The sequence below is a fragment of the Dipodomys merriami genome, unplaced genomic scaffold, assembly GCF_024711535.1.
Source record: "Dipodomys merriami isolate MVZ:Mamm:240054 unplaced genomic scaffold, mDipMer1.0.p SCAF_394, whole genome shotgun sequence".
In the NCBI taxonomy this organism is placed as follows: Eukaryota; Metazoa; Chordata; class Mammalia; order Rodentia; family Heteromyidae; genus Dipodomys; species Dipodomys merriami.
The window spans coordinates 866715-938803 of record NW_027205537.1 but is presented as its reverse complement, the minus strand read 5'-3'; the positions used below and the strand labels follow the sequence as shown (position 1 = coordinate 938803).

Here is a 72089-nt window from a genome sequence, read left to right as displayed (position 1 = left end):
CGTGCCCGCCAGCAGGGAAGAGTCACTTTATAAAAGGCAGCACCTGGTCACCATTAGCAGCCGCTTTTCCAGTCTTTGAAAATCCAATTACTAATGAGAGAATTCTTGAGCCGGTTTCCTACTCCCAGTTAGAAGATTTAGTTGAGGCAATCAGGACTTATAGGGTGACGGCCAATTATACCACTGCCTTGCTTCAAAGGCTATTAATGCTATGATTCTGTGGGAGCAAAAACTGTTCAATATTTTCCTGAATTAGTGGCTAAACAGGCAATTTTGATCTGAGAAAAAAAAATAAAAATAAAAAAAAATAAAAATAAAAAAAAATAAATAAAAAAGAGGCAATTTTGGGTATAAAGTATTGTTTAATGCACTTTGCAAAAATTCCAGATAAATTAATTATTCCATATACCCGTGAACAAGTTGAAATTTTAGCAGCCACAATGGATATGTGGGCAATTCTTGTTTGCTCATTTCCAAATGTAATTGATAATCATTATCCTAAGCATCCTCTGCTCGCCATAGTTAACAAAAATTTAGTGTATTTTCCTGTTGTCACTTCAAAGGAGCCCTTGGTTGATGCTCTAACCATCTTTACGGATGGATCAAAATCTGGACAAGGTGCCTTTTTTGTTCAAGGACACAAACAGCCGGTAGTCTTTAATTTTCGGCCGAATGCCCCACAGGCTGTTGAATGTTTAAGTGTGCTTAAAGTTTTTAAAAGATTTGATCAACCTTTTTAACTTATTTTCTGATTCATTATATGTTGTAAATGCCGTTGCTTCTCTTGAAGTTGCTGCTTCAGTTAAGCAGGCCAGTACAATTTCTAATGTTTTGTTACAGATTCAATCCCTTATCTTAAACAGAAAACATCCTTTTTATATTGGACATATTCGCGCCCACTCTATGTTGCCGGGCCCAATGGCAAAGTGTAATGATTTGGTGGACCAGGCAACTCGGGCTGTGGCTCTGGTCGCTGCTGATCCTGTAGAATTGGCAAAAGACTTTCATAGATTGTATCATGTACCTGCTAATACCCTTAGAAAAAGATATAATTTGTCCAGGCATGTGGCAAGAGATATTGTTAAAGCCTGTAAATCTTGTGTTACCTTTCTTCATCCTCGCCATGTGGGGGTAAACCCCAGGGGGTTGAGACCAAACGCCCTATGGCAAATGGATGTTACTCATCTGACGGAATTTGGTAAGTTGAAATATTTACATGTGTCTGTGGACACCTTTTCTGGTGTCATTCATGCCACACCTCTGGCAGGAGAAAAGGTGTCTCACGTCAGAATACACTGCTTAGAAGCTTGGGCAGCTTGGGGAAAGCCCCTTAGACTTAAGACGGATAATGGCCCTGCTTATACTTCCCATGGTTTTTGCGCCTTTTGCGCACAAATGCAGGTTGCCCACACCACCGGATTGCCCTACAATCCTCAAGGACAAGGTATAGTGGAAAGAGCTAATAGAAGCATAAAAGAAATGCTTCAAAAACAAAAAGGGGGAGTTGCTGAGTCCGCGTCCCCCAGGGAAAGACTTTCTCTTGTGCTCTTTACCCTTAATTTTTTAATTCTAAATGACAACGGTCAGTCTGCCGCAGATCGGCATATGACAAGAGACTCCATGGATACTAAAGACATGGTTATGTGGAAGGATGTTATTAATAATAAATGGTATGGACCGGATCCGGTAATAACGAGATCCAGGGGAGCTGTTTGTGTTTTTCCACAGAGTCAAGAAGTACCTCACTGGGTGCCAATGAGACTGACCAGGCCGGTGGAGACTGCAGAAAAACCCCCTCTTGAAGATGCAGCTGATCTCCCTGCTGTTAGCAACAGTGCTAATAGCAATCCCTGTGATAGCTAAACCGATGATGCTGTGGGCTGTTACAATTTACTGACTGGATTGCCTCTGCGGTGTCCTTTTCCAAAGAGCGGGTGGGAGTCGGAATGTTTTTAGCCTGCTGCTTGGGAGGATGTGTGGTCTGCCTATGGTTGGTCTGTCGCCTTTGAGCCCAAACCAGAAGGGACAAGGTTGTTATCTTGCAAGCATTAGCCGCTTTGGAGAGTGGATCCTCACCCCAGATTTGGCTGTCGGCCCTAAGAGGCAGTTAAGCCTTACCATTCTGAATAGCCTTAGCACCCCGAGGGATCAGGGGATCCCATTGCACCGGGACAGGTATGCAACTTGTAATTTGGGACAGGGTGCAAGGCAAGTGCACTGCACTTGAGGAGATGGTTCTCATCTCCTCAAGAAGAGCATGCTGGGTTGCAAGTGTGTTGATGCCCAAGATCCCACCTCTGCAAAAAAGGCATCGGACGGGCCTGGTCATCACTGGGGAAGGCGCGCCCCTCAGGCGAAGGCCAGTGCAAGGTCCTAATGTTTTAGACAGAGGCCCAACCTCTACTCTTACCTGTTGCCATAAAACAAAGAAGGGGGAACTGTAGGGAGCCGAGGCGAGACTCCGCCCACTCCCTTGCAGCTTTGAGGTAACCACCCCAGACGGTGCTTGGCGGGACGCCTGGGCTGTGCGCGTGCACGAGCCAGGTAGAGTCCCCAGCCAATCCCATGACACCTGGTGACGGTGAAAGGCAGGCGACCAACAATAGAAAGACCCGCGTTCCGATTCTCCTATATAAGCGGCTGTGTTTCGGGTGCACGCTCTCTCGCGCCCAAGCTCTCCTACAACTAAAAGGTTCTCCAATAAAGCGTGATCTGAGAAGACTCCTGGTTTGGTGGTCGTTTTTCCTCGCTGGTCGAGTAGACGGTCGCTACATGTTCCTGTGCTTGTTTTGCTCAAGGTTAGCACTTTTATCACTTAAGCCGCAGTGTCACTTTTGGCTTTTTATGTTTCTGTGGTAGTGAGGAATCGAATCCAGGGCTTTGTGTGTGCTAAGTAAGCACTCTACCAATAAGTCACATTCAAAGCCCAAGGTTCACTTCTAAAGGGGGTTTTGACAGATTGATAACTTGTAGTTTACATCGCCTGGGGGCTCCTTCTTGGCAAGTAGCAGATCCGGCCCATCCAGGACAGCCTCAAAGGTCTCCAGGACGGGAGACTCTGCCAGATCCCTCAGGGGGAGGCAGGGGAAGGGCCAGGAAGAGCCAGGCCTGCCCCAGGTCCTTCACTACCTCTGTGTGGCCCTGGGCATAGATCTCTATGAACAGTGAAGGGAACAGCAGCAAAGGAAGATCTTCTGCAGCAAAGATGGCAAGGGCCTGGTTGCTCAGCAGACTCTGCATGGCTAGATGCTGGAGTGAGGGTGGGGCTCCAATGCTCATCTTGATGGACCAGATGTGGGCCAGGTGTGCAGGGCTCTCTGAATCCCAGCAGGGCCAGGCACTCACTGTGCAATCCAGAGTTCTTCTTCTGTTCTCTGATCCCTAGATATCCTTCACCCACAACCCCAGCCTCACCATTGCATACCTGCCAATGAGAGAACAGCTTCTGATGGAATTTTTGAGACACACCATGCACACCTTGGTTGGCTTTTGCACTTGAGATTAATTCAAATATTGATTTTAACCAAAAAGGGATAGGTTTAAAAGCCTGTCCCAAACAGCCCAGCTTCTCTCTCTATTGTAAATCACACTTTATCAAAATTACCTCCACTTTTATTCCTTAATCCCTTCAGAGATTCCCACAGATGTTCCACTGCAAAGCCTGCAAGGAGAGAAGTCATCCGAATTGATAACATCCACAAAGCCTGCAGGAAGTCTTTTCTCTGGAGTTCTTTCCCTCTCTGAATCCCTTCCTATTCTTCTTCATCCTTCCTTCCTTCCCTCCTTCCCTTCCTCTCTCCCTATATCCCTCTCTCCCTTCCTTTCTTGCAAGTTTCTTTTTAATCCCAATCCTAGACCTCGGGTAAGGGTTTATTTGTTTGTGTATTTGTGCCAGTTCTTGCATCTAGGTGCTATCTCTGAGCTTTGGTTCACAATGCCAGAACTCTACTACTTGAGACACAGCTCCACTTCTGGCCACTTTTGGAGGTTCACTAGAGATAAGAGTCTCAAACATATCTGTGCCCAGGCTGCCTATGTATGGAAACGCTCAGATCTCCGACTTGCAGAGTTAAGGTTCTAGGTATGCACACTCTCCTCATTCTTTGGTGCTGAGAAATGATATCTTTCTACTCATGCTTTTTCACTTTTTTATTTTTGATCGATACAAAAAATTATAGATGGTAAGGGATTATTCCACAACTTAGGGGTTTTCTTACAACCATTCAGAAAAACAAAATCATGATCCAGTTCTTTCCAGGCAGAATTGACTCCAGATTCCTGCTGCTGTGTTCACAGGACACATGGAACCCCAAAGCACTCACAAACTCCTGGGGTTCCAGAGTTACAATTGAAATGACAAAGTCAGGACCAGATGCCCTGTCTCTTCCATCCACACTGAACACTGGGATCTGTGCCCCCTGGAGAATGCTCTTCCTGGCTTTCATTTCTGCTGCTAGGAATCAATTCTAGGAGAGAGGTGCACAACTACAAAGACAGAGTAGAAAGGCCAGAAAGATGCTCTTCTGTGAGTAGCCAGGAGCCATTTGACTCCAGGGTATACAATCGGTACTTGTTCAGGTAATGACTGAATTTGGTACAGATCTGGACTTTATGGCTTGGTCTCATGGCCCTCAAAGTCTGTGCCAAGACAGCAAGAACCTGGGCAAATCTCTCCGGGTGGATGTCCCATGGCCACTGATTTTGAGGGTAGTAGCTCTCCAGAGGGGCAGGATAGAGACCTCGTCTCAAATGGCCCATCTGGGCCATGTGGCTCAGGAGGATCTGCAGGGCGGCCATGGAGATGTGGTTTCCATAGAAGCTGAAGAACCTGAGCTTGGAACACTGGCTCAGGGCGGGCAGCAAGGCCGAGAGCTGGACATCCGTGAAGGCTAAGTCCTCCAGGGCCAGGGTCTCCAGGGTGCCGGCCACTCCTTTCAGCAGGTCTAGCAGGGTCTCAAGACGGAAGCAGACCGTGGACAGGCTCCTCAGACGCAGGTGTTTGAGCTGCTTGGTGCAGGGACACTGGAACAGGAACCTCAGCTGAGCTTCGCTCAGCAGACCTGAACTCAGAGACAAGGTCTTTAAGGATGTCAGCGTCCTGAGGATGGAGGGCGGCTGTTCATAGTGGAAGCAGACATCGTGTACATAAAGCTCCTGCAGATGCTGCAGCTGCCCCAGCTGTGCCCCAAATTTGCAGGAAGACCAGCCATTCCTGGAGCTGGAAGTGAAGTAGCTGCCACACATCTTGGAGGAGGTGAGGATGTGAAGGTTCTTTATCTGGCCCAGTTAAGGGGCAAATGTTTTCAGAACTTCTTGACATGGGAATTTACTCACCACCAGCTCCTGGATGGAGTCCAGTCTCACCACACGTAGAGCCTTCTGGATTTTATAGATGGAGCCGGACAGAATCCGCAGCTTCCTGGAGCACAGTTGGACTTGTTCTTGCCTCTCCCTGACCCACTGGAGCAGGTGGCCTTGGAAAGCATCCTGGGCACCATCTTTGATGGTCAGGTCCAAGAGTAAAATCAAGGGCTGCTCTACAGTCGTCATTTTACCACAGCTCTCTGTTGGCCTGTCAGTCAGGACATCTGGATAAGAGATTTGGGCCATTGAAGGGTAGCCCTGTATCCAGATGTTGGGGTGCTCATTCTGCAGGTTGAGGACTTGCAGTTTCCACCGATTGGGGCGCTCCTTCTTGGCCAGTAGCAGATCGAGCCCATCCAGGACAGCCTTGAAGGTTTCCAGGTCTGGAGACTCTGCCAGGTCCCCCAGGGGGAGTCAGGGAAAGGGCCAGGCCTGCACCAGGGCCTTCAGCATCTCTGTGTGGGCCCTGGCATAGACCTCCATGAACAGCGAAGGGAACAGCAACACCGGTGGATCCTCCAGGGCAGAGATGGCCAGAGCCTAGTTGCTCAGCAGACTCTGCATGGCCAGATGCTGGAGCGAGGGCAGGGTTCTGTGGCTCATCTTCACGGGCCAGAAGTGGAGTAGTTATGGACCAGGTGTGCAGGACACTCTGAATCTCAGTAGGGCCAGGCAATCACAGCAGACTCCAGGCTTCTGCTCTCTTCTGGCTCTTTGGCATCTTTATATCCTAGCCCCACCCTCCCCTCTGTGTAACTACCAATGGGAGAGCAGATTCTGATGGGATTTCTGAGTAACACCCACCACACCCTGTCTGGGTCTAACCATCTAGATTAATTTAAACAGAGATTCTACCCAGACTGATAGGATTAAAGGCAGGACCCAATGAGCCCAGCTTCCATTTCAAATGTGTAACACACACACACACACACACACACACACACACACACACACACACACACACACACACACACACACACACACACACTTCTGGCCCTTATTTGTTAACCCTTTGAGAAAGTTCCACAGATATTTCACTGCCTTGAGCCTGCAAATGTTCCAAGAACATCAGCCAGCCCAATCTGATAGCATCCACAAACACTTTTCCAGAAAATTCTTTCACTTCCATCCTTCCTGTCCTCCTTTGCTTACGTTGCCCCTCCCTCCTTCCCTCTTGCCCTTTCTCTCTTTTTTCTCTTTCTCTCCCTCTTTCTTGCTCTGGCTCTTTTTCTCTCACCCTTTCTCCCTGTCTCTTTTTTCTTTTTCTATCCCTTTTTCTGCTCTCTCTCACCTTCTCTCTCGCCATCCCTCCCTCCCTCCTGCCCCCTCTCTCCTTGTATCAAGTACTCAGGGCCTCTTGTTTTTATTTGGCTTTTTCCCTCATGGCTGATGGCCGAGCACTCAAGCCACAGCTCCACTTCTGTTTTTTGTGGGTTTACTGGAGACAAGAATCCCTTGGACTCATCTGCCTCGCTGGCTTTGAACCATGAACCTCAGAGCTCAGACTCCTCTTTGCCTAGGATTACAGGAGTGATACACTAGATGCCAGCAGCTAGTTTCTTTTGTAGGACAGGACAGAGGCCCTCTCTCTTTCTAAGGTCTCAACCTGTTGTGTTCAATACATGCTGGGAACAGCTGATATCACCAACCCTGTGGTTCAGTATCAGATTTGGAAGATAAAAAGGGCATATGACTGCTCTTTGTAAGTATGGTTCACATAGCAGGACACACATATTCATTAATTCAGTTATTTTATTTATTCATTCAAAAAATGCTTTCAGTCTCTAAGAAGGCAAGATTATTTCTTCTTCTCATGCTTTCTGGTTTTCTCTTCTTTGTTCTTTCAGTGTGTGTGGGGGGGGGGTCTGTGTGTGTGTCTGTGTGTTTGTGTCTGTGTGTATGTGCTTCTAGTGGGATTTGAACTCATGGTCTGGCACTGTCTGTCCCCCAGCTCTTTCCATTCAAAGTTGGCAATCTACCACATGACCCACAGATTCCACTTCAAGCTTTTGGTGGCTAATTGGAGATATGAGTCTAAGAGGCTCTTGCCCAGATTGAAGGTGAACTATGATCCTCAGATTGTGATCTCCAGACTAGTTATAATTACAGGTGTGAGCCACCAGCCTGAGCCTGAGGGGTGACTTAATCTCTTTGGGTTGTTGTTACTGATCTTGACTTTGAATGCAGAGCTCTTTTGCTCAAGGCCAGTACTCTACCACATTGACCCACAGCTCCACTTCTGGTTTTCTGGTGGTTCACTAGAGATAAGAGTCTCGTGGACTTTCCTGACCAGGCTGTCTTTGAACTGTGATTCTCAGATTTCTAAGTGGTTCAGGAGCTAGAATTCTGGGCAGAAGCAGTACTCTGATTTTTGGATTCTGAGAAATGACATCCTTCTGCTTACTGTTCTCTTTTCTTTGGAAATGAATTAATTGATGTGTAGACATAGAAAACTGTACACAGTCAGAGGTTTGCTTACAACGATTTAGAAAGACAAGATTATATTTGAGTTCTTTCTAGGCAGAATTCATTTGAGATTTCTGATGGTGGGTGCACAGGACACATGTACCCTGAAAGTACCCAGAAACACCTGGGGCTCCAGAGCTACAATTGACCTGAAAATCTCAGGATCATAAGGTAAAGCTGGATTCGGAAATCCTTACCCAAAAGACCACCAGAGACCATCACCAATGTAAAAGCAAAGGAGTCTTTACTGCAAACTGAAGCTTGGTCTCCCTATTCCCCTCCCCCTCTCAACCCCTCTCCCCAGTCCCGCTGTGTACAAGTCAGCAGCTGACAATGCTGAGAGGCCCCAAGCCCAGGGTTACAGCACCTGTTGTACACTTTTTAGGGAAGGCAGGGGCTTTGCATAATCATAGCATCTTGTAACAAATCACTACACACCCCGGGAAAATCATAAAACAACTCCATAGTATGATTGGCACACTACACAGAGAGAAAGGACCAGAAACAGGTTGTTGGTTAGATCCAGGGGGCTGACGTAATTTGCACTGGTCGGCTTGCACAGGGGAGTCTTCAAGAGGATGCATGCTAAACTGCAGGGTGTCCAGTTCAGAGAATGGTCACCAGACCCCAGGAAGGGCTGTTCTGGAATTTCAAATACCTTGACATCCTGGCATCTCTGGTTCCGAGGATTGTCTGTGCAAGGCTATTTCAGATACCTCGACATCCTGGTATACAGGGTTCCAAGGACTGTCTGTGGCTGGCTTAGGTCAAGGGCTAAGTTGCAGAACTGAGCTGGGGTCTTAAGTAAAAAGGGAGTTGCTCAGGTTGCTCAATAAGCCCTGTCTCTTCCACCCACGCTGACCATTTGGGTGTGTGGCCCTGGAGAATGCTCTTATGTCATGGCTTTTATTATGATGCTGAGAAGAGATTCCAGAAGAGAGGAGCCCAACTACACAGACAGAGCAGAAAGGCTGGGAAGCCCCTCCTCTGTGAGCACCCAGGAACCATCTGGGCCCAGGCTGTAGAACTGGCACTTGTTCTGGTGATGGCAGAAATCAGTACAGATTTGGACACTCTGGGTTGGCCCCAAGTCTCTCAATACCTGCCCCAAGCTTGCCAGAACCAGGGCAAGTCTCTCAGGGTCGATGTTCCCTAGCCCCCACTCTTGAGGGCGGTAGCTCTCCAGAGGGGCAGGATAGAGGCCTCGGCTTAAGTGGCCCAAACTGGCCGTGTGGCTTAGGAGGTTGTACAGGGCAGCCATGGAGATGTGGTTCCCATCAACACTGAAGACGTGGAGCTGGGAGCACTGGCTCAGGCCCAGCAGGATGGCCGAGAGATGGGCATACGTGATGGCACAGTCCTCCAGGGCCAGGGTCTCCAGGGTGCTGGCCACGTGCTCTAGCAGGTGTCGCAGGGACTCAGGACTGGAGTTATCCATGAACAAACTGGTCAGTTGCAGGTGCTGGAGCTGCCTGGTGCAGGGAGCCTGGGACAGACACCTCAGGTCGGCCTCCTGCAGTGCACAGGTGCTCAGAGACAAGGCCTTCAAAGGCCTCAGGCTCCTGAGGACGGCAGGCAGCTTTCCATAAAGGAAGAGGACTTCGTGCACATGAAGCTACCAGAGATGCTGCAGCTGGCCCAGATGGGCCCTAATTGTCCAGGAATACCAAGAGTTCTTTTGGCTGGCAGTGTAGAAGTCGGCACCCATCTTGGAGAGCTTCAGGAGGGGAAGGTTCTTCATCTGGCTGAGATAAGGGGCAAAGATCTTCATAGTCTCTTGATTCCAGAATTCACTCACCACTAGTTCCTGGATGGAGTCCAGCCTCACCACATGCAGAGCCTTCTGGATTTCAGAGATGGAGTCAGACCAAATCTGCAGCTTCCTGGAGCACAGCTGAACTCTTTCTCTCCTCTCCCTGGCCCAGTGGAACAGGTGGGCTTGGAGATCATCCTGTGTGCCATCTTTGATGGTCAGATCCATGGTGATCATCAAGGGCTGCTCTTTAGTCATCCCTGAGCAGTGGCTCTCTGTTGGCTTGTCAGTCAGGATGTCTGGAGAAGAGATACAGGCCATCGAAGGGTACCCCTGCCGCGCACGGGGTTCTGTCGGGACGACGGAGGATACCTAGGGGAGGAACCTGGAATAGGATGGGGAGATGGAAAACAGACAACTCACACACATTAGGAGTGGATGCTGAGTGCTGAGTGCTGAGTGCTGAGTGCTGAGTGCTGAGTGCTGAGTGCTGAGTGCTGAGTGCTGAGGGCTGAGTGCTGAGGGCTGAGTGCTGAGGGCTGAGTGCGATTTAATGCAGAGGATAACAGACTTTTATAGCAAAAATCTCCATAAGAAAGGGCAAAAGGTTACATAATCTTGCTGCAGGGCTTCATTCTTGGGCAGTCACCAGCTGATCACCTGAAAGGGCAAAAGGTTACCCAACCTTGCTGCAGGGCTTCATTCTTGGGTGGTCACCAGCTGGTCACCTGATAGGCACTTGTTTCCGGCTTATCTCTAAGAAATATAATGGGTTTTGATGTTTGTCACCAACTAACCATTACCTTATTTCTATAGAGGCCTTAACTGTCCCATAAGATCTTTTCTGTTCCTTCTTTAATAGTAAACACCAAGGAGACATAGATTTAGCAAGTAGTTATCTCAGCAATTGCCATACATTCTTTCTGTTTTAGCCGTGCCTACAGCTTTTTGTAAATCTCTTACAAACAATTCCTTCCGCTGAAGTGACATCGTGAAACCCCCAATAATTTTATATTTGCTTATGGCTTGTCTACTAGCCTCCATAAGAGGGGTTTCAGGGTAGCACTTAACTCTGGTGAGTTAGTCATATTTTTAAGACACTCATCCGATATTGGAGTCGTCAACACTCTTAAGAAAGAGCTTTGAATAAGGGAACATTGACAAACAGTAAAAGATTAATAGGCACTCTTATACAATGAGGAAAAGAAAGGCAGAAACACATCTTTCCCAGGGGCTTGCCAGCCTTTTTCCAGGAGTAGGCCTCTTAGAAGCCCTATTCTCTGAGGTAGACATCGGTGAAGTCCCCAAACTTGAAGATAGGTTTCTGTAAAGCCCTATTCTCTGAGGTAGACTTCGGTGAAGTCCCAAAACTCAGAGATATGTCTCTGAAGCCCCTATCTTAGGTCTGATAGATGGTTTCCCATGCTAAGCAGACTCCACTGGAGTCGGCGTGGCATCTCCCATGTCCAGATGTTGGGGTGCTCCTTCCGCAGACTGAGCACTTGCAGTTTCCACCGACTAGGGCGCTCCTTCTTGGCTAGTAGCAGGTAGAGCCCATCCAGGACAGCCTTGAAGGTTTCCAGGTCTGGAGACTCTGCCAGGTCCCCCAGGGGGAGGCAGTGGAAGGGCCAGGCCTGGACCAGGGCCTTCAGCACCTCTGTGTGGGCCCTGGCATAGACCTCCATGAAGAGTGAAAGGAAGACCAGTACCGGCAGAGTCTCCATGGTAGAGATGGCCCAGGATGGGTTGCTCAGTAGGCATTGCATGGCCAGATGCTGGAAGGAGGGTGGGTTCCTGAGGCTCATCTTGACGGATGAGATGTGGATCAGAAGTGGGCCAGTTGTGGGGGGCTCTCTGCCTCCCAGCACGGCCAGGCACCCACTGCAGACTCCAGAGTACTCTGCTCTTTTCTGGACCCTGGGCATCTTTATAATCCAACCCCACCCTCAGCACTGCAGATCCACTAATCAGAGAGCAGCCTCTGATGGGATTTTTGAGACACACCCAGCACATCTGGAAAGGTGCCACCTTCCAGATTAATACAAACTGGGATTCCGGGACAAAACCAATGGCATTATAGACTGGACCCACTCAGTCAAGCTTCTCTTTCAAATCTGAAATAAAATGGACACAGAGACTTCCCTCCCTTATATCTTTTTCCCTCCAGACATTTCCACCAATGTTACTCTGCCCTGAGCCAGCAAAAGGCTCAAAGAAAATCACTCAGTCCAACCTTATAGCATTCACAACGACTTCTACAAATTTCCTTATTTCTTTCCCTTTCTTCTTTCCCTCCTTCCCTCCTTCCTTCTTCTGTCTTCTTCCCTTTTTTCTTTCTTTCCTTTCCATCCTCCTTTCTTCACTTCCTTCCTTCCTTCCTGTCTGCCTTCTCTTATGTCACCCTCCGTCCTTCTTCCCTCCCTCCCTCTCTCTCCTCTCTCTCTGTCTCCCCCCCTCTCCCCCCCGTCTCTCTCCTTCTATGAAGGTACTCAGGACCTCTTGTTTTGACTTGGCTTTTTCCCTCAGGGCTGATGGCCTACCACTCAAGCCACAGCTCCACTTCTGTTTCTTGGATTTACTGGAGACAAGAGTCCTTTGGACTCATCTGTGTTGCTGGTTTTGAATCATGAACCTCAGAGTTCAGCCTCCTGAGTGTGTATGACTACAGGTGTGATACACTGGACAGCAGCAGCTAATTTTCCTTTGAGTGACAAGACAAAGAGGCCCTCTCTTTTTCTAAGATTTTAACAGATAATCACAACTTGCACAAAAAAACCTGAAACAAGCCAGCATCAAGGTCCAACATACATAGATCTAATTTTGCTGAAAAGATGTTGTGTAGGGGAATTTCCATCAAATACTGAATGCTCCCTCATGAGAACATTAAATCTATTTCTTAAGCTCATGTGTACTCTTGGATGAGAATTCTCAGTAGTTAAACTGTAGTCACTGCGATTTGATGAAACATGACTTGAGAATAAAAAATATTCACCTCCTGTTCACCTAGCACACCAAAAAGAAGGAAGGCAGGAAGGAAAGAAAGGAGAGGAGAGGTGTGGGAGGGACGGAGGGAGGGAGAGAGGAAGGAAGGAAGGAAGGAAGGAAGTTAGGGAGGGACGAAGGGAGGGAGACTGGGAGGGAGGGAGAGGGAGGGAGGGAGGGAGAGAGGAAAGGAGGGAAAAAGAAAGAATATTGACTTACACAGGACTTTGGTGGTTCACACCTTTAATTCTCCTAGTCAGGAAGACTAGATGTCAGGATGGCAGTTCAAAGCCAGTCTGACCAGAAAGTCGTTGAGAAGCTTTCTGTTAACCTTTAAATTTAATGGTGAAGATGATATACAGAAGGATTACAATTTGAGTACATTTCCTTTAAAACGGTGTCCTTCATTCCTTCCACTTTTTCTCCTTCCCACTGACCTCCCCTCCAAAGTGTAAAGTTCATTTCCCACCATTTCCATGCTTCCCCATCCTTTCCCAAATGAGATAAATGTGCATACAAGACAAAGGCACAGAAATAAAAAACAATGAAAAGAGGCAAAAAAAAAGAAAGAAAAATGAAATAAAAGGAGCAGAGAAGCAATAAAATCGGGCTAGCTTCCATTTCTTAGAGTTCATTTTGATTAGCATCATTTTATATGATCCCATCATGCAAATTGAACCCTTGTGATCCTTTTCTAAGCATATCCTCCTTTCTTCTCACTGTGTGAGTATTTACAAGGCTGTTTGATTAATCATGTCCAAGTCTTTTACTATCCTTTGGATTTACCGTAGATTTATAGGCACATTTGAATGATAACAAATGAGGGAAACTGTGCAATCTGTTTTTTTGGGTCTGGCTTACTTTCCTTAGTGTAATTTTCTCAAAGTCTTCCATTTCCACAAGAGTAGGGAAATAACATTCTTTCTGATGGAAGCATAAAGTTCCATGGGATATATATATATATATATACCATATTTTCCTCATTAATTTATCCACTGTGGGGCAACTGGGTTGGGTCCATCCCTTAGCTAGGGTATCAGTGCCGCAGAGATCAGGGTTGTGCTGTTTTAATGTGGCCTGGTTTGGGCCATTTGCATAAGAATGAAGTTTTATGGATGGTTAGTTGGGGAACCTCCATACTGACTTCCTTAGTAGTTACACAAGTCTACATTTCCAACCAACATTTGTAGTATTGTTCCCTTTTGGCTATATCCTCAACATCATCTTTTATTGTTAGGGATTTTTGGATGTTTTTTTGTTTGTTTTTTGATAATAGCCATTCTAATTAGGATGAGGTAAAATCTCAATATTGATTTGATTTGTATTCCTTTTATAGCTAGGAATGTGGAACACCTCTTCATGTGTCTATGGACCATTCATGTTTCTTTTTCATAGAAATCGCTCTTTAAATCTCTAGCTGGCTAGTCATTTCTTTGAGGTTTTGTTTTTGGTAGGTTTAATTTGTTTAGCTGTGCTTACATTTTAGATAGGAGGCACTAGTCAGATGAAATGCACATAAAGATCTTATCCCATTCTGTGGGCTATTTGTCTTGCTACTGTGTCCTTTGCCTTGCAGAAGCTCTTCAGTTTTTTCAGTTCCATTCATCTAGTTATTATTTAACTTGTGGTGATTCTGGGTCTTTATTTAGGAGTTTTGGCCTATACCAAGGAGCCTTCCTGCTTCTCCTATCCCTTCCAGTAATATTTCCAGGGGGTCTGGTGTTCCATTGACGTCTTTGATCTAATGGGAACTGACTCTTGTGCGATGTGTTATGGAAGGATCTAACTTCAGTTTTCTGCATGTGGATAGCCAATACTGCCAGCACTATTTGAGGCACAGGCTGTCTTTCTTCCATCCTGTGTTTCTACTTCCATTCTGATCTTTTCAATGAACCACTTCTTCTGCAACAATATATTATTCAGTCTCCATGAGTTATAGAGATTTTATGATGACTGGTTGGTGTGTGAGTGTCTCTGTGTGTGTGTGTGTGTGTGTGTGTGTGTGTGTGTGTGTGTGTGTGTGTGTGTGTGTGTGTGTGTGTGTGTGTTTGGTCAATAATGTTGGGGTGAACTCTGGGCCTGGGCGCCGTCCCTCACCTCTTCAGCTAAAGGCTAGCACCCTACCACTTGAGCCACAGAGCTACTTATGGCTTTTTTCTGCTTATGTGGTGCTGAGGAATGGAACCCAGGGCCTCATGCATGAAAGGTAAGTGCTCTACCACTGAGCCACCTTCCCAGCCCACAATGACTGTTTATATTGAACTATAGTAATACAACATGTGGTCTGACAGAATGCTGGGAATAATTTTAATATTTCAGAACTTGTGCAGACTTTCTGCACAGACGTACATGTTATTTGTTTTGGAAAATATTCCATGTGCTTCTCAGAAAAATATGTATTCTGATGATGCCTGGTCAAATATTATGTAGATGTCTGTGAAGTCTAGTCAGTCAATGCAGATATTTAGGGGATTTAGTTCTGAGGCTTTTCTGATACACTTTATGGGTTCATTTATCCAGTGCAACCATGGTGTGTTAAAATCACCAACAATTACTATTTTTGATTCTATGGGGTTTTTTTAGGTCCTGTAGTTTTAGTTTGATGAAGTTGGGTGCTCTGGTATTGGTGAATAGATATTTAGAATTGTTAGAAACTTCTAGAAGAGATTCCTATATTAGTTTGTAATGCACTTTGTCTCTTCTAATTTTATTTTATTTTATTATTTTTTTTTTTTTTGGTCCGGTTGTGGGGCCTGAACTCTGGGCCTGAGCACTGTCCTTCAGCTCTTCAGCTCGAGGCCAGTGCTCTACCACTTGAGCCACAGCGCCACTTCCGGCTTTTTTCTTTTTGCTTATGTGGTGCTGAGGAATCGAACCCAGGGCCTCAGGCATGCAAGGCAAGCGCTCTACCACTGAGCCAACTTCCCAGCCCCTCTCTTCTAATTTTAAATTGAAATCTATTTTTCTGATATTATTATTGCTACTCCAACCTGTTTATGGAAGCAATTTTCTTGAAAAGTTTTATTCCAGTCTTTCACATTCAAAATGTTTGTTTTTCTTGGTAAGATATGTCTTGCACATGGATAGATCTTGCTCTTTTATCCTACTAGTGAATCTATGTCATTGAATTAAAGAGTTAAGTCTATTAACATTGAGAGTGAGGACTGAGAATTGTTTGGTAATCCTGCCATGTTATCCACCTTTTTAGGGACTCTGCCTTGACATTTCTCACTGTATTTCTCTGGTTTTCTGATAAACTGCCATATCTCTGCCATGACTTAGATTCCTATCTTCAATTAACTCCACAGAAAAAAGAGGCAAATAGTGTTGTGATTCAAATGTTGGAGCAAAAGCATTGAGAAAAAGAAGCTAAAGGACACTGGCCATGCCCTCAATTCAAGTGGTGAGATGAACAATAAAAAAAGACAGGAAGGAAGGGAGGGAAGAAGGGAGGGAGGGAGGGAGGGAGGGAGGGAGGGAGGGAAATAATTTTCTAGAGAAGTGTTTGTGGATGATATAAGATTGGGCTGGCTGATGTTCTTGGAATATTTGCAGGCTCAAGGTAGTGAAATATCTGTGGATATTTCTCAAAGGGTTAACAAATAAGGGCCGAAGTATGGTGAGTTTGTGTGTGTGTGTGTGTGTGTGTGTGTGTGTGTGTGTGTGTGTGTGTGTGAGTGTGTGTGTGTGTGTGTGTGTGTGTGTTTTACACATTTGAAATGGAAGCTGGACCCAGTGGCACCTGCTGATAATCCTATCAGTCTGGGTAGAATCTCTGTTTCAAGTAATCTAGACCATTAGACCCAGCCAAGGTGTGGTGGGTGTTACTCAGAAATCCCATCAAAATCTGCTCTCTCATTGGTAGATACACAGAGGGTAGGGTGGGACTGGGGTATAAAGATGCCAAAGGGCCAGAAAAGAGCTGAGGCCTGGAGTCTGCCTTGAGTGCCTGGCCCTGCTCGGATTCAGAGAGTCCTGCACACCTGGTCCACATCTGCTCCACTTCTGGCCATGAAGATGAGCCACAGGACCCCACCCTCGCTCCAGTATCTGGCCATGCAGAGCCTGCTGAGCAACCAGGCCCTGGCCATCTCTGCCCTGGAGGATCTACCGGTGTTGCTGTTCCCTTCAATGTTCGTGGAGGTCTATACCAGGTCCCACACAGAGATGCTGAAGGGCCTGGTGCAGGCCTGGCCTTTTTCCTGCCTCCCCCTGGGCGACCTGGATGAGTCTCCAGACATGGAAACCTTGAATGCTGTCCTGGCTGGTCTCGACCTTCTACTTGCCAAGAAGGACCGCCCCAGTCGGTGGAAACTACAAGTCCTCGATCTGCGGAATGAGCACCCAAAGATCTGGATACAGGGCTACCCTTCAATGGCCCGAATCTCTTATCCAGATGTCCTGACTGACAAACCAACAGAGAACTGTGGTTCACTGACGACTGAAGAGCAGCCCTTGATTTTACTCATGGACCTGACTATCAAACATGGCACCCAGGATGCTTTCCAAGGCCACATGCTCCAGTGGGCCAGGGAGAGGGGAGAACGTGTCCAGCTATGCTCCAGGAAGCTGCGGATTCTGTCTGGCTCCTTCTCTGAAATCCAGAAGTCTCTGCGTGTGGTGAGGCTAGAATCCATCCAGGAGCTAAAGGTGAATAAATTCTGACAACGAGAAACCATGAAAAAAGTTGCCCCTTACCTAAGTCAGATGAAGAATCTTCGCATCCTCCAATTCTCCAGGATGAGACTGAACGTCACTTGCAGACACAAGAATTTCTCATATTCCTACAAATATGCTGTACATCTGGCACAGCTGCATCATCTGCAGGAGCTGTATGTGCACGACGTCTTCTTCCTTTATGGACGGCTGCCCACCATCCTCAGGAACCTCACCCTTTTGAAGACCTTGTCTCTGAGTTCGTGTCCACTGAAGGAGGCTGACTTGTGGTTCCTGTCCCAGTGTCCCTGCTCCAGGCAACTCAAGCACCTGCGTCTGAGGAGTTTGCCCCTGGGCAACTTCAGTCCTGAGCCCCTGAGAGTCCTACTGGAGCATGCGGCCGGCACCCTGGAGACCCTGGCCCTGGAGGACTGTGCCATCACGGATTCCCAGCTCTTGTGCATGCTGCCTGCCCTGAGCCAGTGCTTCCAGCTCAGCTTCTTCAGTTTCTATGGAAACCACATCTCTATTTCTGTCCTGCAGTGCCTCCTGAGCCACACAGCCAGACTGGACTGTTTGAGACAAGGGTTCTATCCTGCCCCTCTGGAGTGCTACACCCCTCATGAACGGTGGGTAGAGGATTTCGAACCTGAGAGATTTGCCCAGGTTCAGGCTCGGTTGGAGCAGTCATTGAGAGACATGGGGACTACTCAGAAGGTCCAGATCTGTATCGATTTCTGTCATCTTCACAAATACTGGACCTTTTACACCCTGGGGCCTGATGGCTACTGGGTAGTCACCGTCGAGAATCTTCCTGGCCTTTCTGCTCTGCCTCTGTAGTCAGGAGCCTCTCCTGGGCTCTCATCTGAGCACTCCAAAATGAAAGTTGGGGTTGGGATTGTGGCTCAGTGATAGAGCGCTCACCTGGCTTGCACGAAGCCCTTGTTGGATTCATCAGTACCACATACACAGAAAAAGGTGGAAGTGGCAATGTTGTTGATGTGGCAGAGTATTAACCTTAAGCAAAAGAAGCTCAGAGACAGTGTTTAGGTCCTTATTTCAAGTCATAGGACTGGCAAATTAAGAAATAAAAGACAAAATGAAAGATCTGACATAAGAGCATTCTCCAGGAGCACCGTCCCTAACATTCAGAATGGGTGGAAGAGAGAGAACCTCTGTTTCTGGACGTTTCATTTCAATCATAACTATGTTGGGCTACATGGGCACACATTAACAGGAATCTGTAGTCGATTCAGCCTGGAAAGAACTGGACCATGACCTTGTTTTTCTAAATGATTGTGAGCAACTGGCTCATGTTCTAGGGCAGTCCTTGACTGTTCACAATTTACTGTATTAATGAATCAATAAAGTCATTTCCAAAATAATACGTACAATGTTATTATTTCTCAGCACCAAAGTGTACAGGTTTCTGAGAGGAGACTGCCATGTGGTTCAGGCAGAAGGGAGTTCATTGGGGAGAGTCCATCTTGTGGCTTTCATGATCTGTTGGTGTGCAGAAAGCCAACTTAGGGCAGGGAAGATGGGGTATGGCTACCAATGTAGAAGTGACCCATTAGCATGGGGTCCTCCCAGTACTCCCAGGCACACCAGTTACCTGGGTTTATAGTGCTGGTCAGGGACTTCTAGGTTGGTCTGCCTGATGTCCCTTGGGGATAACAAAGGGTTGTGCGTCCACATAGGCTTTCCCCTGGAGAAGAGAGAAGAGAAGGGTCCATTGTTCCCTGAGCAGGCTTAACATTCCAAACTTTTGATAGTTAAAATGGAGCACCAAATCTCTATATCTACTTCCTGCCAGCAGGTGGAGTTAAACTTGGGGATAGAAGGCAGAGGTGACATGTGGTCCAGGAGGAGGCAGCAGTAACCGTTCCTGGGTGGTGAACACATGTAAGCATCCTTGGCTGAAATCTGAAAGAAGTCTTATGAGGCAGAGACTGAACAGTAAGTCAAAACATTACTAGAGGTCACACAAACACCGAGGGACCGGCAGCCATCCAGTCACAGTGGAAAGGGCAAACGGTGGATGATCTGGCAAGTCCCTCTCTCTTGCAATCCAGGTGGCCCTGTGACTGGTGGATCAGGTCCCTGACTACTTCTGACTGATTAATATCCAGCAACTGCATAGGGGAGAGCAAAATGGACTGGTTATAATAACCACTCCGAAGCTAGGGCTGGATTGCAGTGGTTAAGGTCCCAGTGGGAGGCCTTGATCTTACCGTATCTGGACTATAGATACCTGGATTACAGATGTTTGAATTACAGAGTATGTATGGGAGACCCAGTATAAGTAGATGTAGAAGGTATCAAGGTCAAGAGTGTAAGTTTCTGTCCACTTACAAGAAAGATGGGTATGGGCGTTAAATAGGCATACTTATAAATATTTTCTTTTGACCTCCTGGCTCTGGTGAGTTTTGAAGGGCAAGCACAGAGTGACTCCATTTAGCATCTCGCACCATCCACCCTCATTTGTGCAGTTTTTTCCAAGTGCCTCGGGGTAGACTTTATCACCAGGACAGCTCTGTCCTGGGGGTCTAGAAGGTCTCTTCTTGCTAGGTGCTGAGATGGCATGTCCCATGGTGGATAGGGAGTGACTGACAGATCAAGTGAGCATTGATGCTAAGAGGCCCTTTTCATTTCCAATTGAAGCAATGAGGAGAACTTCATAAATCATTTTTTAAGCAAGGCTTACCTGGAACTTATTAACAATAAAAGTTAAGTTTGACCAAAAAATATTGGTAAGAGTTGTTTATCTTTCTGTGGGTCTGACTGTAAATGCTGCAGAGGATCAAATCTGTGACAACAAATCTCAATCGTGGTCATGATGAGAGTTTAGAAACCACAACTTATTGAACTGATTAAATTTAGCTGAATATAGCCCTGTAGATTACTAATTAAGATTGAAACCATTGTTGGCACTGCATCCACTGTACCTTACATACTCGGGGAAACAGACCTTAAACAATGGAAAATAACATTTGAGTAATAGGTGTTTATTTGGAGGACCCCAAGACTCACCCTAAGTCTCTCTAACCAAAAAGAGAGAAAGGAGAATCCACATCCCCTAAACCCCCAAGAGACCTCCAACAGCAAAACAACTGAGTAAGAGAGAATCACAGGAACAGACGGAGAAAAGAAGGGTGGGGGAGCAAGTCAACTGTGCACACAAAGAGGGACCTCCCTGTGTACACATGGCGGGAACATGTTTCAGCACCCCAGGCCTGGACAGCGCCCCGCAGCTGCTCAGCATCTCAGCACCATCAGGGATCTGTGGGAACCCTGATGTAGAAGAGTCCCACCTGGATGGCACAGACAGGCTGAGACCAGGAGCGCAGCACCTCCCACAGCACACTGGTCAGTCCACAACCGGTCCCAGGACCCTGTGTATCCTGCCGGGGGGGGGCCTCCTCCATAGAGGCCAACACTGGCGGTGACCAACAGGGATTACTGGACCCCCACTGCCCTGCCCAGGAAGGACTGCCACACTGTAAGGGGACAGAGAGGACAGAAGCCTTCTCCACCACTACCCCCACCCAAACCTGCCAAGCTGGGGAGCTGAGCTGCACTCACACCTGGCAATTCTCATAGGCAGGTGTCCACCCCTCCCCTGCTAGCTGGGATGCCCAGCAGCAGAGGATGTCCATTCCCTACCCTCCCCCCCCACACCCAGGGCACCGATGTGTGCGCCACGCCAGGCAGCAACCCCATGGCTGGAGGCCTGGGCCTCTCTCCTCACAGGATCTGCCCACCCTGGGCACCTGAATTCCAGCTCCTGCAGGGAAAGAGCATACCTGACCCCGCGGCCAGCACACCCCCACGGGTGTGGTGTGTGCTGAAATCCCTGTCCAGTCTGGGGTGCCAGGAGTGTGAGTGCTGACTGTGGGTGGAGCACGCCCGTATGCATAAGAAGCAAGGGATCAAGCACCCCTGGAGAGGAGAGAGAAACCACCCAGGGCCAAGGCACACACAAACAAAAACACACCCAGTGCACCCATCACAAGCCCAACCCCTCTGAAAGTAATTACTACCTTGGAAAACCCATCAACCTGCTCATTCTTGGCTACAGACTGGGCAGAATTCCTTTCAGCCAGACTGTGACTGGAGATCACCACTGACAACCAACTGGGAACAAACCCAGAACCAAGCAAAGGCTGCCACCCATTGACCAAAAACAGTCAGAGTTTGGGCTTTGACTCTGCTAATCCCCAGATCCTTGGGTGAACATCGCAGCAAAAAAATTATAAAACGCATGAATAGTCAAGACAGAAAAACAACTCCATAGCCAGCAGCAACTCAGAAAAGAACTCTAGTGATAGTGAAGAAGAAATGGAGGACAAATGATCAATGAAAGAGATGATGAAGGAATTGGCCAAAGAAATAGGGTGATGAATAGATCCATGATTCAAATACAAAGAAGAGGTAGCCAAAGAATTTCAAGAGATGCAGTCAAGAATAGACATGGTACATAGCTGTTAAAAATGAAATTAACACTTTGTGAACCGATATAGATATCATAAATGGTTCCATTTCCACCATGCAAAACACAATGGAAGCCATAGTTGACAGAATGAATGAGATGGAAAATAGAATATCAGGAGCCAAAGACAAAATGCAGCAGCTAGAGAAAAAGTCATAGATTTGGAGAAAATACTCAGAACTTACCAAAGAGTAGTCCAAGAACAGGCAGACAATGCCCAGAAATTCAAACTTTGTATAACTGGAATCGATGGAGGAGAGGGATACAGAATAGGGGGATGCAATACTTATGCAACAAGATTATTACCTAAAATTTCCCTAATCTTAAAAGATAAAATCTCACCTGCATATCAGAAGTATACAGAATACCTAGCAAACAGGATCCAGGATGAACACTTCTAGACACATCATAGTAAAAAAAACAAGAGAGGAGACCCAAATCCATAAGATCAGGGATGCCACAGCAAAAATTACAACAAACATCCAAGACATCAAAATGATCATAAAGAAGTATTTCCAGAATCTTTATTCACTAAACAAGGAAATCTAGCAGAAATGGAACACTACTGCACTGATGGTGGGAATGTTCACTAATATAACCACTCTGGAAAGCAGTCTGGAGGGTCCTCAGAAAGCTAATTTTAGACCTCCCCTATGACCCAGCCATACCACTCCTAGGCATCTACCCTGAGCAACAGGAACCAAGATACAAGGACACATGCACCTCCATGTTCATTGCAGCACTGTTTACAATAGCCAAGATATGGAAACAACCCAGATGCCCCACTACAAGTGAATGGATCCAAACACTGTGGTACCTATATACAATGGAATATTATGCAGCTATTAGAAAAAAAACAAAATAATAGCATTCGCAGGGAAATGGATGGAACTAGAAGAAATCATGTTGAGTGAAATAAGCCAAGATCAGAGAGACAAACGGCACATGGGTCTCCCTGATATGCAGATGTTAAATTCAAAGTACAATAAGATAGGAAAATGTAAACAGGGCTCAAGAAGCAAAGGACCTCTTCTTAATTTGTTGCATCATTGTTAGATGACTCCATGTTCCTGACCTCATGGTATATATACCTGCACACCTGAGGGAAGCCAGGAGGAGGGCAAAGCACTAGAGGGCAATGGATGAAAAAATACACCACAGGAGTCCATCGGCTGCACCGGACCTTGATGAACGTGAACTAAGCAATTTGAGGGCAGTGATGGGAGGGAGGGGACGAGCGAGAACGAGGGAATGGCTTACACTGAGGAGAAGGAAAGAAATGTACATATCACCCGACTTGGAAAAGATAGATGTAGTGTCAAAATTTGTAGTGTTCCTATGCTTTGTAGACCGTGACAATGGTTAAAATGTGTCTAAGACTTTAGGTAAGACCACCCCCCCCCACAATACTGTGAAATTTACTTCTCACTTAATCTCAGAAAAGAAATAAAAGGTTCTTATTTGAAGGACCTTGATGTAAACAAACAGAATGAGCTTTGATGTAGTCCTGCAACACTTTACACACTTGCCATTACATGAGCACTCACGTAAGGGGAAAGCTCTGGCACATTTGTAAGGTGCCCAATCTTCTGAGCTTCTTCGCGGTTTGAGTTTTAAAGCTCATGTTTTTTCTGTTGGCCTGCAGAGCCAGTTAAGCAAATATATGACATAAGCACTGTAGTTTGGTAGAAAAGACTTCTTCTCACACCATGATGAGTTTTTATGCATTAAAGTGAGCTTGTTTTCAGCAAGTTCATGACACACACACACACACACACACACACACACACACACATACTTACTTGAGCACAAACGTTTTGAGTCACGCTTAGAGTAGTTTTGGGGTGTTTTTTTTTTGAGAAGCATACTTGTTGGCTCAATTGGATTAGTCAGACTTTGCCAGGGAACCACACAGACATTCAGGTACAAAGAACAACGAACAGGTTTATTGCTAGGAAAGGGGGACCAGCAAGACCCCTTCTCACAAGGGAGAAGTGATAAGAAGCACTGGCTATTGTCTGGGGTGACTTATGTAACCTAAGGGGTTGGGAGGGGCTGGGAGGGGCTAGGAGGCGGAGACCCTGGTGTGGATGTGCAGGCCAGGGGCTTCATCGTGGCAGACTAGGATGTATAGTAGACAAGGGTCCTGCAGCTGCCCAGACCTTAAGTCACTCTAAGGGGCTCTGGCGGCCTTCTAGGGTGGTAGCTGCCCCAGAGCAGTGCGATCCCAAGGTACTGGGGCTGGAGGCTGATTATTTACTGACTTTGCCACATGGGTCTGGCGTTGCCTAGGAAGAGAGCATGCTGAGCAGTGGAGAGGGGAAGGAATGGACTAAGCTATGGGAAGGGACTCATTTTGCTAATTCTGTACAGAGGGGTTAGAGTTATGTGAGCAAGGTAATGAGTCCGTTTCCTACACTTGGGTTTTAAAAACGAAAGTTGGCTATAATGTTCTGGAATTTCAGTGGAAAAGCATTTTTCCCCAATGTGTGATAGAACCACATGGTCAATGCCACAACAACAAAAGCTTAAAAACAAATACTTTTGCCAACAAAATATTTAATAGAATCTCCAGGCTTAAACATGGGCTGCCTGAGCTGGCTTGGAACTGTGGTCCCCCAATCTTAGTCTCCTGAGAAGCTGAGATTACCGATGTGAGCCACTGTCAAGGAGTGCAGAGCCAAGTCCTATCTACCTTTCATCCTTAAATACATTCCTGGAGGTGCTGAAGATGGAGTTCACCAACCTAGCAATCCAGAGGGGAAAATGCTAAGGAGACACAGCTGTTTAATGGTAGCAAGGAAACTCTGGCAGGTGACTTAACTTTCATCTGTGATGTGTGAACCACCCTTTACTGAGTCACCTTCAAACTAGAATTCACCACAAAGGTCCAGCCATCCATAGACAGGGCCTAAGGACCTAATCTTAGCACAAGGCCTTCTTCTGCTCCTATACATACCACCGGGGACGCGGAGATGACTGGTGAAGCCAATGGGCAGAAAGGAGGAGACAGACCACAGAGCTACACGTGATGCGAAGACTTCACCTCCAGCCACGCACTCACTTGCTGTTATCAATTCATAATTCACTTGCACTCTCAACTTTAACCACCAGTAATGGGGCAGATCCATTTTGTCCTCAGTGGTGACGGTTTTATTTACCTTGAAGAGCTTTACAAAGGGTGGGAAATGTAAGGTAAGAAATGGATGTGTATAATACTCTTAGAGAAAAACCCTCTGTGCCTCTGATCAGACAGAATAATATTTATAAAAATGAACTCCAGGAAATGGAAACAAGAGGTTTCTGTAGCTGTTGTTGTTTTGTCTTGTATGGTCATTTATCTGTCTTCGGGAGGGTAGATGGTGACACAGAAATGAAGTAAAAAGGATGCTCACTGCCCATGATAGGGGAAGTGAACTCTGCAGCTGGTGGGTGGGGACTGGAGGGAACAACTGGGAGAGAGCACGGGAAGGGGAGACATTGTCCAAGAAGAAATGTACTTATGATCTAACTTACGGCACTGTCGTCTCTCTGTCCATCACCTTTAGAGTAGCATTAAAAAAAAAAAAAAAAAGAAATTGATGCCTATACTTGTAGCTACTCGAGGCTGAGAGCTGAGGATCACAGATCAAAGCCAGCCTGGGCTGGAAAGTCTGTGACACTCATCTTTAATGAACCAATAATAGGGCTGGGAAGGTGGCTCAGTGGTAGAGCGCTTGCCTTGCATGCTCGAGGCCCTGGGTTCAATTCCTCAGCTCCACATAAGCAAAAAGAAAAAAGCCAGAAGTGGGGCTGTGGCTCAAGTGGTAGAGCACTAGCCTTGAGCTGAAGAGCTGAGGGACAGCGCCCAGGCCCAGAGTTCAGGCCCCACAACCGGACCCCCCCCAAAAAAAGGAACCAATAATATTCCAGAAGGGGAGCTGTGCTAAACTAACAGAATGCTAAGCTTGAGCAGAAAAGTTCGGGGCCAGTGCTTAGGCCCTGAGTTCAAGCCCTAGGACTAGTACACACACGTGTGTGAACACACACACATACACACAGTTTGCTTAGAAAAACAGAAGTGGTATAAGCAGTGGTTGTGTGGACAAGTCATTGCTTCTGCGGGAAGCAGAGAGGGCACCCCGGGGCCGGCCATCTCCTCTTCCCTGGGTACAAAGGGAGCCGCAAGCCGCAGGAGCACCTATGGAGGAAGTTGGGGAGCAGCCTGTGTTGGTGGGGGCGGAAACCTTTCTTGACCACCCTCCTATTCTAGAAGCCCTTTCTCTCATGCCAGGGGAACAAAGAGGCCGTGCATACCTCTGCTGTACCCCCAAATACTTAGATCTACTTTCTTTGGGCCCTCAGGTTCTACTTCATGCTTCAGCCCCATTCTCTGTCGTAGATGTTTCCTCTGGGAACATGCTGGAAGTCCCACCGCACACCTGTGTGAAAGTCTGAGGTCTCTCCCCCAGCCCCTGAACACCAGGGTCAAACCCCATTTGATCCCCGCACCCTGGATCTACCCCGCATCTAGACAGAGCCACCCGAGGGCATGGCTTACACACTGTACCAATGACACACAAGGATCACGCCTGTAATCCTGGCTCCCGAGGTAGCTGAGAGATGAGGATCCCAGAGGCTTTTAGTTCCAATGAACCAGAAAAAAAGGCAGAAGTGTAGGTGTGACTCAAGTGATAGAGCACCTGCCTTGAGCACAAAAGATGAGCAAGAGTGTGAGGCCCTGAGTTCATATCCCACTACTGTCATGATCAGTATGTAGCTAGGAGAAAGAGACAGAGACAGAGAGACAGAGACAGAGAGACAGAGACAGAGACAGAGAGATGGAGAGACAGAGAGACAGAGACAGAGACACAGAGACAGAGACAGACAGAGACAGAGACAGAGAGACAGAGGCTGAGACAGAGACAGAGAGACAGAGGCTGAGACAGAGACAGAGACAGAGAGACAGAGGCTGAGACAGAGAGACAGAGGCTGAGACAGAGACAGAGACAGAGAGACAGAGGCTGAGACAGAGAGACAGAGAGAGACAGAGACAGAGAGACAGAGACAGAGACAGAGACAGACAGAGAGACAGAGACACAGACAGACAGAGGCTGATACAGAGAGAGAGACAGAGAGACAGAGGCTGAGACAGAGACAGAAACAGAGACAGAGAGACAGAGACAGAGAGACAGAGAGACAGAGGCTGAGATAGAGACAGAGACAGAGACAGAGAGAGACAGAGAGACAGAGAGACAGAGAGACAAAGACAGAGACAGAGAGACAAGACAGAGAGACAGAGACAGAGAGAGACAGAGAGACAGAGACAGAGACAGAGAGGCACAAATGCAAGTCTGTATTTTCAGGCTTCTTCCTTCTATGGCTCCTTTCTCTTTCCCATGTTTCTGAAGCAGTCTTACATTGGTTTCAACCAGTTTCCCCATAGGCCAAAGAGAGAGAGCTGGTGAAGGACAGAGAAAGGAGGTGGATTCCAGGGCAGCCGGGGGCCAACAGCACCTCAGGATGTCTTTGGCGTCTTCAGGGTGCAGACATGGTCTTCAGGTTCAACAGGGAGAATTGGGATTGGGGTGAGGGGACTGGGTGGGAAAGGTCTGCAGAATGACCATCCCAGTCTTTGATGTAGCCTTTGTCCTTGGAGGAGATCCATGGGATCACTGTCCTTGATCCCCAGGATGGAGCAGGAGCAAGGTGAGCTCCTGAGTTTGGGCTGTTCGCCTTGAGATGCTCAGAAGAGGCTTGGCCTGTGTAAGGGGAAGTTTGCCTGCCACAGGAGCTGCTGCTCCCAGAATTTTGTGTAGCTTGTGGACTAGCAAAGGGGCTGAAGCAGAGATAATCTCAGATCGCAGGAGGCAGGTATGAAATTGGGGGCTGTTTAGTTAGCTCAGGCCCCAGCAAGAGCATCTCTTAGGTTTGCCTCTGACATTTCTGCATGTTTCTTTGCTTTTGGGGAGGGGGGAAGAATGTATACTGGTTTCTTCCAATGTGAGCCATGTCTCTTGTCAGCAGCAAAGGCGAGAGTGAGGGCAATGAAAGTCAGAACCTGCAGAGGAGCTGCAGGCCACCATGAGCCCGGTGAAGCAGCTTGTCCAGGTTGGGGGGCTGTGCATGGGCAACCTGCTGAATGCCCATCATCCAGAACCTGTCCCTGAGCTCCTTTTGCTCAAGGTTAGTGCTCTGCAATTTGAGCCATGGAGCCACTCAAGGTTTTTTGTTTTGCTTTGTTTTGTTTTGTATTCCAGTGATCTCTTATGAAATATGAGTGTTGCTGACTTTCCTGCCCAGGCTGAATCCAAACTGGAATCTCAGCCTCCTGAGGAGCTAGGATTATAGGCAGGAGCCACTGACAACCTGGCTTTCTTTTTTTTTCGTGACAATGTGAAATCTTCACAGTTTCATTCCAATGGTTTCCATTCGAAGTAAACTACCCAGGCCTGTAATTCAAATGGACTGCCACCCACAAATGGAAGGAGATCCTAATAAACTCATTCCTATTTATGTGAATGCTAATGTAATGTTATAAAGTAATAATTAAATTTGCAGTTAATTCATGATTCTATTTTAGAATGCCACACAGAAATTATTGAATTTATATCTTTCATTCTAGTATCATGGTATGATTAAGGATATTGACAAATATTTTTATTTATTTATTTATTTATTTATTTATTTATCTATTTATTTTTTTGTCGGTCGTTGGGCTTGAACTCTGGGCCTGGGCGTTGTCCCTCAGCTCTTCAGCTCAAGGCGAGCGCTCTACCGCTTGAGCTACAGCACCACTTCCGGCTTTCTGGTGGTTTATTGGAGATAGGAGTCTCACGGTCTTTCTTGCCCGGGCTGGCTTTGAACAGCGATCCTCAGATCTCAGCCTCCTGAGTAGCTAAGATTACAGGCGTGAGCCACCAGCGCCCGGCAACAAATATTTTTATTAATGCTTTTATAAATATTCAATGATAATACTTCATTAAATGGAGGCATAATTTAATAACTAATAATTGGTAATAATATGTATATAATTTAATCATATCCTCATAGTCCTTCTGTGTGTGTGTGTGTGTGTGTGTGTGTGTGTGTGTGTGTGTGTGTGTGTGTGTGTATGGCACTACTGTGGCTTGATCACAGGTCCTCAGAATTTCCTAGCAACTCAGTTTGCTGGAGGCTGGGGTACTAAAACTGTGACACCATTTATGGACTGTGCATTGTAGTATGTGTTGAAATCCCAGCATTGCTAAAAATGTATTCATGAAGTAAGTAGTCAATTTTGACACTTTTTTTCCTATTCTGTGAAAGTCCTGTGTCTCAGTATATGTGATATGATGTAATAAAATAAATGTAATATGTGTAAAAATACTAAATAAATAAGGGTAACAAATGTCATATGGAGTAAACCCATGTATGTAGATAGATCTCATATATGAGTATTATTTTTTCCAGAGCTGGGGCTTCAATTCAGGCCCTGGAACTTGTCTGAGCTTCTTGTCTTCAAGGACAGTGATCTTCCCCTTCACCCACAGTGCCACATAGTTACCCAGACCCTGAGTTTAAATCCCAGGCCTGCCAGAAAAATGGTGAAAATTCCTAGCCAGGGCCTTATTATTATTATTTTGTTTTAGGCCAAGCACTGGTCTTGAACTCAGGCCTTCCCATCTCTGCCCCAGCCAATCTTGTGATCCTAGGACCCAAGTTCAAATCTCAGGGCTGGCAAAAAAAAAATAAATAGGAGAAGGATAAACAGAGAGGTTCAAGCAGGTGGTTTTACTTTTTTTTCCTTTGTATTGTGACCATCCTGGGTCTAAATAACAATGCCCAGACAACGTACATGACCTACATTGCTGATGTTTAGCGGGCTATTAGGGAAGCCAAGCTGAAATCGGCAACTTAGGCTGGAGGTCCCGCCACTAATGAATGGCGGGAGATTCTAAGAAAAACTTTCCAATATACATCTGTACGAATGGAAGCTCTGGGTTTGATTCCTCACTACCATGTGCATAGAAAAATTCAGAAGTCATGCTGTAGCACTAACAGTTGAGCACTTGCTTTGAGCATAAAGACTTAGAGACCGTGTCTAGACCTTTACTCAAGACCCAGGACTGGCACCAAAAAAAGGATAGATAGAATGTTCTGACTGCAACTATATAAGGATAACACGGTAATTACTTCATCACAGAGCAAGCTGGGAGTCTAGAGCTGACAGCTGACATCTAACCTTACTTAGCCAGAGGTAAACCGCTGCATCCAAGCTCCACAGACTAGATTCTTTTGGCTTGCTCACCGCTGTCATCCAAGATACTCGGGTGCTGAGCTCTGACACTGGTGGGTTTAAAACCCAGCCCTGGCAAGAAGTCTGAGAAACTCTGATCTGTGGCTTAAAGTGGTAGAGTTCTAGCCTGGGCAAAAGATCTTAGGACAGTATCCCAACCTTTCAGTGAAATCTCCGTGGCTGACTCCCCCCCCCCCAAATAAAACCTCGCCCCCCTAAAATCTAAATTTGGACTGTTTGTGTGTTTCTGAAATAATGGTAATACTGATGAAAACACTAATTCTAATGACATTATGTGGGATACAGGTATGTGATGAGTCCTTCATGGGTTGTTGTGTGCTGAGTCCTTCACGGGGTGCATTTTTTCATCTGGTTCTTGTAAGAGCTCCACAAGTAAGATGATTGTGCAGATGAGAAACTTGTGGCTCAGATATGTCCCATGTCAGGGCCAAAATTATATATATACCTAACACTAGTAAGTTGTCTCCTGCAGAAAATTGTTTTGGTTTATGCTTCTTGATCATGAGCTTTGAACTCACGGCCTAGGCACTGACACTTACCTGTGGGGATCATGGGTAACACCATACTACGTGAAGCAACAGAGTGTTACGTTCTATGTGTGTAGTAGCTGAGGTCTGTCATCCTGCCTAATTAGGAAGCTTAGATCTGACGATCTGGTTTGAAAACTATCCCAGACATAAAAGGTCCCATGAGACTTTTACCTCCTATTCACCACTTAGAAACTTGAAGTGGAAGCTAGTCGCTGCTGACACGTGCCTATCATCCTAGGTACTCAGGAGGCAGAGAGCTGAGGATCCTATGTAATCAATGTAATCACTGTTCTAAATGTCATAATAGTTAATAAAATGAACAGTCAATTCATGACTAAAACAAAAAATAAAGTGAATAACTACAGTCAGCATAATATGTAATCAAAATATGTACACAAATATAAATCATATATTTAAAATATGCACAAATAAGATGTTTTCTAGTGGTGGGGATTGATTTCAGGCCTAAGGAGCAGACTTGAATTTTTAGACTTCAAGGAGGCAAGCTTCCCCTTTCCACAAAGTGCAACAGGGTTAACCAGTCCATGAGTCTAAATCCCAGTCCTGGCAGAAAAAATGATACCTTTATACTATGTGACACCCAATTCTCAGGTATTTCATTATGCCTCCATTTAATGAATGTGATTGTTTAAATGCTTCATAAAGTATTAATTAAAATCAATCAGTGTACCATAATATAACTGTGTATAATTTTGTCCTAGAATCATTCAAGAATTTCCCGTTCAATCATGACATACATCACATTCCATTGGTAATCATATGGATAGGAATGAGTTTCTTATTATCTCCTTCCATTTGGAGGTGGCAGGACCAGGATTCGGATTGTAATCTCTAGCTCCTACACTTTAACCTGAGGATTGGGAACTTACCGGTCCATGCAAGAACATTAGCAAGACCAATGATTAACCTGGCATGAGTGACTCTCAGCAATCCTCCTTGATACTTACAAGGCTGTGATAGGAGGATCATGGTCAAAGTTACCCTAGGCAAGAAAGTCCTTGAGACCCCTGTCCAACTTGTGCCAACAAAGCCAGAAGGAGAATCGTATGGCTCCAATGGTACCGGGACAGCCTTGAACAAAAGCAGCTCACAGACTGTGCATAGATCCTGAGTTCAAGGTCCAGGACTGACAACAAACAGACATACACAATAATCTGTGCAGCCATCCGGCTAAAGCAGGTCACCCTCTTGTACCCAACTGGATTGTACATAGTTCCCTGGGAAAGGTTCTGCTGTCATCTTGACTCCGCCAATTCTGCCTGCATCACAGGATTCCAGCCACACCCCCATTCTTTCATGGTTCTTTGTGTCCAATGGGATATACGCATATAGGCTACGCCCACATTTTATGATGCTCTGTCTCACCAAGATTCCCTCTGTTGGTTGATACCACTACCAGTAGTTGAGGAAGGTAGAGTTGGCTGAGTGGTGAGCAAGAGACTCGAGGCCTATGAGGAGAGGCCTTGATCAGCCCCACCACATGCCTGCCTAGGCCCTGGCTCCCTCCCCCAATTCCCTGAGGAGCAGCATTTCAAACCTGGTGCTGCTGGCTCAGACCCACGGTGCCTCTTGGAATCCTCAGGCAATGGTGCCACAGTGTGCCACCAGCTGGCTTGCAGCCCTGACCTGGTCCTGGCACCCCTGTCCTCTTCTCTGGGCCTGAGTGTCTGCCACACCTCTGCCATCACTGCTCACCCCACCCAGAGCAGCTCCCAAGAGCTTCTCCCAGCAGCATGTGTGAATGGCTGCCACACAGGCCCACGCCCCGGGACCCCTTATCCCTCTCATACCCCTCCTGACCTGGAAGCCACACCTCCCCCATGCCCCACAGTTTGGTCCAGGCCCTGCCACAAATGTGCCCCAGCGGTGGGGGTGGGTGTTGACCAAGGATCCCACTCCCATCCCTAGTGGCCAATGTCCTAGGAAACGGGGAGATGCAGGATTAGGTGAGGAGTGGGCACCAAAGAGCCCCTGGCCTGGAGCAGTGGGAGCCAAACAGGGGTGCATCTGCACCCTTCTCCCTGGTGGGAACCTGGGGTTTTAGTCAGAGGTGGGGAACAGCATGTCCACACCTGCCTTCTGGAGTCTTTTCCTTTTTTTCTGAGGATGGGGGTGTTGGATGCAGAAGATGGACCCTTCCTTGTTGTGTGAGCCCTTGTATTCTGTGCTTGGTCACCCTTTTCACCTGAAGAGGGTCCCAGAGAAAGCCCAGTAGGAGGTGAGGATGCTGGGGGTCAGAACAGAAGGTGAATATCTGGGAGGAACTCCCCCACACACACACATAAGATTGGCCTATTCCCCCCGCCCCCACCCCAGCTGTCAATAGTTCTCACAGGGTGATCACATTTCCCAGCTCTGCCAGCTTCTGCTGGTGCTCCCGGTCCTTCTGCTCTTGAACAAACTCAGGAGAGGCAGAGCTCTGAGTCTGTGTGTGTGTGTGTGTGTGTGTGTGTGTGTGTGTGTGAGAGAGAGAGAGAGAGAGAGAGAGAGAGAGAGAGACAGACAGACAGACAGACAGACAGACAGACAGACAGACAGACAGACAGACAGACAAAGACAGAGACAGAGACAAAGAGACAGAGAGAGACAGAAAGACAAAGAGAAAGAGAGAGACAGAGACAGACATGGAGAAACAGTGAGAGATACAGAGACAGAGAGACAGAGAGAGACATAGATAGAGAGACAGAGACAGAGAAAGAGAGATCATCTTTTTCTTGTACAGATTGACAGCACTAAGTTGAGTGATCGGTTGGCAAATTGCAGGTGCTACAAAGACGAGTGTTCTATCACCGGTCTGGATGTGTGTGTGTGTGTGTGTGTGTGTGTGTGTGTGTGTGTGTGTGTGTGTGTGAGTAGAAATGGGTTGTCACAAGGAGGCTGGATGCTTTGGTAACTTCTACCTGTTATCTTTGGGGGGTGCATGGGCTTCACAGCTGAGTTCTGTGGGGACTCAGCCTTGTTAAATTACAAGAACAAGGGATCTCTGTGGCCTGGAACTATGTACTCTCTTGGGTCGGGTTAGTGATAGTGGGAGCTTGGGAGGACATAGGAGTGTGGCCCACAGGGGGTGGCTTCCCAGGGGTACAGAGACCATGGCCAAGACTTAGTAAGGATATGAGCCTTGCTAGTATGGAGCGCAACAACATAGGTCACACTCCAGGTCTTGAAATGTGATTTTCAGATCTCAGCCTCCTGAGTAGATAGGATTATAGGCATGAGCCTCCAGCACTGGGCCTCTGATTCTTTTTTTATATATTAGGGTTTGACATCAAAGCCTTAGGCTTGTCAGTCAGGCCTTCTACCATGCGAGCTAAGCTTTTATGTCTTGGGCATTTCTGAGATGGAGACAATATAAGCTCAGCCTGGGCTGGATTGCAATCCTCCTCTCTGTGACAGGCATGCACCACCAGGCCGTGTCCTCTGTAGTTAGGATGGTAGACATATAGTTCCAGGCTCAGTCATTCGTTTAGATGGATTGTCCCAAACTCTTAGTCTACAGCAGCCGATTCTTGACCACAGGTGAAGCTATGGGTTGGGCTTCGACAATTGGACTTGAATCTCCTCATGTGACAGTTGTTAGGAAACAAGGGATTAACACAGAGGAATCTCTGGAGCAGGGTCAGGCACAGAGGGAGGGGCCGTCAGATATGATTCTCAGCAATTCTGTGAGCATATGACAGGAAGATACCCTGAAAGAGCTCAGAGGGTGTATGTTATTAATGCTCCCTAAGACAATGGGTGCTATTCAGTCCACTTCTTGTGGTGGGAAGTCCACATCTTGTCAGTCATGGGGCTTGAACTCTGGGCCCAGGCGCTGTCCCTGAGTTCCTCAACTCAAGGATCGTGCTCTGGCACTTGACTCACAGCACCACTTCTGGTTTTCTGGTGGTTTTTGGAGATAAGAGTCTCACAGTCATTCCTGCCTGGTTTGGCTATGAACCATGATCCTCATATCTCAGCCTCTTGTGTACTTAGAATTATAGGACTGAGCCACCTACACCTGGCTTAAGTGTAATTTTGACCTTCTACCTTTTTTTTCCCCTTTCTCTCAGGAAATGATTGGATAGGTGCTGGAGGAGGTGACCCAGCGCCCCATGTGGCTGGAACAAAGGTGGCCCTCCCATTCTGGAGGTGGGCTGTGGGTCAGGAGTTTTCTTGCTCAGTCTGTTGTACCAGCTCCATGAGGTAAGCCCCTCTGTGCCTGGCTAGACCATGACGGTTCTTCATTGTCCATCTAGACATACTGGACTCAGTATTCTGTTAAATGTCCTTTACTAGCAAAAATTTCTGTCCAAATTTATGATACATAGTTACAAAATGAAAGTGTAATGCCATCTTAAGAAACTCATTTAGGGCTCTGGGAATGTGTTTTCATGTTACAGTGATTGCCTATCATGTGTGAAACCCTGGGTTCAATTCCTCAGTACCACATAAACAGAAAAAGAAACACTGGAAATGGTGCTGTGCCTCAAGTGGTAGAGGGTTATCCTTGCGGGGGGAAAAAAGCTGAGGAATAATTCCCTATCCCTGAGTTTAAGCCCCAGGACTGGCAAAACAACAACAACAACAACAACAACATTTAGTTAGCAAATGCAAAATAAAGAACACATACTTGGAATATATAATTGCTCCTTCCATACTGATACCTGACAATAGTCCCTAATTCATGCACTTTATCTATATTAGGATACTGTGTTGAAAAAAAAGTTTTGTTCATAAGGTCACAGCAATTAATGCCAGGAATGTGCTTAGATGTCAGGTGAAGATTAATTATGGAAATTTAAAGATTCCATGATTTTGAGTGTTCACTGCTAATCACAATTAGAAGGGTAGTCTAAGTGAGATTGGGAAACCTTTTTGTACAGTCATGGCACAAAAAGGCATAGGCTAATTAACGGTTGGGACAGAAGGGAAGGAATAACTCCAGATGGAAGGAATACATGATAGTAACTAAAGTATAGCAGAAAACATTCTAGGGAACCATTGTTGGTTAGTGAAGAACTGGTTATCAACTTGTTTTATTCCTCTTTGCCTTCATCATTCTAGATCTCTTAGGCTAGTTCTTAATCTCTGTGTGATAAATGTATCTCCTTCTATGCTGTCCTTTCATACCTAATCTCCTTTGCTTTCTAAAAATCTGTTTTTCTCTATTTCTCTATGAATATTTCCTGATACTAAATACACCTACACAGATGGAAGAGGATGCTAATGTAAGGGTTCCTAGCTCATGAGTCATTAATGTGACAAAATGGAAAAGGAGTACATATTTATTGTTACCTCAATTATTCTGAAAAGCTGCAATGTCACATCATTTGATTCAGATTTCCATTCTTTCTACTTAGTGCCATTAACTGCACTAAATGCAAATAGTAGCCGGGTGCTGGTGACTCATGCTTGTTATACTAGCTACTCAGGAGGTTGAGACCAGAGGATTGTGATTCAAAAGTAGCCTGCTCAGGAAAGTCCATGAAGCACTTATCTGTAATTAAAGACCAAAAAACCAGAGTGGAGTTTTGGCTCAAGCAGTAGAGTATTTAGATTTTAGCAGGTGGGCAGGAAAGACAACTGTACAGTGACAGGTTCCAACCTCTGAGTTCAAGCCCCAGAACCAGCACAAACTGAACAAACTAGCAAATAAAATAAACCTCAGGTATTTCTTTGAGACCTCCTTAAAGGAGTACTGGTTTGAGAATAGGCTCTTTTTGTTGATCATACTCACTGGACCTGCTTTTTTGAAATCCTTATTGCTATGGAAAACTCAGGACCAGAATAAAGGGTTTGATAACTGACTCGTGCAACAAGAGATTCATCTCAGGAGTGGGACATCCATCCATAAGACACTTTAAAACCTCCATAGCTTTGCTTCTGTGCAGTAGAAAACTTTTAAAACAAAGTTATTTCCTTTGTTCTATGCTGGCCTTCAAATGGCATATTGTTTCCTTTTTTAATACTCTCAACTAGAAGTTTACCGACAAGTTTTATATGAGTAAAGAACACACTCAAAAAAGGGACAGAGTTTCCCCAAACCTTTGATTCTTTTCTGGTACAGTAAAAAGGAAAGCAAAAGGTTATTTGAACTTTGTCATTCCTCTATTTTCAATTCCTCTCCTGGGATCAGTTTCTACTTCCAGTAACAGTTAATTCCACTTACTTCCAGTAACAATCTATGGTGCTGCTCAAGATAAAATGAATGATTTCTGGGTTAATTGAAATAGCACAAGGACACATTTGGACATGTGGTAACACGTGTTTCAGAGACAACTTAGAAAAGAGTAAATGTGAAATTTAAATTGCTTATAAATACGTTATCCATGAGAACATTTTGTTCAAGCTTCTTAAGTGCTCTGTAAATTAAGGCGAATTTTAAATGGTAAGAAGGTTCTATGATCATTTTTTGTGAGTGTATGTGCTGTGCATTAATTTTCCAAGTGTCATGAGTTAACAGTAGGAGACATAATAGCAATAATAGGAGAAAGAAAAGTGCTGTGTTTAAGTATAAGGGTTCAATACAATATAGAAGAGTCTACAATTAAGACAACATTGAAACAATGAAGCCAAGTCCAGCATGTAGAGTTATGGGAGTGATATAAAGAAAGCATTACTCCTAAGTGGAACATGAAGCATGAGGCCACTCCCTTTCTAAATCATGCTTTCTAATCACATAAATTTGTAAAAAGTAGAATGGAAGAATGATTCTGTTCCCAATGCAAGTCAGATATATGATCGTAGCCTTAATTGGAAAAAAAGAGTCCATCTTGAGAGAACAGGGATTATCCTAGCACTGAACCTCGTGGCTACGATCACATTAAATTTCTTTCTTTTTCTTATATTCTTTTTTGCTGTTGTTGACCATGGCAATTCAACTCTGGGACTGGGTGCTGTCCCTCTGCTATTCAGCTCAAGGCTAGTACTCTCCCACTTGAGCCACAATGCAACTTCCAGTCTTCTGGTAGTTATTGGAAAAAATAGTCTCCTGGACTTTCCTACCCGAGCTCTCTTTGAACCCTAATTCTCAGATCTCATCACCACTCAGCTTACAATCACATTACTAACAGTGTACACTCAGGATATATAATGTGTATATACATCTATCTTTATATGAATTCTTCAGTTTTATATGTGGCCTACATCTTAGACTTTACACTCACAAACATGTTAGTAGCTGAAAAGTTGATACTCCTGGAAAAAAATAAAACCAAAGGATGTAAAGGAGTCTGGGAAGTTCAGTTTGCATCCAGCCTGGGCTGAACAGGCTTTGGGACACTACTTATAATTAACCAGCCAAACGCTAGAATACCAGTCAGGAGCAAGATTGCTAATAAGAGCTGGAGGCTTTTGCATACATACATATAAACATACACATATACACAGAGGCACTTATGAGTGCACACACAAATACAAATTGAAGCAATTCTTAGAATATGTAGAAAAGTTAGAAAATAATAGAAAATATGTCCTGATTAAGACTAGAATCAAGTGACAATGTTTAATATTAGAAAGTCCTCAAGTGAACTTTCTATCCAAAATCTTGAGAATATTACATAGGTAGGGACCAGATATAGTAAGAGAGTCTACTAATTATTAAAGGGATCAGATCCATGGAGGAATGAATCAGAGACCTTATAGGTGCATCTGAAAATGTTTATATTCTGTGACAAATGTTAGAACATCTTTGAAAATTGTACAGAAACACTTTGAGCAGTCAGTCTAGTGGATAAGATCATCAGAGAAGTTCAGAATTAATAGTATGTTTCTAGACTAATTAAACCAACAAACTATGCCAGGGCAATGTGATACAAGACTGGAGCACTCAGACTAAGACAGGAGATTAGAGAGTGGAATTACATAGTCATACCTTCCTTGGAATAGGTAGGATCGTTTTGTCTCAATAAAACAAACCAAACAACAAGAAAGGAAAACACAGTTGGAAGTTTGGGCTAATTTTGTCACTAAGTTTTAAGAAGTCAAGTTTCCTATTGAAATGCAACACATATATAATCCTCACTTGTTTTTAATGCTCTCTTCATTACAGAATATTCCTATATGCAAAATGCTCATGATTCCCATGCAGAAAAATGAGAAAGTAAGTAAGCATCATTCTGTTGGATTCCAAAGAACTGATGAAGGATTACAAAAGATTAAGCCTGGAGAAATAGCACAGTTATGTAATGTAGGACTTTATAGACCATGCTAAATTAGAATTGAGATTTAAAGTAAATATTTTTGTTTTATTTGTAATTTCGTGTTTTATAGGCTACCACAAAAGTCTTTTTAACTAGACGGTTTAATTGAAAAATTCACAAATGATTTTCCTAGAAAAAACTTTCAAGAGTTACAATTAGAATTTAGTTAATAGATAATTCCAACAGTTCATGTATAACATGATAATGTGAATAATCTAGACCGAGTTGCCAACAAATGATGACAGCAATTTATAAATTTGGAACAAGCAATTTTTTGAGGGTGTAGTATAATATGTTATGAAGAGAGTTATTGTGTGACATCTCCTTTCTTCTTCCTAAATGTAACACAGGAAGCCATTTCCTTAATTATGAGCTTCTTTATACAATGGTAAAAATGTTAGGTTTGGGGTTTGTTTTCATTTTTGTTTTTGTTTTATTGCCTTGTCCTAAACCTTGACCTCTGGGCTGGGACACTGTCTCTGAGCCTATTTATGCTCAATGCTCGTGCCTTACCACTTCATCCTCAGTGCCTCCTGTGTCTGCTTTTTCTGAGAAGGTTACTGGAGATAAGAATCTAAAAAAACTTCCTGCCTAGGTGGGCTTTGAACCATAACTTTCTGATCTAAGCATCCTGAATATTCATGATAGTTAAAAAGTATAAATATAAATAATATTTGCAAGTGTTCTGATCTCAAGAATACCACTGGGGGGAAAATGATGCAGCTCAGTTTATTGTGGTGTTCTTTCCATTACAAGGAGGGCATCACATTAGCAGAGATGTACTATTTTTTCACAATAGAGATAAGCTATTCATGATGTGAATTAAGGAATTTTAAGGTGCACCTTACAAGTTGGAAACTGTTTGTCTAGGGTGACTTTATGGCATAAATCTTGGGATTGATGGTCATAGGAATAATTTCTTACTATGATGAACAATTATTTACTCTTGAAGAATTAATTATTACAGATGCTTCATAGTTTTATCCTCTACCAGAATGTGGCTATTTTTCTGTTGACTTCTCAATCTGCAACGCCTCATTGGAAACTGTATCTAATGCAGAATTTCATAGCATGCAAACAGGTACTGTTTTGAATATCCCAGGTATGGAATGTTGAGAATTTTAAAATGAAGTAGTTATTAGTTATAAGAATTTTGAAGAACACATATATTCTGTCCTCTTAAAACTTATTTACTTTTAAAAGTTATGGGTTTCCATAGAATTAATCTGTTTTCAGTTTTAGTACGAGAAAGTACTAAATTTATTCTTTTTTCAAAATATTGGCAAGTGTATTGTGAAAATATTGTCTAGTTGGATAACATTCAAGTTGATGACCCTCTGATAAAGAAGGGGTAATTAATTCAAATTAGTTGCCAAACAGCATTGATTTTTAAAATGGTAACATATAAACAATAATATTTACTGTACCAATACAGTGAAATTATATTTTATGCAGCTTATTTTTTAAATTCTATGATCAAAGTGCTGTACAGTGGGGTAACAGAAATTGGAAGGTAGTGAATACATAACTTTTCAAACTTGTTATCTCTCCCTCATTTTTCTCAGTTTTCTTTGCCCCTTCACCCCTCACAAGTTGTAATGTACATTTCCAAAATATTGCCTTGTGAGTATTGCTGTTGCATTGGTTTGCCCTTTGTCCTTTGTCTCGCCCCTTTGTTGTTCCTCTTCCCTTCCCTAATTAAGGTAAATGTATACACAATACACAGGGTAACAAAATCAAATACAGCAGGGATAAACCATAGGGAAAATCCCAAAGAAAATAGAAATAACATAGTACATCAAAAACAACAACCACAAATAAAAAAATCTGTTTCCATGTCTTGGAGTTCATTTTGCTAAGCATCAGCTTCTACAGTCATATGTACACATAACAAAGCCACTGGAAAATAATTGTTGCATGGACACAATATCATGAAAACAACATGTTAAATTTTTATGGTAAAGGTGGAATTAAGATTGGTGAATTTGCCATTCTGATGAAAGAATTCCAAAACAGTTTTTAAGTTATAATAGGTAAATTTTAATTGTTCAAAATTTTTAACAACTAAGCCTATTATGAAAATTTAAAATTGCCTGGGTTATTAGGCTTTCATGCAAAGAAATCCATGGAGACGTAGTAGATAGGAAGCAATGTGGGCGAAGATGGCTCTTTTTCATACTAAACAAACAAACCTCAGAAAACTTGATGTAAATCCTGTAGATTCCCTTGCGAATTGTCCTTACCCAGGATATATACTCTCACTGTGTGAAACAAAGTTGTAGTAGAATTTAAATACAAAATTCTTAAAAAAGAAGGCATCAAAATTTGTGAATTAACCTTTGTTTATCAAACAGTTATTTTCTAAAAAAAAGATAATTTGAGTCAAAATATATAGGGAGAAAATTCCCTCCACAATGATAGAAGGTATTGGGTTTACACTTTTCTGTTTGTAATACTTTCCCCAATGTCTTTGCACGTGAAGCAGTGAAACAGAAAAAAAATCTGATTGGGTATTTAAAACCAATGATTTCATATTTCTAAGTGGCTCACAAAATATAATATCCACCCCCCAAAAATTAAATACAAAATATAATATCCTTTTTTAACATGAGATAGTGAAGAATTCTCTTATTACATGAGCAAAAAGTTTTGGGTTTAGAAAAGAATTGAGCAAATGGAATAGATTAGGAAATAATGTTCTTAGAAGCCCTGGGTAAGTGTATTGGCTTCAGCAGTGAAGGGAGGCTAAAACTTTTTGATATACATTGTCTTAAAATTTTTGCTACCTAACGTGATTTTACATAGCCGATTTAGCTTCAGCAGTGAAGGGAGGCTAAAACTTTTTGATATACATTGTCTTAAAATTTTTGCTACCTAACGTGATTTTACACAGCCGATTTATCTCACTACAATGCAGAACTGATTGAATGAAGACATGAAAATAAATACCACATCCAAATGTGGCAAGTTAAAAGAGATTTAAAAGAGAAACTATGAAGATGTAGCAGTGGCTGAGCCCTTAGAGTCCTTCAGCTTCACTAGACTTTAAGCCACGAAGCTATGATTAATTAGAAATCAGGCAAGAGCTAAAAAGAGGACCTTGAAGTAGGACACAGAAGCATTGTCCTTTTGTCATAGACACTGTCATCCAAGATATGGGTGATTTAAATCTATTCGCCATACATCTTGTTGAGCAAATGGAAGACCAAGAGAAAAATAATCTATTGAAATAATTTTGCAAAAATAACTTCACTGTTGCTAATATGGTATCTAAGGAGATTCTTAAGAGAGAAGATAAAAATGGAGTATTTTTCAGTTTCCTCTAAGCATCTTGTTAGCAAAATATATCTTTGAGGTTAGAATTGATTGAACCAAAAAATGATGGAGTACTTATTTCTGAGCACTTTAGACACAAGGAGACTTTCAAGGTAAAAGAAAAAAGAAAAACATAGCCAAATATTTGTGATTACAGCTTCTTGGACTAGTTTTCTGGAGACAAATTTTACATTAGATTTGTCCTCATTAACATAGATGTTATTTCATGGCAACCAAATGCAAAAGAAAAGTTTAATGGACTCGCTTAGTCAATTAAACAGCATGATAGAAAAAAATGGCAAATAATATTTAGTGAATTATTTGACCAATTACTTTGCCATAACAAAGAAGGAAAATGTAATTCAAAATAAATTGACTTAAAAGTATGAAGAAAAAGTAGTGAAGAGAGATGAGAGAAAACGTAGATGATTGTTATCTCTCCAGTGGAGTAATGGGTTCTTGACCTTGTTTCTTACATTGTATCTTCACAAGATATCAATTGTGGCTCAGGACAGGAGTATCCAGTTCAGAAAAAGAGAACTCACAGAAGAAAGATAATATTTACAGCAGATGTGGGTGATTTATAACCTTAGACAATCTATTTAAACCTCTTCATAATCCTCCCCTACCCCAAACTACCCTCTTTGAGCAGCTTTGTTTGCTTTTACCAAGACTGCCCTCTATTAACTGCTTAAAATTTTTTAGAGGTCATATTCACACTCTCTAGAGATTGCTGTTTGGTTGTGTTTTTTGTGTGTTTTTATTTGTTGTTGTGTTTTTTAACTGAGTTTCAAAAGGATGTGCAAGCGTGGTACAATTAAATATATCCATCTAATAATCTAATACTCCAGGATCACAGTGGCTCCTTCTATCATTCTCAAACAACCCCTTCTCCAAGACTTATTTCCGATTTATGACGTCCTTTATCACATGTGTACATTGACTATTCTAGCTGTACTTGCCCCTTGTTCCATTTTTTAATTCATTCTATGTCTTTACTATTATTCCTCTCTGATTTCAACTTCCTGATAGTCATTCTCTTAAACTGTCAATACATTGAAAAGTTTATATACATTCCATGGAGTTCAATCCTGCATATACTTGAACTGATGTCAGCTTATATTTCCATAATTCATTCATCTGTAATAACAATTTGCAAGACTGGAGACCTGAAGCACCTAGACATGATTATAATCTCATCCATTTAGAAGATTAATCTTTAGTCAAAAAGAAAGTTTAAAAATGACTTAGAATGTAATCCTAACTACTAATTTTTATAAATGGTTTTGTAAAATAGTGTGTGATTATTTTATTTCACATGGGATAATACTTTCTACTACCTATACAGTTTGGAAAAAGAAGAAAACTAAGATTTAGTACTATAGAGGAATAAGAAAAATAGAAGATTGATTTTGTTTGTCACATCTCAGATGAGTACCCATATTCAAGACTTAAAATCATATTTCTTACTATGTTAGACAGATAGGGAAAACATAAAACAACATATGATAAGGCAAGTATTTGTGACTTTTTAAAATGTCCCTTATTAAGTGATGAAATTTACTTTATTAGCTAACGTTTGGGTTTGAAATATGGGAGGCTGATCTATTTAACACATTTCTGGAAGGCACCTACTGAACAACACAAATGGTGTGAGGTACTATTTCTAGACCTTAATTAATGGTTGAACCTGTTTGGCATTAGTGCTGGGTAAATAAATCAAGTCTATTGTAACTTTCTCCCTACACTTGAAAAACTTGTAATGTCACTAAGTTTCATCTACTTATCGAATGTTATTTTGGCAAATGTGATTTCAAAAAGTTCATTTGAAAAGGAATACACTTTAAGATTAAATGTAGGTTATCATTGATTTTAGAATGACAACATTTTTATACCACAGTACCATGTTGTACTAAAATGCCAGTGTTTTGAAGCACTAAGGATCTTCTCAATTAATGTTTTTCTGAATTACATTTGACCTCTAAGTCAAGTTTTCCTGGCCTTGGTAGACATATCATGGATCTATCCTTCCAAGAACTATTTTTTGGACCCACTTCTGCTGCAGTGAAATCTTACATTAATCATTAGGGGAGGGGTATTAAAAATAATATGGCCTAATATTGAGAAGAAACATATGGCCTTCTTCTGGATCTATGGAAATATTTGGTGTTAGAAAGGCAATAGTGTAAGTTCCTATCTGGTTGGAATGTAGTCAGGTCAGGATATTAGGTAATCATGCATATGAACAATTTTTTCACCTTCTTTGCTTTAGCTACTTTTGAAATGGTAGATATAGTAAACAATTCTATTTTGATAAATTACCTTCTAGTCTGAACAGTTCTGTCTGAAGTGTTCATGTCTCTATGATCCCTTGCAACTAAGATTCGTTTTGTTTCAGTAAGACAATCTATGCTGTCAGGGTAAGATATTCTTGTTGGTCTATTTCTACATGGAAGAAAGGTAAAGGCTCAGGCAGACATTTGTACCAGTAAGACCTCATTTGCGAAATTTAAGCTGCAGAAGTTTAGAAGTAGCTCTTAAACAAGGCTTACTTTGAATCCATTAGCTCCACAAAGCTAACTCAGTTGGATAAATAAGTACTTGAAAAAGCTATCCGCTTTGAACTTAGCAACAAATGTTTCAAAGTATGATTAAATCTAGAATGAAAAAGACTTAAAATAATCATTGACAAAAACTTGCAAATGTGAGCAATCGACTGAACAATATAATTTTTTTTCCATTATACAGAGAATTTTAGGGAAATAAAATCAGTAGCATTGTTAGGAACAATTAAATTTCCTTATTATAAATAGGCACCCAAAGATATAAGCCTGTATAAAGATTGCATCATTAGGAGCTGGGAAGGTGGCTCAGTGGTAGAGCACTTGCCTTGCATGCCTGAGGCCCTGGTTTCGATTCCTCAGCACTAAGTAAGCAAAAAAGAAAAAAGCTGGATGTGATGCTGTAGCTCAATTGGTAGAGCGCTACCTTGAGCTGAAGAGCTAAGGGACACCGCCCAGACCCAGAGATCAGGCCCTGCGACCTGACAAAAAAAAAAAAAAAGATTGTATCATTAACTACTTAATTTTAGAGGACACTACATGCTTCAGCAGCACATATAACCAAATTACAACAATACAGAGATTAACATGGCAATTGCACAGGATGATATGAAAATTTTTGAAATATTCAATATTTTGCATTCTTCAGATGCAAGAAATGAAAAACAATTATTAAAAGTTGATTACAAAATTACAAGTGTAACAATATATGTAATTCATAGAACTAAAAGTTGGTTTGACATGAGTGTATTAAATCTTCCCCTTAGAAAGGCCTTTACATAGCATAATCTTTACAAAACTTTTGAAATTAGGCAACCTTTTCATTTTATTCCAAAGAAATATACTATAAGGACCTAGGAAAAAGGAATCTTAAACTGTTTCTATATGGAATGAATCTGAAAGGACACATTTATTAAGGAACCTGTATATTATAAAACAATGTACAATTCAAAGTTTTCTATCTAGGAAAAAATAAAATAGATTATGGGCATTATACAAACATAGAATATAGAATATTTTAAACTATAATTTTTCAGACAAGCACCAGAAATATCTTTAGTTTCTGTACTACTCATTCTGACAGATAAATTAAAATTATTTCTGATTAAAAAAAGCAAAAACTTGAGGGGGACCAAGATGGGGACGGGCCAGTAGAGAAATTCCACAGCTCTCCCCAACCAAGAGAGTACAAGTTCAAATGCATAATCTCACCAAGAGACCTAAAACAACAAAAAGTCTAACACCCAGCAAAAAACAGAAGGTGGAAAAAAACAAAAAAGAAAGACAGATAAAGAAGAATTTCACAACAGAGAAGAACAAAGACCCCTCCCCCAATTTTTACTGACCGTGTGGCAGCACACCAAGCTGCAGCCATCCTGGCCCGGCAGGGGCTGCCAGAGTTCTAGAGACACAGGGGGCTGTCTGCAGATTACCCATGCTGAAGCCCCCTGAGGTACCGGTGTCAGACCCGCTGATTGTGAGGAATGGAGAAACCTCTGAGCTTGGAGCTTAGACAAAGATCCCATACCCATCCTTCGCTCTTCATCTGAGCAGAGAGGCTCCATCCGACCAAAGCCATTCGGCCCCACAGTGGGAACCCCAGAGCTACACAGGATGCCCACAGAACACCAGGGCAGAAAACCTTAAAGGAACTGGTGCTGATCCAGAGAGTGCAGAGAAAAACGCCGGCACTCAGAACCTGCATGGAGGCCACTCCCCCACACCTCAGTTGGATGCGAGAGGCCCATCATGTGGGGTGGACCGGAACCGGGTCCACCGAGGCAGAGACAGAAGAGAAACACACAGAGCCACCACCACACTGCCCAGTCCACAACCACCTCAACTGAGCTCTGACAGCAACGGCAACCAGTGACCTACATCACACAGAAACAACAACTAAATCCAGGTGAGTACACTGCAGGGGATGGTATATTCCTCAAAGGAGACCAGAGCTGTTGGAAAACCCCAGACCCCCTACCCCAAAACCTGGACCACAGGACCCACTAAAACTGGAAAGTGTTCGAGAGCTCCACCAGCCTGTGGAACACATCCAGCTGGCCACGCTAGAGCAAGAGAGCCCATAGAAGGGAGCTTAAATGCCCAAAGCAGGAACAGAGCCCCTGGGTCAAGACACCCAACAGTGGAAGAAATTTGAACTCTGTACACAGGATGCATAACCTAGGTGGGATACACAGCAGCACAGGTCCAACTGGTGTGCCCCAGGCAAGGGGCCAGGACCAGGCCTGGGGATTCGGTGCCTGAGCAGCACAACCAACTCCTCCCAACGGAAGTCAAAAGCTGAGCATATGCCTCAGCAGAGGGGAGAAAAACAGGGAAATGTACCCCCTGGGAATTATGCGTGTGACAGCAAAATACCCTGGGGTTCAGGACAAGAGAAGCCCAAACCCCACAAGAACCTGACCCATATATTCTAGGATGGGAATTGGAAAACACAGGCTGCCAGCAGCTGATAATAGTCAGGAGTTCACGCTGGCAAGGTGGCTCAGCAGTAGTGTGATTGTCTTGGGTACATGAGGCCTTGGATCTGATTCCTCATCACCACATAAGCAGAAAGGACCAGAAGTGGTGCTATGGCTCAAATGGAAGGGTGGCAGCCTTGAGCTGAAGAGCTGAAAGACACAGCCCAATTCCAGAGTTCAAGCCCACAACTGGCCCAAAAAATAAATCAGGATCCCATAGCAGTCTCCAGAATCTGGGAGAATGCATCCAGCACATCTGATTTTGCCAAGAGCACCTGTAGGAGCAAACAGGAGCAGTCTAGGCTGCTCAACCCTTATAAGGTGGGAACTGCAGTGATCTATAGCAGAAAGCCAAGAACCCTGTGTGTGTCAGACCAGCAGCTGGAGCTTGGCCCCCAACAAAACCAAGATCATGTACAGACTCTCTCTACCAACACAGAAACAGTAACGAAGCAAAGACAGACACTTATTGACCAAATCAAAATTTCAGATTAGTGTGCAATAATTAGTATGCAAAAATAACAGAGAAAAATTACAAGGTTTATCAACACCCAGGATAGCAAGCTATCTCCAATAGCCAGCAGCCACCCAGGGGAAAGCCCCAGTGGGAGCAAAGCAGGAATGGAAAACAAACGGTACATCCAAGAGATGCTGGAAGCAATGACTCAAGAAATAAAGCATGAAATAGACCGGAAATGGAAAGAACACAGGGTCAAAATATCGAAAGAGTTGCAGGATATCAAACAGGATACGCATGCAAAAATAGAGGCAGCACGCATCTCACTAAGAAGTGAGATTAGTGCCAAAATAGAGGCTGTACACACCTCATTAAGAAGTGAGATTAGTATTTTGAGAACCAACATCGAACCCATAAATGAGTCCATTTCCTCCTTGCAAACCACAATGGAAGCCACAACTAACAGAGTGAACAAAATGGAATGCAGGTATCAGATACAAAAGACAGAATACACCAACTGGACCAAAAAATGACAGATATGGAAAAATCCTTAAATTATGACAAAGAGAAATTCAAAAGCAAGCAGATAGTGCCAAGAAATTTAACATTTGATTAATTGGAGTAGACAAATTTGAGGAATATCAAATCAAGGGAATACAAAACCTATTCAGCAAGATAATTGGTGAAAAATTTCCCCATCTCCAAAAAGAACATCTTAGCTACATAACAGAAGCATATAGAATACCTAATAAGCAAGATCCCAGGAGAAACACTTCTAGACACTTTATAGTAAAAATGATAGATCTGGATGATAAGGAAACAATCTTGCATGCAGCAAAAATGAAGAAAGAGCTACACTACAATGGAAAAAATTAGAATCACTGCAGATCTCTCCACACAAACACTGAATGCAAGAAAGGCCTGGGAAAGTAACATATCAGCCCTGAGAGCCAATAACTACCAAGCCAGACTGATATACCCGGCAAAGCTAGCATTCACAGTCAATGGAGAACTGAAAAATTTTAATAGCAAAGAAAAACTAAATGAATACATAAACATTAAACCAGCATTACAAAGAATACTAAGAGGGGGAACACAAGCTGAAGAAAGCAACCAGGAACAGGGACCTGCACCCAGACAGGCATTAATAGAGGTGTAACTGAACAAGCACAGGAGGAAAGGAAAGAATAAAAACTGAGGAAAACAGGGAATGACAGGGACCAAAATTCATCTCTCTATGCTATCTCTTAAGATTAATGGGCTTAATTCACCAATGAAAAGAAAAAGAACTGCAGATTGGATCAGAAAACATGACTCATCCATCTGTAGCCTTTAGGAGACCCACCTCTCAGCCAAACATACAAACAAACTCAGAGTGAAGGGTTGGAAAAGGTTCTACCAATCAAATGCCCCAAGTAAGAAAGCAGGTTTAACAATCCTGATATATGTCAAAATAATCCTGTCATTAAAATCAATACAAAACAACAAGGATGGACACTAAATATTAATACACGGAACAATCCAAGAGGAGGATATTACCATCATCAACTTATTTTCCCCAAACTTTGGTGCACACAAATATGTTAAGCAAATACTCTCAAACTTACAGAATAAAATAGATCCAATACAATAATGATCGGAGACTTTAACACCCCACTCTTACCAAAGGCCAGGTCTACCAACCAGAGGATTGGCAAAGAAGCTACCGAATTAAATGAGGCCAAACTTCAAGCGGAACTAATTGACATCTACCGAGTATTTCACCCTAAAACATTACAGTACACATTCTAATCACCAGCTTATGGAACTTTCTCCAAAATAGACCATATCATAGTTCATGCAAGGAACTTAAGCAACTACAAGGGGACTGACATAATCCCCTGTAGTCTAGCTGACCACAGTGGAATCAAACTAGTTCTAAATAACAAAGCATACTGCAGAAATTACTCAAATACATGGAAATTGAACAGCACACTTCTAAGCAATGCCTGGGTAACAGAAGAGATTAAAAAGAAATTAAAAAATTCTTACAACTCAATGAAAATGAAAACACCTCACAAAGAAACTTGTGGGAAACAGCAAAAGCAGTCCTGAGGGGCAAATGTATTGCCCTCAGTGCCCACATCAAGAAAATAGAGACAGACTAAGTAAATAATCTCATGTTGCAATTAAAACAGCTAAAATAACATAAAATGGAACCTAAAGTTAGTAGAGGAACCAGATAACCAAAATAAGAGAGGAGATTAATGAATTAGAAAATTGGAAAACCGTAGCCAGAATTAACCAAACAAAAAGCTGGTTCTTTGAAAAAATAAATAAAATTGATGGACCATTGGCAAGATTAACTTAAAAAAGAAGAGAGGAAACCCATATTAACAGGATTAGAGATGGCACGGGAAAAATCACAACATGTACCCAAGATACCCAAACAATTTTGACAGACTACATTCAAAAGTTATATTCTCTAAAGTAAGAAAACCTGGAAGAAATGGATGCATTTTTAGAGAAATACAAGTTGCCCAAACTGAGCAAAGAAGAAGTAAATCAATTAAATAAGCCAATATCCTACAAGATACAGGAAGCAATCAGAAGTCTTCCAAAAAAAAAAAAAAAAGCCCAGGACCAGATGGATTTACAACAGAATTCTATAACACCTTTTAAAGAATAACTAATACCCATACTCCTCAAGCTCTTCAGAGAAACAGAGAAGGAATGAGCTATCCCAAAGTCATTCTAAAATGCCAATATCACACTCATCTCCAAACCAGGCAAAGACACAACCAAAAAAGAGGATTACAGGCCAATTTCTTTGATGAACACAGATGCAAAGATCCTTAACAAAATTCTAGCTAACAGAATCAAGAAACAAATTTTAAAAATCATACACTACGACCAGGTAGGCTTCATCTCAGAGATGCAGGGGTGGTTTAACATATGTAAGTCAATAAATGTAATCCAACACATCAGCAGAGCCAAGGTCAAGAATCACATGATTATCTCCACAGATGCAGAAAAGGCTTTTGATAAAATTCAACATTTATTAATGCTAAAATATCTGGAGAAAATAGGAATAGAAGGAACATTTCTTAAAACAATAAAAGCTATTTACCACAGACCAATACCCAATATTATACTTAATGGGGAAAAGCTACAACCAATTCTCTTAAAATCAGAAGCAAGGCAAGGATGCCCACTGTCTCCACTCCTCTTCAATATAGTCCTGGAACCCTTAGCCAGAGCAATAAGGCAAGAAAAAGAGATTAAAGGATCCGCATAGGGAAAGAAGTTAAACTATCCCTTTTTGCACATATTATACGTTCACAATCCCAAAAACTCCATCCCCAAACTGTTAGATGTAATAAATCCCCTCGGCAAAATTGCAGGATACAAAATCAACCTACAAAAATCAGTCGCATTCCTGTACATTGAAAATGTACAAGCAGAGAGGGAAATAAAGGAAGCAACCCCATTCACAAATCCCCCCCCCCAAAATAAAATATATAGGAAATAACCTAACCAAAGATGTAAAAGAAATATTTAATGAAAACTATAAAAACTTAAAGAAAGTAATTACAAAAGCCACTAGGAAACGGAAAGACCTCCCATGTTCTTGGATAGGCAGATTTAATATAGTGAAAATGGCAATACTGCCAAAATTAATATACAAATTCAATGCAATTCTTATTAAAATCTCAATCATGTACATCTCTAAAATACTGAAAACAGTCCAAAAATTCATATGGAACAACAAATGACCTAGAATAGTCAAAAACATTCTAGGGAATAAAGACAACATGGGAGGGATATCCATGCCAAACTTCAGACTCTACTATAGAGCCATAATAACAAAGACAGCACCGTTCTGGCACAAAATCAAACCCAAAGACCAAGGTAATAGAATAGAAGATCCAGAAATAAATCCACATGCCTACAGTCAGCCGATATTAGACAAAGCAGCAAAAGACATACAAGGGAACAAAAACAGCCTCTTCAAACACTGGTGCTGAGAAAACTGGCAGCCACATGCAGAAGACTAAAAGTGGACCCCAGCCTATCACCATACACCAACATCAACTCAAAATGGATTAAAGACCTTAACATTAAACCTGAAGCTCTGAAACTACTGCAGGACAGAGTAGGAGAGATATTTGAAGTTATAGGCACAGGAAGGAACTTCCTGGACAGAGTGTCAGAGTCACAAGAAATTGGAGAAAGACTCAACAAATGGGACTACCTTAAAATAAAAAGCTTCTGCAAAACTAAAACTATGGCAACCAAGCTAGAACGACAACCAATTAATTGGGGAAAAAATATTTACCAGCAATATATCAGAGAAGGGGTTAATGTCCAGTATATACAGGGAACTCAAGAAAATAGTCCCTTCCAAAACTAACAAACAAATTAGTAAATGGGCAAGGGAACTAAAGAGAGACTTCTCAGAAGAAGAAATAAAAATGGCAAAGAAACACATGAGGAAATGTTGACCATCCCTGGTTGTGAAGGAAATGTAATTAAAGACAAGTATGAGATACCACCTTACCCCAATCATAATGTCCCAAATCCTCAAGTCAGCCAACTACAAATGCTGGAGGGGATGTGGAGAAAGAGGAACCCTATTACACTGCTGGTGGGAATGTACACTTATACAACCACTTTGAAAAGCATTCTGGAGGGTCCTCAGAAAGCTAAATTTTGACCTCCCTTATGACCCAGTCATACCACTTCTAGGCATCTATCCTGAACAACAGGAACCAGTATACAAGGACACATGCACTTCCATGTTTATTGCCGCACTCTTCACAAAAGCTAGGTTATGGAAACAACCCAGATATCCTACCACAGATGAATGGATCCAAAAATTGTGGTATCTGTACACAATGGAATATTATGTCGCCATTGAAAATGACAAAATAATGACATTTGCAGGGAAATGCATGGAGCTAGAAGAAATCATGTTGAGTGAGGTAAGCCAAGAGCAAGAGACAAACTACATGCTCTCCCTGATAAGTGGATGTTAAATCCAAAATGTTAGGTGATATGACAAAATTAACAGGACTTAAGAAACAAAGAACTTCCACTCATCTGTTCTAACCACTACTAAATAACCTCATGCTGCTGATCACATGGATGGTATCAATGTGTACACCAGAGGGGAACCAGGAAGAAGACCCAGAACTAGAGGAAATCAGGAAAAAACATATAACAGCGGGACCCATCAGCTGCACTGGACAGTGACCAAAATGAACTAAGCAACTCAATAGCAGCGATGGGAGGGAGGGAACAAGTGGAAAGAGGGAACAGCTGATGTTTGCAAAACAAAAGAAATGTAGTTACCAATCAATGTGGAAGAAATAACTGTATCACAAAGCTCATTGAACTCATAATTGTTATAGATCATGATAGACAATTTGGCCCATGAAAGTTAGAATGTGTTTTTGACTTTAACTGAGCATCACTATCACACAATACTGTGAAATTTGGGAAATTATGTAACCACTTAATCACAACAAAAAAGCAAAACCCTCCGGAAATCATTATAGATGTATACAAATAAATCTTGAATACATTTTGACATCAAAGTCAGGCAATTCACTTTGAAGACTTCATGGAATCCATGAATTGTTACAGTAAGATACTGTTGTTATTTGGATTGTGAAAATAGTTTGTATGGAAACAAAGAATGCAATGGTATTTTTGAAAATTATGAAACTTAACTGAACCATTATGACTAAGGTGAACAATGTGTTCAGCCTTCCAAAACTTCAAAGAGGAAGTGATACATACTTTTCCTTTTGGCAATATCAAATGCAGTTTCTTCCAAGTTGTTCTTAAGACCTGATTTGACATAATCGTTCAACAGAAGGAGATTCAATATGTCTTTGCTATCTCTATTCCCAGCAACAAGATGCAAAGGGGTCAAGAGGTCTTTACTTTGGGAATTGGTATCTGCATCATGATGAAGTAAGAAATAAGCCACTCTAGTATTATTCCACTTATAAGCACTGTGCAGGGTTGTCCAGCCATCTACAGTTATTGCATGAATATCTGCCGCTTGAGCCACCAACTCATGGACAGTGTCTAAGTGTCCAATGTAGGCTTCCTGATGAAGATGGGTATACTCATCGTCATCCCTAGTATTCACATGAGTGGCCTTTTTGGAAAGTAGTCTCCTCACTGTAGTAGGCCGATTATTTTCAGCAGCCCAAAGAAGAAATTTGCATGGATACTTCTCCATTTTCTTCTTGCAATTGATACCATTCCTCATTTTTTTCATCGTGTTCCTCGTCTTCATCAGAATTGCCTAACCAGAGCCTTTGAGTGAAAGTGGGAATGAGGTGTCCATGTATTTCCCTAATAGTTCATATTAGTTGAACTGTTCAGAAAAATCTGGTGAATTTTATGCATCTGTTTTTTCAACATGATTTATTTTCCATTTTTCCATTTTTACTATTCAAAATTATTCTAACTGGAGAGTAGGGAATTGATGGAGAGCAGAGGAAAGATGTTCCTCTGTATTCAAAGATACAGACTGAAAATAAGGAACAGTGGTGTCTTCATGTACAGCTGATTCTAGGAATGAGAAAATATGAAATAATGCCTTCTATATGGAAATGGCAGAGCAGAAAGTGAAATGATGCAACCAAAAATATAAAAGCAAAATAAATTAGGATAATTATGGAGCAATCATAGTATCTATGAGAAACATGAAAGAGAGAGAGGAAGAGAAAGACAGATGTGCAATGACCTAGATAGACACAAATGCATGCCTCCGATCAATTTATAGAGCAAGCAGAATTTTATGTTTTAAAAAAGATGGAAATAGACTTTGTGTATTTACTTGAAATTGTTAAATAAATTTTTAGCAGCCTCCATAAAAAGACATAGCTTTAATCAAATTGTAGACAAGAATCTAAATCCTTGATAATTCTAGAAATAGATCTGAATGAAGTTAGTTGAATCACACTTTTCGTGTACATTGAAGGAATAGGTCCAGTCTAGGAATGCAACAAGAGAAGGCAGGCCAATTTTATCTGTGACAAAACTTTGTGGAAAATGGCATCGAGGATTACTTACTGTTGATCCACTTGCACTGGAAGCATGATTCTGAACAATTGCTTGCTGATTCTCAACTATTGATTTGATGATTATAATCTCCAAGAAGAAAAAGTGAGATTTAATTGATAACAAAGGAATACTAACATATTTTGACTTCTCAGTAAGTACCTTCAATCATTGAAACCACATGAAGACAAAAGACAGGCCTACTTTTTAGATAAAAACAAGTGTCTTTAAAAAAAACAAGGAATGTAAGTAGTCATGCAAAAGACTTCTATTTTACTACTGCATTATACATTTTTTCTAATGTTGGGTACCAATAAATAATGGATCTATTAGAAAGCTCTCAAAGCTCTTATGTCCAATAAATAGTGAGTTCTCTTATATTATATCATCATATTTTTTGTTTTGAAAGACCCCAGACCCACTGGGATGCTTTCTTCAATGGGAGGGCACCCCAAGAACCAAGACTCCAAGCCAGCAGTTGCAATAAGCAAGAGGAGTTTATTTGACATTTGCACAAATGGGCTCTCTGTCAAAGGCAGACAGGAAGCCCTGAGCAGAGGTTACAGGCACTTTTAAAGACAAAAGCCACAGGATTAGCATAAGACCCCAGGCTCCCCAGGATTGGCTCAGTTTACTACACAGGGAAGTTTAGAACACTCTTTGTAATAAAACAATTGGCAGGGATGATCAAACAGACGTAGTCACTCTGGGAGATAAGGGTTAGGGAGTTTACAGAGTTACAGACTTATGATTGATTAACATTTAGCCTAGTTTGCTGGGCTCACCAGATGGTCCTTATCTTGAGCCCTCTAAACCGAAAATTTTTACACAGGAATGCAGAGGAACATAATCTTTGTTCCTTATCTTGGGTCCCATTTGGCCACCTGGGGAATTTACTTGTTAGTTCTTTATTTACAACTACAGAGCTTGTCCCAGGGCCAACATCTAGACTCCAAAACTTTTTATTTATCTCCAGGGAGGGGAAGGGTCAGTGCTAGCACAAGCAAGTTTACGGAAGCAAAACCAGCAGTTAGCAATTGTAAAATGTAACTTTAATTTTTAATCTTTCAGTTTATGGTCTTTAGAAGAAATTTAAATTATTCACTTGAAGTTCTGACAGGACAATTTCATCACTGTATATCCTGCTTCTATACCTTCAGTTTTAAATTACTAAGTATATGTATTAGATAAGTATAGAGGAAAAAGTAGAAGCCACACTGATGGCTCATGTCATTAATCCTAGCTAATCAGAAAGACGAAGTCTGAGGATTGTAGTTTGAAACCAGACCAAACAAACAAACAAAAAAAAGTCCATTAGATTCTGATTTGAAAGAAACCAACAAAAGCTAGAACTGGCATTGTGGTACAAGCAGTAAAATGCTAGCCTTGACAAAACTAAAACAAAAAAATAACAATCCTTGGACAGTGTCAGGACCTGAGTTCAAGCCCTAGTATTAGCACCAAACAAATGATTAATTAATTAGCTAATTAATTACAAATAAATTAAGTGTTCACACGTGGCCACTGGAATGTGTATTATTTTGTAGTAAGGCAAGTTATCATTTGTACTAGTCATTAATATTTTATTTGAACTTTTTTGTACAATAAACCCTGAATTTAACATGCATGTATATGTGTGTACATGTGTGCACATGTGTGTATGTGTATATATGTGCAATGTTGCTTGCCAATGTGGACAGGGTGATGCTGAAAAGAGCTAATTGTTTTGCAATGTTTTTATTTATCAGTGTTCTGTCATGTCATTTCAGTTGGACAACCCTTCTGTACATTTTATTTGTCAAATAATGAAGAGTTAAAAATTAGGAACCTCACTTCACCATTACCATTATTAACTTGCTAATTGCTGACTTTGCTTCTATAAATATGCTTGCATTCAGACCCCCTTTGGCCTGGGAGATAAAATTGGCAGTAACTCAAGTATTGGCCGGCCCAGATGTCTGGATATCAGCCTACCCAGGACAAGGACAGCGGTTATAGATAGCACATGTTCTTCAGTTCCAAATTAATTAAGCCATCCCTGAGACAAACCTTGACAATGACCACCTGGCCAGACCACAAACTGGGCCAAAGGTCAACCAATCACAAGTCTGTAACTATGTGGAACTTCCCTAACCCTTATTGTCCAAAGTAACCACCCCCTTTGAGTCCCCCGCGCCAATCATTTTACAAAGAATGTTACAAAATTTCCCGCGTGGCAACGTGATTGTTGGTGTATATGATGACCTTTAAATGGACCAATCATGGGATGCTTTGTGTTATGCATTAATCTTGTGGTTTTTGCCTTTAAAAAGGCGTGTAACCGCTGCTCGGGGCTCCCTGTCTGCTCAGGACAGAGTGTCCATTTGCACAAACGTCAAATAAACTCCTCTTGCTTATTGCATCTCCCGGCCTGGAGTCTGAGTTTTCTGGGACGCCCTCCCGTTGAGGAAATTATCCTAGGGGACTAGGGTCTTTCAATAATACCAGCATCAGAATCAAAGCATTTACAATATTAAGTTAGATAAGAGACCACTTTCAGCTCTTATTATATTTTGGATGAGAATATTCACACATATGTAGGTAGTTATTGCTGTAAGATGACTGTCAGTACAAAATATGTATTTGACCTCTGAAATTGTTTATACTTTTAAGATACACTCATGGATTGAGTTTGATCAACTGGACAAAAGACCTATTACTCTCTGGTTATTCCCATGAAACACAAGCTGGATAAACTCTTTCTGGTTTCAAGTTGAAAATAACGTTCTTTGTAAGATCATATCTATTCACACTAAGAGGTCATCAACCCCATATTTACTAAGTCTGAATATCCCATAATAATGACTGAAAATCGGTATTGTTGATATGCTTGTTAGATATTCCTTTCAAAAACAAACAAAAAGCATGAGTCATCCCCAGATAGTGGATGTATTTGAAGTTGTTTTGTACATGCAAAGGGAACTTCACTAATGGCTCTTTTGTGGGAATAACTATTGCATGTTAAGAAATAAGGCTTTTCAACTATCTTTTCCAATATAAATAACATCCCAGAGGGAGTCTTGCAATTTCTGAAAACCCTTTAAATATTTTAGTATTATTTCAGTTCATTGAGTATAGAGCTAAAGACAGTTCTGATATAAATATTCTTAAGATCTGAAAATCTAAGTGGATATATAGGCTTTTTTATGCATCATTTTATGAAAATCCAGTTTTTATGAAACTAAATGAAATAGAATAAAAGAATTTAAGTGAATTTGGTAAGCTAATTAATTATTAGTTTAACTTGGTTTTCTATTAACACAGTCCTTTGAATGTAGATGATGCAGTTAAATTATTTCCTTTGTGTCTCTGTACTTCAGTTATTTTTCGAATCTTTGTAGTTAGGCAAGTGAATTTGTAGTATAAATAAAGGTCTTTTAAAATGATAAGGATTAATCTTGAGCTTTGTGTCCTACTCCCAAGAAAACGATTTATTTTCAAGTATTAGTTTATGATTGAATCTTCAGTATCACAGGAAATTTTTTTTAAATGTAGTAGTATTGATGACTTTTTAAACCAATTGTATTCACAAGTTGGTGTGTCTTTAATTCATTCTTTTATCTTGGTGTCTATGATTTTTAACCTCGCGTTCTTAACATTAATGGTAGTTCAGAGTGCATTTTGGAGTATATAAAAGGTAAAATATTTATCTGGGATCAAAGTTGATTTTTTTAACTTTCTTTTTTTTGTGTCTGTGTGTCCAGTCGTGGGGCCTGAACTCTGGGCCTGGGCGCTGACCCTCAGCTTTTCAGCTCAAGGCTAGTGTTCTACCACTTGAGCCACAGCACCACATCCGGCTTTTTTCTTTTTTCTTATATGGTGCTGAGGAATGAAACCCAGGGCCTCATGCATGCAAGTCAAGCGCTCTACCACTGAGCCACCTTCCCAGCCTCTCAAAGGGGTTTTTTATATCAGTCTTGCTTTAATAACATTTTAAAGTTGTACAGAATGTTGGGTATAAAAAGCAATCAAAATACTTCTAATGGTAAACAACCTAGGTGAGCTACAATGTGGAAATGATTAGTCCATAAGACATGCAGTCTGTTTCCATCAAGAATTGGGCAGAACATTTCTTTCAGTAAGACTGTGATAAACAGAGATAGGGTCCACTAGGCAATGCAGTGTTGAGTCATGGGACAGAATGTGATTTCTACTATTTTGAGCTAGAAATCAAAAATGTTACACTTTAGCAGTTCCTTTCACCAGGGAGGTATAAATTGAATATGAACTGAGAGTTTTCATATTATAGCTACCTATTTTCTAAAAAATAAGGTTAAAGATAAAGTCAAAATATTATTAGAGTGTACACAGTAATTCTGGGAAATTTTCTGAGAATTAGTAGACTAAGTTCTGGTATTTTAGTCACAAAATAGAATGAGGTTATTTGATACAGTGTGAGATGGACCTCAGGCTAACACTTACCATGTGTATAATGTTGTACTAGTAATTCCAACCACAATAACATCATCTGAGAATTAAAAATGCAAGTAGTTCCACTTTATGGGATTATTGTGAGGATAAAGTTACATACCATAGGTAAAGTACTTGGAAAAACAATCAATCAGCATTTGATAATTTCTGAAGTAGGCCCTGAGAGGAGATACTATCGAGTTCAGCTTCTTTCCAGGCTTTGCCTTTGTTTTAGGGATTTTAGGGGGGGAAAAAAAAAAAAAAAACCTCTAAACAAGGTTAACTCGACCTTGGCTCCAACCAACCCAGTTCTTGGAATGGAAAGAATGCCTCTAGGTCCCCTCCCCTTTACAACTTAACCCACTTTCATTGTTCTGTTAAATACTGACCGATTAAACAGATGGGTTGTAATCTGGCTCATACTGGTGACTCCACCTATTGGCTACCTGTGTGTGGTCTGGTATGACCATACAATCCTTTGTGTGTGTTACAGTTATAATCCCATTGGTCACCTGTGCATGACCAAGCACAACCTTGTGAATTTTGCCTTTAAAATCCTAAGTATGTTGGCTGCTCGGAGTCACAGTATCAGCTCCCGAGCCTATGCTGCGGCCCTGGCCGGTCAGTGTAGGAACCTGCTCAATAAAGTTGCTTCTTTAATAACAACTTTGTTGCGGTGGGCTCTGTCACTCCGGATGACTAGGTGGGCTTGCCTGCCTGAGAAGGGGTCTTCTTATTACACTTTCTACTTGTTATTTTATCATGTGATGAATTCTAACATTTTTACTGTGATATTTATATTGTGTCTATTTTGAATATGCAACGTGATGTATTGATATACATTGCATTGCTCAGTTGTCTGACATTATGAGGAAAATACCTGCAAAGAAAATTTCTGGAGAGGAAACTACTATGTTGACTCATGGTTTAAGAGAATGCAGTTTAAGATCAGATGTCTCCATTGTTTTTACTTATATTTTTATTAAATAGTTGTTCAAAAGAATTTCCATTCCACAAATCAGTTTATAAGTACAATGGATCTTTACATAACTTTCCCACACCCTTCCAAATCTTACCCCACTTTCATTTTTTCTACTCTCATACTATTTGCATTGAATATTATGCCTTCACTCTCTTCCACCATAACTCTTCATTCCTTCCCTTTGACTTTTGCTCACATTTTCCAAGTGATAGATTCCTGGTACTCATTTTGTTGGATTAAAAGTAAAATTTTATAGGAAATTACACGTTTTAAATACTCCTCTGCAAATAGCATGCTTTGGTTAATACTGTTGTGTAATTGTAACCCCTCTGTACAGTATTTTCAAAATAAAAAAAATTCTCAGTTTTATGGTCAATAGATTTTGAAAAGGATGCCATGACTTTATGAAATAAAAATAGAATCTTAAATGGGTTTATTGGCACTATTGCTTCCCTAGATTTAAAAAAAGATCTTAAACTACTACCTCAATCCTTATATAAAAAATTTAAAATGAGAAATTATTTTCATAATGTGAGATCTAAAATCCTATAAAACATAAATGTAAAAATTAATGATGTTGGATCAGTAAAAGTTTCTAAAAAATGACATGGAAAGCATTAGTAGGTAAAGAAAAGCAAGAATAAACTGGAAAACATCAACTGATAACCTTTCATAATTCAGAAGACAACATAAAAAAGTGAAAATATATCTAACAGATTGAGGGAACATATTTGTTAATGCTACAATGCTAATGCTACGATGATTCTGAGTCAAGTATTTTTATATCTTCTAATTCTATATAACTTTTTTCCTGAATAGGATATTTCTTTAAAGAACATATGTAAATAGTAGGAGCATATGAAATAAGCTCCTCTTTATTATCCAAGAATAAATAAAAAGAAAACTCACTAGTAAGACCATAATATAAAAATATGACACAAAATATAGGAATGTAATTGTGGAGAAATTGATATACTCCATATAGAAAATCAATTTGTATAATACTGCAATCATTAAAGCAAGCAAGTTTTCAAAAGGTCAAAGAGAATTGTATAGTTTCTATCCATTACACTTGTATGTATGGATTAAAGAGAAGTAAAAAAAAACTTGTTTTCACTTCAATACTATGTTTGAGACCCTGGAAATAATCTCCAAAAACAAATTTTGAAAAGACACACTATAGAGAATGTATGTTGGACAAATTGCCGTAACTGAATTTTATACCTATTTTAATGTCTGTTCTAAAATGACAGTATTTCTATTTGAAGAAATGTAAGTTTGTGAAAATTAAGCTTGGAAAACCTATGATTATACGATTCACTTCCAAAGCACTAAAATGTATACAATAAAAGGAGATAATATATTGCAAGTGAATTACTGTCAGTAAAAAAACTATTCTTAAAAATAGTTCACACAAAATGCAGATTACCTAAAAATATGTTGTCGGTGGTGGCTTAAAAACTTCGTAAACTGCAAAGATATGATTTCTGTTCATTTTAAAGTTTTTTGTCTGTTTATTTTGAGTTTATTCAGAGATAACTCAATCACAAAGTGTATGTGATAACTGGAATACCTAGGAATCATGCATCACTTATAAATAATTGGTAACATTTTCTGGAAAACTTTTGGCAAATGACAGAAGACACAAATCTATGCAACTGCATTTTATGAAAGCCATATGTTAGTCGGTCAATCCAATTGTTTTTCTCTACTATGCTAGGGAAAAAAGTATTCTCAAGATAAGAGCCAATAGCAGTGAAAAGAAACAAAATACACAATAGTCTTGATTTATTTGTGAAAATAACAATTGAAATAAAACAATTCCACTTACGGGACTCCAATATTTGTATCTATGAAGATATTTCTGAATGCCAACATCCATTGAATTTTTGGAATTTTTAATTTTTATGAACATATGAAAACTAGAATAAGAAAAGAAATATAGTCTTAGAGCAAACCAGCCTTGGAATAATGTTCTCAATTGTTTTGAGATTACGTAAGAATTGATACTCTTTTCCTTTGGAAACATTTAAAAATGTTTATCATTTATTATAATACAAACACGAAGCAAGAGTAATTTTATGTAATCATTATACATATCTTCTATTACTATCGTAAAATAGAATAAGAAACCAGTCCCAATATATTACCTACCTATCATTATTCTTAATTCCTAATCATTACCTAAATATCTTAAACAATCTACATAGTCACGCCTTTAACACAGATGTAATATTTTATACTTTATACTTAACATTTTCCAGGGGCATGTATTCATGTTTCTAAGAAATGTTCACAGCAGTTAAAAGATGCTTTTGTGAAATTAATATGATACATTTTGTTGTTGTTGTTGTTGTTTGCAAGGACTGGGCATTGTCCCTAAGCCTTTTTATTCTCAAGGATAGCAATCTACAACTTGAGGCACAGAGCTGATTCCTGTTTTTAGTGGTTAATTGGAGATAAGAATATAACAAGTACTTTTCTGTCTAGGATAATTTCAATCACAATTCTAAGATCTCATTACCCAGAATAGCTCGAATTATAAGAGTGAGTCACTGGCATTGGTTTGATGTATTTTTTAATTTTAATTGTTTTAAGATCTTTGTTTCACTATAATGTACATCATTCTACACCTCAATTTAGATATATGTATGTATTTCTGATGTCAAACAATCTCTAAAAATGTATGTAATTCTATACATTACATATATATATATATATATTTCTGAGTACAGATTCCCTCTAAAATATTTTGCTACTATTTTGACCTTTTACATTTCAAAGATAAGATATATAGTCTATTTTTGTAAAAGTTTCCTAGAATAAAATAACTAATATTTCAATAGAAAGTTGAGCTTCTTACTTTCAAGGGAATTTTATATATAGACATGATATTGTAGTAATATTTACAGTATATTTCTTGAAAAAGTTCTGTCCAAACTCTTAAATATTTTTGTGTAGTGAGGGGAAGAGAAGAAGTTAATTCATAATGGTTAGGAATTGGCAATGCTTCAAAAGCTATTCCATAATTTGTTATAAGCACATAGTCAAGCTACCTGATATGATTTAGATTTTTGTGTTTCTTTACTTGTTAAAAATTTTAATATGGATGCATACACAGTGGTAACATTAAAATTATTAATCAAAAGAAAAATAATAGCAAAATCATAGACACATATCTGACTTTCAATAATTAGCAATTATGATGCTAATAATAATTTTGATGAAGATGATGATGATGACCACAGTGTAGCCTGATAATTACAATGTTGTGATTGAAAAGGAAAAAACTTTAGACATCTTTGAAGCTAGACTTCTCACATTGAACACATAGTTATAAACAGCATTGGATTACATACAACAAGAATAACAAGAGGAGAGTTTCAATACCAAGACATAAAATTGCATAAACAGGTAGAGACAGTAAAAACCCTAATATTATTCCTGCAGTCTCTCTAATGTATACTCAATTTTCTTGATGGTATTGTTTTCTTATAACTAAAATAATTTATTTCCATATTTTGATGGACTAAGTTATAGTTTTCAACTTTGTGTGATTAGTTCAAATAACACTCTCTTACAGGTAGTATTCAATAACCAATGTTTCCAATAATTTGTTAAGAGTCTGTTCTTCAGTACAGCTGTAAAGACATGATACAAATTATATAATACCACTTACATATCTATAGATACCATAAAAGGACACAATCTGTAGAGCCTGAAGTTAAAATTTAGTTTTATTTCTGCATGAAAAACTTTGTGACTTTATACCATCAAACTGAATTTGACTCTTTCCTTATTTGTAAGCTAAGGTGGAAAATTAAGGACTCTTCACTTTTCTTTTTCTTTCTCCAGAAGTCAACAATTATTCTTCAATATTTCTGGTAGATTACATCCATTTACAGATGAGAAATGTAAGACCAACAGTCACTGTAGGGAACAAATAATGATACTAGAATTCGTATCTGGGCTCTTCACTCTGTGTGATTAAAAGGAGAGTAATTTGGTGATGGAGAGGACCAATATGAAAAAGACTATGAAAAAGACTATGAAAAAGGACTAGGTGACCAGTGATGAGTACTCGAAACAGGCTGGTGTCAGGCGCACAAAAAGAAGTACATAGAAATTGTATTAGTGACAGAAACTGAGAAAATCTTGATCATTCATCTTATCTAATGGGAGGGAGTAGAAAGGTAAGAAGAAATCTGAAGTGCAACCACATCTCTGGCTGGCAGCTGTGTTAGTTACCTTCTTGGTGATAAGGACTAGAGGTGGAAATGATGGATTTAGAGGAAAAAACTCTCAGATAGTTCTAAAGTTTATGTTAAAAAGATGCAACAATAGGTCTGTTTACACATCATCAAAATATCCACGACCATGAATATGAAAAAGGATAATAAAATCAGCGGGCACTATTAAAGGGAGGAGGAAAAGGAAAATTCTGACACAAGTGTGAGCAATGTGAGCACCAGTGTGGACAAGATTGAAAGAAAGAGATAAATAAGGAAACCAAAAAGTAATACACACAGGTTTACAGAGGTAAAGCAAGGAAAGAATTTGCAGGAATATATTGAAGGAAATAGGCTATTTGGATTTGAAAAGTAAAAGGACATAGACAAGTTCAATAAGGACAGTGTTTTGGTGAAAGTCATAGTGATAAAATTTTGAGATGTGAATGTGAAGCCATAAAATTCTGGATCCATGAATTCAACAGATCCTGTTGATTTTAAATGCTGGGTTATGTATTTTAATTTAGGCCAGGTGGTAGAAAAGGAATTGGAAAACAATACAAGTCAAGTAAGGCTGACATTCCAATCACATCTCTAAGGAATTAGTGTTAAGACCCGCTGTTGCATGTGACATTATTATGTAAAACACTATTAACCGTCATCTCTGACATCCATAGCATTCTGCTTCCATTTTCAAGGTTAAGAGCCATATATCTAAACCTTTTGTTGATAGGGAGTGTTTCCTAGGAAGGAAGAAGGAGGATGTGGAAAGTGATGGTGGAAAAATATGTATATTGACTCCCTGTCCACATTTTTTGCATTTTTAAAAACTGCTACTGATGAACTCCCACTTACATATAATTGACTATACTGTCTGCACAAGATGCAGGTAAATAAAGAAATTTATTCTGGTGGATAGTCACATATATTATCAAAAGCCATTTCTGGAAAAAATACTAGGTAAGAAAGTATAAAGTATTGTCTATAAAATGGTTTCTTGTCCATGAGAAAAAAAGGTAGAACTGAAATGCTTACTCCAGCTTTCTTTGAGATTTTATGCTGTCTCAGTATCAAAATGTTCTCTAATTCTTGTAACATCCAAGCATAAAAGACATGATTTGAAGATCTCAGTACTTTTAGAAACAAAGGTACATAATAGCTTCATTCCTACAGAGCCTTGTGATAGCAAGTATGATTGATTGTACTATAGTTCTCTTTTTTTCCTCTTTATCTCAAGTGTTGCATATCTGGGCATATTATTTATGTCCTGCATCAGCTTCTTTTAGGTTAGATTTACCTCTACTCTGCAATGTAAAGATGGGTCATGTGACTTACCTCATCTTACAAAAAGGAACCAGATGTGGTCAAAGTCTATTTCTAGGGGAAGATTTATGTCTGTCTGTGTCTATCAGCTGACTTGTTTTCACTTAGCTATAAAAATAGCATATGTCCAGAATGTCTTCTTTCAACTTATATACTGGAAGAATATAGTATGTGAAATTGAGACAAAATTCAAATACAGCCTTATACATATAACAACAAGAAGAATTAAGCTAATATTAGAATATGACATTAAGATGTTAATTTCTTAAGATGTTTATTTCTTACCATTATTGTTTATCTTTATGATAGTTGATCATTGCCCACCAGAATTTAATAAATATTAAACAAGAACTAAACCAATAGATAACATTTCCTGTTGGAAATTATTACAATTTTTTATAAATACATATTCTCTATGTGATCACTTGTGGGGTTATCTTTTTATCTAGATAGTTTTAATCACTCCAGACCTAATTAATGAGATGAGGAAGAACAAAATATCTAGATTTCTCCTTCTCTTTTCCTCTTCTCCTTTTTCTAGTATGAATTCTCATCCTTTGTCCAAATTCTCCTATTAATAAAGGAAGAATGATACATTTTGGTTATCAAAACGCTTCAAATGAAGAATTTCATTCTTTCAGGAATAGGTGAATAAAACAGAGTGGCTCAACGATGAATAAAAACATGATATATTTTCTCTTTCTGGCTTCCATCATAGAGTCTGAACATGACTCTAAATATCTAATAAACCATTTGCCTTGGCTAACTTTTTTTTAAAAAGCGTTTGTTAAATGAATAATAGTTTTGAAATTTAAAAGAAATAAATTTTAAATAAATAATAGTTTGTTGTTTGCTTTGGGGAGGCCTGAAATAAAACTGCATTAACACTGTGTGAGTTGAGAGGCTAAATTTTATCAGAATCTAAACATAATGAAAAGTAGGTAATTTTAAGATAAATAGCTTGTAGGTACATTTTTAACATGATATACCCACAGAGACATCTTTTTTCTTTCCTCTCCACACTGATTCAAATTCAATAACCAGTTCATATAATTCAAATAGCTGTGTTTCAGGAATAGATTAGACACAATAAGTTATGAAAAAAGAATCAGTATTGATTGGTGCATTCTTTAAGAATAGCAGTCAAATAAATATTAAGCATAATTCCAAAATAATAACAATCAACTGCTCTTGAAAAGAGAAGATTGTAAGCAGAATGTGTAAAAAGTTATAGTGCCAGAACTGCTTCAGGAACTGCTCTTTGGCATTTAGGATGTCTAGTACATGACAATGTTTTAATCAGGATTAATAGCTTTCAGGAACTAATTGTTTCTAGTTATATTTCATTGAAGAAATATGTTGTTCAAAATTAATGAACAGCTAAGAGGTTACAGTAGAAAGAATACTGCACACTCATTGTAGTAAGCAGTAAAATACCTTCCAAAAATATCTGTCGTCCCCAAATGGCTAATCCCTCAAATGTAGATTTGCAATATATATGTGTATATATATATATGTATATATATACATATATATGTATATATGTATATATATATGTGTGTGTAAAATAATCACCTTTCATTACCCAAGGAGCACAAATTTGAATAATTATCAGATGGGGAAATTGTAACTCAAATGAGTACTTAAAATCCCAGCTGTAGTTCAAAGGGGACATGATTAGGTAAGAACCATCAGAAAGATGTAAAGATGCTACATTAGAAGATAAAGGAAATGACAACAACCCAGATTCTGAATTTCTGGAAAATGGAACAGGAAGTAAATGCCTTTTCATCTACAATCATCTAAAAAATCTTTTAGCTCTGTAGGTGCCTTGATTTTAATCTAGTGAGACTTCTTTTAGATTTCTGTACTTTAGAACTGTAAAATGATAAATACAGATTTTTCAAGTCTATTAACTTGTAGAAATTTGTTAAAGCTGATTTGGTTTAGTAAAGCAACTACAGAGACACCATATATACTACTTTCTGAGAATAAGAAAACGTTGCCCCTGGCTTCGTACACATGTATGATGGACATCCTAATGGGGGCCTTGCATTAATGAAGTCTTCAAATTCTACATAATATTTAAATAACAAGCTCTCTATCTTTATTTTCACATTTGAGGATCAAAGTACCAAAGTTATGTAGAAAGATAGGGTAAGAATATGGAAATGAAATCTGTCTCCTAATATTATAAAGATAATTTCTGTCATTTTGAGTTACAATTTCTAAAGTAATAAAAAATAAGGTAAAATAGAAACAGAAATTCAATTTTCCATCCTTCCTAAGTTTCCAACAGAAATTATAGAATCCAGTAAAGATACATCAATCCCAGGATGGAATAGGATGTTATAGAATCACGAGATGGTGAAAAAGAAAATAACAAAAATGGGTCCCCGGGAACAACAGGAAACAAAATCTACACCCACAGATTGTGATATAGCTAGAAAATAGTTTCCCCACTATGCTATGTCTGTTACACAGCAACTTTCCTCTCTTAGGAAATGATTCATTATTAATACTCAAGGTTTTGCAGCTTATAATCCAGAAACAAATAATGCTTCTAAATATAAACAAGCATGAAAATAAAGTAACCAAGGCTACTTCCATTGCTATAGCTGATAATTAAGAATGACCTTGGGGAATAGTCAAACAGTCTTGAACTTTTTCATACCTTTCTTCTTCTCCAAAACAAGAAGTCTTTGTCAAGATATGTAAAACATTAATAAAGGATTTTTATATTTTTTTATTGTTCACACTAAAGCAAATACACTTTTCCTCTTTGCAAGCCTGACTTTGAAATACTCAGACACTCACAATTATTTTATAGACAAAGATTTACTGCTTTAGCTTAGGTGTTTTCCTACCTTTGGGTATTGCTCTCTATTATTTTGGCAATTACATCGAAAAACAAGGTAAAACCATTATGCTTATGTTGAATTTTTCAAAGTCAAGCTGTCTTTAAGCAGTTTTCTGTTCCCTAGTTCACTGCTAATTAAAGTTTAATTATTGTTCTTTAAATGATAACAAAAACGTCATACTTTAATGTATATTTTCATTGAAACCGGTGAAAACAAGAGTGTCTGTGATTGCTTTTTAAATTGTTTTCAAGTATTTTCCTTCACTATTTCCTTTGTTCCAGTCTTCTAATAAGGAGCACATGGTTACACACAAAAAAATCTTCTTAAGATATGGGATGTTAGGGAGAAAAAAATAGATGTATAACTAAAAATTTTCATCTTTTAAGAGACTGAAAAGCTCATAAGACATTTTGCTATTTCTGACATGGTTAAAATGACTTGAATGTTTTGGTTCTTAAACTAAGTGTAATACATGTAAAATGTTTCAGTTGTTCCAAACAATGATTATGGCTTATACTTTTCTGCTCCAATGAGATGAAACCTTTTACAAAGTTGGAGGGCATATCAATTTTAGGGTAGAAGGGTTAATGTTAGAATGCCAAGGGGGATTCCTAAAATAGCACTGCCTATCATGTATCACTTATTACATTTATGTCATATAAGTATATAAACCTACAAATATGAATTGAATGAGAAATGTGTGATTTGCACAATTGATTCAATAACAACTAAAACCAGAACACACTTCTATATATTTATATAAACTAGTATATCTTGTGAGGATTTGAAAATTTTTAGAATATATTTTAACATTTATGTCAAAATATTGTTTATTTGTAACTGTTTATATTAATTATTGTCAGTTGTGAGGCTTGAAATCCCTCAGCTCTTCAGCTCAAGATTAGTGCTCTACTACTTGAGCCACTGCCAGTTTTCTTTTGGCTCATTGGTGATAAGATTATCAGGGACATTCCTGCATAGGCTGGCTTTGAACCATGAGTCTCAGCCTCCATAGTAGCTAGGGTTAAAAGCATGAGCCACTGGCGCCTACCTACATAATTATTTTTTACATATTCATGAAGTATTAAGTGGTAATCCCATTAATTTATATGTTGTGTAATGATCAAGCTAAATCATATCTATTAATTTCTGCATGTAACATTTATTTTTAGTAAGAATGCTCAAAAACTTTTCTTCTGGTTGTGATGACATATCTATTCTTAACTATAATCGCCTTGCTTCTTGTGGTATACAATTAATAGATTTACTTTTAGTCATAGAAGTCTGCTAATTAAAGTTATATAAAACATGATTTGTAAATTGCAAGAAATTAATGGTTCTATTACTTGTTTTAAGAAAACACTTATGCAGGCTTGGAAGGTGGCTCAGTGGTAGAGTGCTTGCCTTGCATGCCTAAGGCCCTGGGTTCGATTCCTCAGAACCACATAAGCAAAATAAAAAAGCCGGAAGTGGCACTGTAGCTCAAGTTGTAGAGTGCTAGCCTTGAGTTGAAGAGCTGAGGGACAGTGCCCAGGCCTAGAGTTCAGGCCCCACGACTGGACCTAAACAAAAAGAAAAAGGAGAACAATTATTTCTTTTATTTTCAATTATATTTCTGTGGGAATGTGTAATAGTTATTGATTTAACTGTTAAAATTGATTAACAATTACATTATATCAAGTTGATTCAAACTTGCATTTGAAAATTGCACACTTAACACAAATATACTTCCACTTTCCTCTATCACATAATTAAAATAACCAGTGCTTTTGGGTTTAATTATAAAAGGGAAGCATGAGACAGACTTATTTTTGTTGCAAAGGCTCTAACCACTTAAAATTATTTTTCAGGCCAAGCCAACCTTGAGCAATGATCGCTTACCTAAGGCTTCCATAAACGCGAGAAAACAGGTAAATTACACTATATCTAGCTTTATTTGTTTTTGTAGTTTCTCATGAATTTTTGTTTTTCAAAACTGGCCCTGATATCAGTCTTCTAAATCTGTGCCTTCTAATTATCAAGGAATATTTCATCTCAAGCTTGGACCCACACTATTTGTCAATATAAACATTCAGTATTGACTTCTATTTTCTAGATATGAGGTTAGTATGGATCTTTATGATGTTATAAGATAAATCCCTTGAATACTTTTTTCAATTTATTTAAATATTTCTAGTATAATATTACAAGTAGGACATTAATATGTTACAAGTACCTTATACAGACCAGTTATTTTAATTATTTTGTGCACATATTAATTCCAATATAATTTTATCAAATCTATATGAATATACAATAATTACATATACGTTTATTTACCAAAAATATGTCTGACTCGTATTTCCCTTTTATAATTAAACCCACTACTTCTCTTTCTCCCATCCCAAACCTGTTTCATCCTGGCAACCAATATATATTTTTTTCTCTGACTTCTAGATCATGCAGTAAATAAACTTTTAGGATTGCCTTCAAATCTATGGTAAATTATTCCCATTTATTGTATGCCTTAATCTTGTATTGTATTCACTCGAGTTGCCTTTTGGTTCTGTTATTAGAGAATGTAGCACAATTCCTTTCCTATTCACCTGAAGAAGGCCTAAATTGATGTCCATTTCTTTGACTAGAGGAAATAATGCTTCTATAATCCTCTGTGTTTTGGCCTTTGGGTGAATGTTACATTTTATTTCTATGTGACAAAGCCTGGAGAGGTCAATTACTGTGCTATACAGTGGGTATTTGCTTATTTCATATTCTAGGAAACTGTAAAATTGTTTTCAGAAGTGGCTTTCCTATTTGACATTTCTGCCAGCATCCATTTTCTCTGTTTTCCAGATAGCATTCAGTATGGTCATTATTGTATTATGTGAAGTAATTCTCATACATGTTTTATGATGTCATTTTAGTTTTAATATACATTTATTTGATGATTGATGATGTTTTCCTTGTGCTTATTTTTCACAAGATGTATTTTGCTGGTTTCTAATTGATGTTCTTTTAAAAATTAGGTTTTGAGAATTTTATGTAGAATCTAGATTTGAGGCATTCTTCAGTTATAGGATTTGCAAATATTATATCCTTGACTATGGGTACACTTCTTCATCATTATTATAATGATCAACATCATCATCACTATTAGTATTACTGCTATTACTTTTTAACATGCATGTATGGTCTTGGGGCTTGAACTCAGGGTCCCTGAGATTTGTTGCAATTTGTTAACAATTTACCATTTCAGTCATACCTCACTTCTGGCTTTTTTGCTGATTAATTAGAGATAAGACTCTCAGGGACTTTTTTGTGGGGGCTGGCTTCAAACAGCAATACTCAAATCACAGCCTCCCAAGTAGCTAGGATGAGATACATGAGGCACCTGTTCCCAACTTTTATTCACTACTTGTATATGAGCTTTCACAGACCAAATTTTTTTACACTTTCATTGAGTTCTACTATATCGTTTTCCTTGTCTATGATTTTAATGCCAAATTTAAGAATGCTTCTTCTCCAAAATTGTCAAGACATCTTCCTTTGCTTTACATTTACATCACTCTTTTTGTTTTATATGCCATGTATTAATCCTGCTTCAAGTTAATATTTGAATAAGTTGTTATGTTTAAGTCAATGTTTACTTTTTAATTCTCCACAATA

General features: G+C 40.5%; 2 pseudogenes; one reads left to right on the top strand and one right to left on the bottom strand.

Annotated features, from left to right (window-relative positions):
• Positions 1-45141: 45141 nt before the first annotated feature.
• LOC138805464 (U6 spliceosomal RNA) lies at positions 45142-45240 on the top strand (annotated as a pseudogene).
• An 8026-nt stretch (positions 45241-53266) lies between these two features.
• LOC138805460 (ankyrin repeat domain-containing protein 49 pseudogene) lies at positions 53267-53932 on the bottom strand (annotated as a pseudogene).
• Positions 53933-72089: the final 18157 nt, after the last annotated feature.